Here is a 72,089-nt window from a genome sequence, read left to right as displayed (position 1 = left end):
GTTCTCGGGACATAGCACTGCTCAGGCAAGACACACTTTGCTGGAGCTCTGCTTTGTCTTGTTCTAGCCAGTTTCCTGCCCTGGTAATAGCACTGTAAATGGAAATAAGTTACCGTCGCATCAAAAGGGGCAATTGTTTTCAAGCCTCATCCATAAACATTTGCCTTTTAGAAGACTAATTGTGAACATCTGAAAAAAAACAGGAGGGGCGTTCTGTATAATGCTTCCTACAAACTAATAAAGGTAGACACATTTTAAACCTGAGAAGTTGCATTTAAATATTTCCTGCATAGTGCAATCCTAAAAAGCGATTTCACAAGCATAATGATGAGACCTTCATGTAATGGCTTGGGTTCGAGTCCTGGCTTCAGCACTGTTTAGAACAGTGTTGAACACAGTAAATGCTGCTGGTTCGGTGTTCACCGGTACAAGGGATTTGGGTATTTTTGTGAACCAGGGAGACTTTTTTTGCCAGAACTGGGAAAATCCTCCCCAATTCCAGCACTGGTCAGGAGGCCAGGCACTGAAAGTGAGCAGTGTGGAAAGGAACACGTGGATATTGAAGGACGATGGGATAATGAGGGCAAGGAACAAGCAAATGGGTGGTGGGAGGCTAAGGGTGGGAGCTGGTTGATGACTGCAAAGTGGGAGCAAGGCAAGGATAGGCATTGAAGGGATGGGTCATGGCTACAGAGTGTAGAGTTTGGCATGCAGGAATAGTGATGGATAGTGGGGTGGGTGGCTGATTTGACAGGGAATTGATTGTGTGGTTAAGGGGAAGATAAAAGGCAGAGCCAACGGAGATGAGTGGAAACATTAATCAGTCTATCTATCCATCTATCTATCTATCTATCTATCTATCTATCTATCTATCTATCTATCTATCTATCTATCTATCTATCTATCTACCTATCTATTATGGTTCTTATATAGCACAATATCACCCATAGGCCTCAGAGCGCTCACAAGATGAGAACAACAGACAACATATAGGTTGGTACTACAGCAGGAATGTAGAGCACACTAGTGGGGTGTGTGCTGAAGGTAGCGACAATGCTCTCATAACCTTCATCGAGAATCAGAGAATGAAAAATAAGTTCACAAAACGTTATCATCATATATTATTATTATTACTACATATGCTGTAATTAATTCAGAATGTTAAAATGCTTGGAATCCCTTAGACAAGCAACCCTGAACATCAATTTCAAAAGTATATAGGTCATCCACCAGCATTCTGACATATGTCATAAGACAGCTACTGAATCGCCAGCATTGCTATCCTTCAACAACAGCACAAAAGAAGACAAGCAAGTGCTACACTTATTACAAAAGATACCAATCAAAACTAAAGCAACATTTCATTGGACACACCAAGACTTGAACATATTTGCAAACAAACTGGTCATGTAACTACTCAAAGCATGTTAAGACAAGTAACAGATACATAAATCATTATGACACTAATCACATCAAGAATAACTTAAAAATTGGGATTTGGGCCAATTATTTCCTTCCCTGATACTACTGAAACTATAGTCGATTGTCTGCTTTCTTTTATGCTTAAGATTGTCCTGTGCTCTATTCCCGCATTTAGATAGATGTGCTATGTATTTTTTGTGATTGATGGGTACGAGCTCACTAATAGGTTGTCAGCCACACAACATTCTGAATTCTTTGCACTATGATAACTAATAGAATGTTAGGGGGAAGGGGCGTGTGGGCACTTATTTGTCACATTAACAAGACCATAAAACAGGGGGGAAGTAGGAAGGGGTATCTAATTGATGGATGTGAATGTGGTAGGTGCGCAGCAGCGGGTTTGATGCCACCCAGCCTATCATTTTAGAAATGCTCTCAACCACTTTATGGATACAATGCAGGATTAAATGTCCCCAGAATGGCTGCAAAAACATTCAATTAAATATTGCACTTCATTGTAGTGCACTGCTATTTCTGAACAATAAAAAATACATTTTAGCTATCATGTCTAAGTGTTCTACATTGAAACCTTCATTCAGAAGCTCTCAAAGAATAGTGAACCTCATAAATGATTGATGAGGGCCTACTAGCTATCAGAATATCAGTGACTGCTATGACAGTTAGTTCTCTGACTTCCCCAAGACTGCAAGTGGACTCTGCAGCCCGGGAAAGCTGGCCTGCCTGTGCAGTATCATCTGAACTATTAGTTACATGGAGGTGGTTCAAGGTGGCAGCTGCAGAACCCAATCCAAACTCAGGTCCATATCTGGATCTTAGTGGTGTGGCCTTGAAGCTATGAGACTCTGGGCCAGAGTCACAAAGGATGCGCTCTTCCAGATGCCCTGTGTGGATTGGGCTGCTACTTTATTTGGCACAAATGAGGAGATATGGTAGCGTATGTCCTCACTTGCACACAAACATTTTTTGAGGATCTGGCCCACCGAATACAGAGTTGCATCCTTGCTCTAGAGCCACTTATATGTGCCTAGCTATTATTTGCATGTTAAAGAAGTTGATATCAACTGCGGCTATGCAGTGGCTTAGATAATATGTGTGTCACAGGAGACCCAGGAGTTCAACTGGTAATGTTAAGTGATACGGCTGGAGAACCTAACCTGCATGATGTGTCAGAGGAGACCCCTGCAGCAGAATATGGAGCTGGTGTCTGATACTGAGAGCAGAGTCCAGACAGAAGCAAGTTACAGCATGTGGTCCACCACACTCCTTATAAGTGAGAAGGGCATGATAATCTTTATTGGGAAGGGCCCCATATTCATTAAGGCCGATAAGGGCACCATATCCCTTATAAGTGAGGTCATACTGTAGCAATCACGACCCAGCCGGGCCGAACATGGCCGGTACCGTCCCACCAGCCTGAGCCTAGGCATGCCCGAGTGCAGCAAGGACCTCGATGAGGGCTGCAGGCCATTACCGACCTGTACACCTCCGGCCCGGGTGGGATTGCTATTCGCACCCTGGCTTTGTCTGGGGTGCAAATATTTTTTTTCTCTTGAGAGATGGGTTCCGTGCTATTGTGCAAACCCAATCTCCCGAGAAAAAAAAAAAGATGGACGATGCCATTGGAAAAGGTATTTCCATTTTCCATTTCTATGGTGGCGGCTGTGGTTGGAGGAGCACCAGGATCAGGGCACAAAGCTCTGGTCCATCAGGAACGTTTTCTAATATCAGTGGGGGGCTTTAGGGGGCATGGAGAGGCAACAGGGAGAGGTTCCCTGTTGCCTGCCCACAATCAAGATGGCGCCACCTGGGAAAGGGCCTCAGGTGGCTGAAAACAACGGGCGGTACACACTGTATTTTTGCCCACTCTTCCAGCCATCTGATTGGCTGAGCGCTCTTACCCGGGTGTAAATATCCCACATCAGTGGTGTTGGGATGTGAGTCCAATACTCCACACGTGAGAGAAAGTACAAGTTAAGGAAATACATCTAACATGAGAAATTATCACACAAAAGCCACCTTGCTATTATGAACAACATATAGGCCTTATGTGAAGTTGGCAGAGGGATAGGCGAGTTTCTGAGAGCAATCAATGAAGAAATTTAGATTAGAAACCTGAAGCATTTAACATATTCAGAGTGCAAAGCTTGTAGTGTAATGTATGAGGTTATTAGTATGCAAAAGTGCATTATGAATAGGATAAACTTATAGGTAAAAGAAGGAGGCACATGGCACCTCCTACAGTTGAAAAGTCGTTCATATCAGTATAGTAGATGACAGCCATAGAAAATAGTAGAGGACATACATAAATTCACATCAGCAAACCAACATGTAGCAGCTGGAAATCGTGCCATTCTAAGATAAAATACATTTTGAAAGGCAGACTTTCACAGTGGTTAGAAAACTAGGCTACAAAGAAATATTCACATTTGTAGTAATAAGAAACACTTAATTCCTGTTTGTCTCATACCCTGCAAGAGACAATGTCAGTACACTGGCAGGAAGATGTGAAAAGCTGCACAGGGATTGGCTAGGAGCAGAGGGTGTAGCAGGTCCCCAAGCCCTGAACGAGCAAAAAATAACAATGTTCTTACACATCAATTAAAAACTAGCAAATTGAAGTCTGCAGTTTGGTGGGAATGCGGTAGTGTGCTGAGATGTCCACCAGGCGAAGTTGATCGGGCAGAAGAAACACACAGCCCCCTGTCAGAAAATGGCCACTTAGATTGAAGCTTCAAGGACCAAACAACAAGGGTACTTTGTCAATAGAACAAAGAGGATGCCTGTTCCAATGCAGGGAATAAAGTATACTAGCAGGGAAGGGTAGGGGAGATGAGTGACCCCAATGCCACATGAGCATCTATATACCTACAATCCAAATAAGCCACACACATGCACACATATCCACATGCAGATGTATGTTCAAGATTTGCAGCATGGTCTTGGAGTAAAGGGACAATAAATAAGCCTCCTGAAGTCATGCAGTCCCATCATGGAAAAGGAAGGAAAGGTACTAAAAGGTGAAACACGTTTCAGAAGAGAATTCACAATATTAACTGCCATATTGCACAGTCACAAGGCTGAGAATGGTCAGATGGTGCCGACATTTGGGTCCCATACGAAAGTGATGAAGTATTAATTTCTGTTGCCACACTGTCTACACCTCACAAAGTGATTGGTCATGTAAGAGGGAAGAAACCCACCATGGAACACTTGAGGTCGAATAGCCAATGGAATGCTGGTTTGTATGTTACAAAATGTTAGAATTTCCATCAGCCAATTCAGAATGGAGAAGCTGGATAACCTGAGGATTAGGTCATTGTCAATAGAAAGTCATTGGTCACGAGGAATATGATAGGCCAATAGGGCTAGGTATTGTATATATTTATATAAGGGACAACAGTCACTGTCCAATCACTGAGTAAAAATGTACATGTATCTTTAAACATTGTTATAGCAATGATGTCACTCACTCATGTAAAACATGCCACTTAATGATGACACGTTGAATGATTTGTGGGGTGCATTCAAAGGCCCCAACCAGAAGTCCCTTTCACATGAACAGCAGGATTCTAAACACAGAACCAAGAAATGGCTTGCCCTGTGTTTTCTTTCAAGTATAATTGTAGAGCTGGGTGGAAAAGGGGCCTCCCTGTCATTACCAAAGGAAGAGCAGCCTTTTAATTTACAAAAGAAGGTGGAATCAAACATCCTTTTCACATGGAAAACAGGAATTTTAAACAGTGCACAAAAACTTCTTGCATTTGTGTGTGCAAGTAAAAGCAGTTAAATGTGAAAATGTATCACTGCTCACAGAAAAATGTCAGGGAAAAGACATGATGGGCGGGTTGATAAAACACAATGTATATTATACTTCACATACAGAACATCAGTAACATTGGAAAAGCCACTTTGTTTTCATGGAAAAATGTCAGCCAAAGACAAACCCTGTTCACAAGGAAATCTCCCACTGCCAGTCTGGATGTTACATCTCCCATCAAATTACCAACCGCAATAAAGTGTCCTGCTAAAGGTGTCGAAATTCAGTGTTCAAACTGGCTGGCTCTGAAGGCAGGCACTGCAGGAGAAGTTCCCCTTGGCTGGAGCATGACCAATATGTGTGAAAATTGGGGCAACAACTTAAAAGATAAGCTTTCAACACAAAGAGACTGATCAAAAAACTTCTGGGTACAGGCTGACCCAGTGAAAACAAATGGCCGGAAGGCAGGAGAATGGCCATTTGTCCCACATAAAGATCCACAATTAATTTAAAAGGACCATTATCATTTAGGGCTTTTTTCAGCAACCATAAGTCATACTGATTTCATTTATGTACCATTTGTAATGTAATTTCCAGGTGATTGTAGTGATATAAAATTCCTCCACCTGTGACTCAGGGAACTGTAATGGCCCGTTAAACTAGGTTTCTGGCTGATCTGTGAGAGTTGGTGAGGGGGTGGAGAATTCAATTAGGGATATGGGTAATAACCTACGGCAGAAAGGAGCTACATGGCTGTGCTACATGGTTCGGACCTGGTGGTCGTCTTTTCTAATTCCCCATGATTAACTGACTCAAAAAATATGTATATTATGGCAGTTGCTAGTAGAATTATGAAGATTTGATACACAACTAGTTTTTGCCAAAAATATGAAAGGAGAACAAATGGCGATTACACATGTAACTGCCAAAGGTTGTTCCAGACCCCTAAACCAATCCTGATTTGGAGGCTGGGTTTGGGAGGAGAGAGAAGGCTGACTGTCCAGTCCTAGTTGTGGGAATTATTGCAGGGTACTTCCCCAAGATTATTAAATGGTGGTGTCATCGCTGCACTAGGAGGAAGGAGAGAGACACAGACACAGAGACAGACTGAGAGGGCTGCTGAAACTTACCATCTGACATCTGCAAGGAAACACCAGAAGAGATTGCTGAGAGTGCATCTGGGTGGAGCTGTCTATTTCTAAGAAGGCCTCAAAGCAGACTGGGTCCTATGGTGGAGAGCGGGAGGTCATCTTTGGGAGTGGAGTGACCGGACACCTGCCCTATCTTTCTAGAGTGTCCTGAGATGCAGCTGGCTTTCCTGAAATTTAAACAGAGACTGTCTATATTAGCAGAACTGAGCCCCGGGAAACCAAAAGGTGGGGGAGTCTGCTTTCCTTAAATCCTTTCCCTTTTTTTGTATGGGGGCAAAACTGCCTAGTTCCTTAGCCTAACACTACGGGTTGAATTTTGTTAAAATTCAAAATTAACAAAGCTCACTTCTCAGTATGCGCTAAAAACTAGCCTATAAATTAATTGGGTAATCCTTTTTGTCCTGTTGACCCCGACTTCTTTAAGGAAGAGGGGTGTCTTTTTTCTTAAATCGGTCCAACTTTTTAATTGAGTTTCCCCAACACAGGCCTATTCGGTGGAGGGGTGTCTGGAATCCAAAATTCCCCAAATCTTTCCAACTTTTCTGCCCGACTTCCCCAACACAGACCAAAGTAGGGGGGGGGTCTGAAAAACAAACCGCTAAATCACCCTGTGTTTATTTTAAACGAAAAGTGTGGGCGAAATCATAATTGCCATATGTATTTGTACCAATCTTGAAATCCTACTGCTAGCCTTTTAAACCCACAGCAAAATCAAAATTGCACAACACTACATGATAATTGCCTTCGTTATTGATCAGTGTAATTATTTCTTGAAGTGAAATTTGCAGAAAGTGCAGAATTTTGATTGTGTTCTTTTCCCCTCACTTTTGTGATTTATTTATGCTGAGAGAAGTTGATTGTGTTGTGCCACATAAAGGGGTGTTTGTCATTTTCGTAATAATTTCTATTACTTTTAATTTAAATAAATACAAATATATTTCCTGTACACCGGCCCGGGTCTTGGCTCATGGTTAGCTCAGGGGAGAGGGATACAAGGGACATTATATGTGTTTGAGCTAGGGCTAAAGAAAAGTATCTGTTAAACAGTTTGTTTCGTCACACCTTAAGTGGGGAAGAAAGGAAATCCCAGGGGGCGCTGTTGAGCAGCCGACAAAATGGCTGCTTAGCTTTCTAGCTCCGTGTGTTGCCGCTTTATATCTGTCTCCATCTGCGGTTTGACATCTTGCCCCATCTTCAAAACCGACTCCTGCCTTCCAGACACCTGGAGCCACCTGCCTGTGAAATTCTGACCCGATTCGGACCCTCCGAGCCTGGGTTTGACCGACGGCGCTGCCCCCCGTACTGGGCCGACTAGGCCGCTGTGCTGCTGCCGAGCGGTAGACGAGGTCAGGGCCCGCCGCTGCCTGTGGCCCTGCGGCTCACGTGATCCTCCTGCCGCCTCCCTCGCTCGGTCGCTGGCCTGTCGTTGCCTGGGGGCTGAGGCTGTTCTAGAGCACTGGGGCCACCTTCACTGCCCTGCTACGCGTGGGTGGATCCCGCATCGGAATTCGCCGCCTGAGATCTCCTGTGGCCGTCCGCCGCTCAGCGCTCTCGAGGTGTCGGTGCCTGGCTCCCTTCCTGTGTCTCCGCGGGGCCCCCGAAGACAGCTACCCACGGGACCTGAGACGAGGAAATGTCACGGTGCACTGCTGTGCCGCCAGACGCATGTGACACGAGTGGAATCGCTGGGGACCCTGCCATCTGGATTTAGCACAGCCTTGAGGTGAGGAGTCGGGGTGACTGCCGCGTGCGGGCGGGCGTCCCTGTAATCTCCGTTCCACTTGCGGCCCACTCGCCCTCACCTGTGCTACACGCCCCTGGGGCCTAGCGACACTGGCCCGTTCTCCTGTTACCTATTGAGGCACACTACATGGGCATCTGGCATCTCCCCTGACACTGCCGGCCCTGATAATATGCTCCGGACGATCCTGTGAGTTACTGCTACGCCCTCAGCGGTTTCCTCCATTTGACTTTTACTCTGCGTAGCCCCAGGTCATATATAGTGTCTAAGTCCTCATACCACATAATGTCCAACAGATCCAGGAATACCAGCAAGACTGGAGCTATGGATAAATTTGCAAAAGCCACCCCGAGATCTGAATCGGCCCATTCTTCATGCGACCAGACCGACACGCCGCTCCCTGCGGAGGGGCCTCAGGCGGACCTGACGGTCATGATGGAAACTATGGCCAGAAACTTTGCTGCATTTCATGAAAAGCTGGATGACATCAATGCAAATGTGGCATCTCTTAAAGCCAAGTTGGATCAACAGGGGACTCGAATCACTGAGGCCGAAAATAGCCGCACTGCAGAGTACAGTGGCCACCCTTGTCACGGACATGAAATCAGTGAAGGCTAAGTGCGATGACCTCGAATCCAGATCGAGGAGGAATAACATAAGTATTATTGGGGTCCGGGAAAACGCGCTGAAAGGCCGACTCGAACTGGCTGTCGAGAACCTCTTGAAGGACCTATTGGGCAACCCGGATATGTCCCCCTTCTTCACGATCGAGAGGGCTCACAGGGCACTGGCCCCACGTCCCAGTCCTGGAGACTTTCCAAGACCCATTATTGCAAAAATCCTGAGCTGTAAAGATCGCGACCAGATCCTCCGTCTCGCACGTGAGAAGGGCGAGCTCAGAATGGACTCACAGGTGATCCGAATTTTCCCTGACTTCTCGACTGGAGTCCAGCAGAACGTCGCCAATTCCTTGGAGTCAAGAAACTGCTCAGGGAGAGAAACATTCCCTATGCCATCCTATTCCCTGCACGTCTGAAGTTCACATTTAACAACAAACTTTACTTCTTCACGGTGCCTGCGGAGGCGGTGAAATTCATAGAGGCACACATTCCCCCTCATCCACCCGCTGAGGATATGATGCAGAATGACTGAACTCCATCCGAGGCTTGCTCCCTCTGATCGTCCTATGGCCAGCCGTCCAGATGGCTACACCAGTATCTGGTTATTCTATTCACATTTCCTATGTAGCCCTGGCTGTGCTCACAGCACCTAATCTCTTAGAAACGCACTGTCAAATTATCATAGTGTTGAACTACTCATCTTGACCATGTTGACTTCCTAATGCTGTTGAGCGTAACGTTCCTCTGATCCACACCCGGGCCCGGCACGGCCACTGATAGATGCAGCGACCTGCACTTCTATACCTCAAACACTGCTTGTTTTCTCACGGATCCCTTGGGCTCTAAGTGTGCTAGCGCACGGCAATAGCGCACCCCATTGCGATTGCACTGTTTTTTATACTTTTGTTATGGGTTAGCCCCTGTTGGGCTCCTGCACTAGCTGGATCAGGTTGGGGTTGATCCGGCGGTGCAAAGGTAGGGTGGGTTGGCGTCTACACTACTAAAGTTGGGTTAGTGGTGAGGGTGGTGGGTGGGGACGGGGATTATCTAAAAAAGGCACACAAGGTTGCATGGTGCGAGCATTAAAGGTCCATGAATGTCTGTTCGACTTCAAATGTTGGGGCAAACACCACTGTTGGGTCTTGGATGTCCACTAAAAATGTGTGCAGTATGATAGGATATCTACTGCTGCAATGTCTACCGTCATAATGTCCTGGAATGTCTGTGGGCTAAGCAATCACACCAAGGCCCGTAAAATCATAGCTTATGCTAACAGACACAACTGCAAGTTACTGCTCCTACAGGAGACGCACTCGAATGGCCCCATACCAAGAACTATGGCCCCTGCATGGGGACCGGCGAGATTCTTCACCTCCTATTCCACTCAATCCAGGGGTGTTCTAACGATGATCCACAAGTCCATTAAGTTTACACTGCACAAAAGCTACACCGACCCCGAGGGACGGTATCTAATACTGCACTGCACTCTGGCTAACAAAGAATATCTACTTGTTAATACCTACTGCACCAATGTGGATTCCCCCAAATTTTTCGACAATATCACCACCATATTGCTGGGATATGTGGGCGTACCTATCCTGTGGGGTGGGGATTTTAATCTTATCCTTGACACGGTACTGGACAGAACCGGAACTGCTCATCGCTCCTTGTCCGGTGCTGCACGCAGACTGCAAGACACGCAGACTGCAAGACCACATTATGACACTTGACATCTGCGACGCTTGGAGGAAGCTATACCCCCAACGGAGAGACTACACCTACTACTCATCAGTCCACTATTTCTGGTATCAAAAGGAGTCATGGGTGGGGTGGTGGAAGCCCAGATTCTACCTCGCACACTGTCTGATCACGCCCCGATTACACTCTCGGCAAGGCTAGGATACCTGTCCCGACGTTCACCACCTGGCGTTTCAAATCCGAGGCCCTTAGGGATGTTGTATTTAGGGCTGAAATACTTGCGGACATTCAGTCTTTCTTTGAACGCAACACTCTTTCGGACACCTCGGCTGCAGTTAGGTGTGACGTCTTCAAAGTGTATATTAGGGGTATGTCTATCTCCCGGGAGGCTGTGGTGTTGAAATCAATCAGAGCCGCATTGGGTTGATCTGAAACTAAATTGAAGCAATTGGAACTACAATGTGCCACTGGGGCGGACCCCGCCATACTTGCTCAGGTCTCCGATGAACTCCAGGCATACAACAAGCTAGCCGTCAGTGAAACACAATACTTTACCCACCCGCAGGCAGCCAGGAAGTATGGAGAGGGAGACAGGCCTGGGAAAACATTAGCGACGCTATTAAAATGGGAATCTGGCAGGACGCAGATCACCTCTATTAAAGATAAACATGGCAATGCACAATGGGCTGACCAACAAATCCTAGACATGTTCGCTGAGTTCTACAGATCCCTCTACTCTCAACCCGCTGAACACACAGAACAACATATGCATGAGCTCCTCGACCAGATCCCCACCACAGAGATCTCCTCCGCTACTCGTGACGAACTGGACTCCCCAATCACACTAGATGAAATTGTAACAGCCATCTCTGACTTGCCCAAAGGCAAGGCCCCGGGACCTCATGGCCTAACCGCCGATTTCTACCAAGAGCACGTCGGCATAATCGCCCCCAGGCTTCTTGAGGTCTGGGACGAGTCGCTCCGAGCCTCTATCCTCCCCCTCTCCATGCACGAAGCAGCCATTACCGTGCTGCTGAAGCCTGGCAAACCTGACAATGAATGTAGTTCCTACAGACCCCTCTCCCTTATGAATCTTGACACAAAGATTTTCGCAAAAATTATAGCTAACCGATTCCTGCCCATTATGACGTATTTAGTTCATGAAGGCCAGGCCGGCTTTGTACCTGGAAGATCTACCTCTCACAATATCAGGAGATTGTTCAACGTGATGTCCCGCATTGATCAAAATGTACAAGCTGTGGCGGTCACGCTTGATGCCCAGAAGGCCTTCGATATGGTCTCCTGGAAATACACATGGCTAGTGCTGGAGACCATGGGCATAGGCCCAAACATGATTAGGTTCATCAAAGTGTTGTACACATCTCCTGTGGCGCGGGTTAGAACCAATACACTGACTTCTGACCTCTTCACACTCTTCAGGGGCACCCAACAGGGATGCCCCTTCTCCCCTATTCTATTTTCCCTAGTAATAGAGCCGATGGCAGACTATGTCCGTGCCCATCACGCCCGCAAGGGAATAAGACTGAAAGACAGTCCCGAAATTATTTCTCTCTATTCGGATGATGTTTTGCTGTACATCAGAGACCCTGCAACACACCTTGACCCCATACTGAGGGACATCACCCGCATTGGCACCCACTCCGGTTTCACTATTAACTATTCCAAATCAGAGATCTTCCCGCTCACTACTTCCACCCAGCAACCCACCACTGAATACCCCCTCCGCTGGTCACCGAATGGTGTTAGATACCTGGGTGTGCAAATATCACTAGACAAATCAACCCTCATCGCCGATAACTATTCTGCGATATCACAAATAGCTGAGTCTAAACTCCTACGGTGGTGTGCCCTCCCACTGTCCATTGCTGGACGGCTCTCCCTCATTAAAATGATCCTACTCCCCAAACTTCTATACACGTTTAGCAACCTCCCCGTATGGCCCGGGAGGCAATACTTTACTAGACTGCACGCACTATGTGCACAGTTCCTCTGGCACTCTGGCGCAGTACGCAAAAAATGGACGGACATGGCACTCCCATATAGACAAGGGGGACTCACGGCTCCAGACCTGTCTCTTTATTGGTCCCCGGCCCAGGCCCAACATGCCACTCACTGGTACGCTGGCACTCCGGTGCGTCCCCACATCAAACTGGAACGACTGGAAGCTGCTAGTGTCAACCTAATGTCCCTCATACTACATCGGCACTACATACCTGACTCTCCCATTGACCCAATCAGCACGACCCTTCAAGCCTGGGCTCGCTTGCTGTTTCAGACATCTGAAGCCTCTCCGTACTACAAGTGGCTTCCTGTGTGGGCCTTCCCCGGCTTAGAACCCACTCATGATGCGGCATTGGCCCGACACTGGGGGACGCTGGGCTACCAAGCACTGACGGACTTCTACCCCGAGGGCAGGTTCATCGACCCCCAAACTTGGAAACCGGGGCACACTGGGTCTGCTTTGGAGACCCTCCAATACTACAGACTGCGAGCTGCATTTCGCACCAAATGGCCCACATTCCCCGATGAGCCCCCAAAGTCAGTAGTGCGTAGGAGCCTCCGAGTGCTGGTAAAGATAGGTGAAATCCAGGGGATCCGAGAGGAGCAGCAGTCCAGAGCTATCCAGAACAACTGGAAGAAATCCCCAAAGAGTGGTTGAAGGGAGAACAGGAGGGAGAATGAGGAGAAAAGGGTAAGAGAACAGGGGGAACAGAACTCCAAAGGAGAAAAGGCATCAGAAGAGACACCAAGCTCCCACAGGAATATGGCATATATTGCCAATTCTGGAGGTGCCCATGGAGTAGTCTCATCACTTTACAAGATCCTACAGGAGGCTACCCCTACTCCCACTCTCAGGGCACGTGATGAATGGGCTGGCGAATTAGATCTAGAAATATCGGACAGGGTTTGGGGAGATATGTGCCTGCACACTCAGAAAGTCTCCCTCAATTTCCGCTTTCGTGCCATGCAGTACAAACTTTTAAATAGACTTTACTACACTCCACACAGGACTTTGAGGTTCACCCGGGCCACGCCACTACTCTGCCCCCGCTGCGGAGCGACAGGAGCTGACCATTTACACATGTTCTGGTCTTGTGACAAATTGCTGGGGCTCTGGGAAAGCATTCTAGTAACCCTCACGGCTATTACTGACACAGTGATTGACCCTGACCCTTTAGCAGTCCTCTTTGGAGCCTGGAAAACAGATGACACCAGACGCCTGGCTAAGTTTCTTAATATTGGGTGCATGATAGCCAAAAAATGCATACTTCAAAACCGGAAAAGTCCCCTCCCCCCGGCCCACCAGAAATGGCTCCATATGCTTACTTGGTCACGGAACTGTGAGGAGGAATTTATATCCATGCTCCCCGTCACTTCTCGACCCAAGAACATCTGGGTAGAATTCAACTCGTACCTTAACAGTCGTACTGAAGACACACCCGGCTCTGGCTCATCCCCCATCCCCTCAATGTCCAACACTACAACATAAACTTATATTCATATGTGTATTGTGTGATCATTGTCTGACATTACTGTGATTATGTATAACAGCTTATGCATTGCTCCACTTAATGTTTCTCACTTCTGCTTATTACCTTGATGTGTGTACCATGTAACCTTTGCCGCCAAAAATAAATGTTTAAAAAAAAAAAAAAGAAAGGAAATCCCAGTGTTGAGGGTTGCTTCTCAATAAACCGTTACAAATTGGGATTTGTGGCTGGGATTTAGGTGCCTATTTCTGACCCATGACAAGTACATTGTGACACACTATTCATTTTGATGCAATTGCATTAAGGTAGATGGAAAGTCTTCTATGTTCTGTTAAAGTGCCACAAGAACTTGACACCTTAGTTCCAGGTCGCAAATGGTTGGGATGAGCAAGAGAAAGAGATTAGTCGCCTGAAGGAAAAGCGCCTTGAATAAGGCTCACAGAGGGAGAATGAATCACTTCAGCCTGAGATGCAGCAAACAAAGGATCGGTTGGTAGCTTGGAACAGGGTGCTTGACACTAATCAGGCCTTAGTGTCAGAATTAAGAAGTCAGCTGTCTGACTACCAACAGCTAATAAATTAGGAGAGACACAAGTGTGAGAGCATCACCAAGGAAATTGAAAATGATAAACAGGTCCTGAGGCACCCTGGCCAATCAGGATATGGGACAAGGCTCACTGACCAAGGTGAGGCATCCTTCTCAACAGGAACTCATGCCAGTCATTTACAGCCTCTCATGCACAAATGGGAACCAACCTCATGCATGCCACCTATCAAAAATAGGGTGACATGAGGCAGTTAGACTTACCCAGGCCTAGCCCAACTGATCAAGAAGGCCAGTCCCTGTCTGATTATGATGAGTATTCATCTCTACCACACAGAAGGGAAAGTGGCTGAACCAGTGTGTCCCGGGAAGTAAGGAATAATGCTATAAGTACTCGAGACCATGAAAACTCTTATGAGGAGAAAGTCAGGGAGTTAGATTGGCTGAAGATGCAACTACAATATCCACTTTGCTGAAGGAGAAGAGCCAGACCCCTAGTGTAGGAAGGGCATTCTAAAAACCTCTATACATTCAGGGGATTCCCTAGTAGGAGGGATGAGGAAACTCGGTTCTATTCTGGGCCCGAAAGGAAATCCAGGGAGAGTGACCCTGAGTGTTCACTTTGGTCCGGGCGAGAGGAGTCCAGACCCCGTGGTTCTGGGAGATACTCGCTGTCTCATAGAGATAGGGAGCGCCTAGAAGACAGGGAAGGGAGTATCAGTAGCAGCATTGAGTCACAAGATGAGTGGACTCAGGTGCAAAGGAAGAAAAAGACAGCGTAACAGAGCAAGGGTTTTGTGAAAGACCCAATAAGACAAATCAAGGCCATGAAGAGCTTCCTGACGCCATGTCACAACAATGCTAAATATTCGGTATGGGAACACCTGAAACTTTATGAGCGGATCATTGCAACATTCCAGATCAGAAATTATGTGAATTGTATTGCTTTTTCCAAAATGGACTTTCTCACCTGAGTTCTCCAGTTTCTTTAGGGGACTGAAAGACCAGGATCATTATAAATGGTACACCTATAAGGCGGCCATATTGAAACATATTTCCACCCATAGGAACCTACAAAATGCCCATAAGGCCACATATAACTTGCAGTGTGGGGAAGATCAGGCACTTAGAGAGTTAGTGAAGGAGTTAAAGCAGCCATTTGCTCAGACTTCCCGGTGGGTGAAAACCAATAGTAGGGAGTTCATCACTACATATTTCCATGCTCCCCCCAAATACATAATGACTCAGTTGGTGTGTGACTTCCACAAGCATATGACCCTGGATTGGGTGATTGAACTGGCCACCAGAATTTATGAGGTCCAAAAGCCTACTGAGAGTAATAATACAGCCAAAACCCCCAAAACCTCTAACACTGCTGCTTCTGCAAACGTGGCAGAGGTAAAAACTTCCTCTCCATTGGACCTGGAGATGGGGGGCATAAAAGTAACACTCCTGCCAACAAGTAAAATGGAAAGCAGAAGGGACCCCCCATCATGGCTCAATCAAATGGTAGTCAGGCAGGGGCCCAGAACAATGATCCGTCTGACCCCTGCCACCTATTGGGCTGGGATGGGGAGGTCCCTTCTGCCTTCCATTTTGCTTGTTCAGAGGAGAATTATTTTGATGCCCCCCAATCTCCAGGTCCAAAGGAGGGATAGTTCTCACCTCTGTCACCTTCGAGGCAGCAGGTGTGTTAGATGGCTTAGGGGTTTTGGGGACGTGTTTACTCTCAGTGGACTTCTGGACCTCATAGATCCTGGTGGCTTGTTCAATTACCCAATCCAGGGTCCAGCGGTCATGACCATCCTGCACCAACTGAGTTTTAATGTATTTGTGGAACGCATGACAATAAGTGGTCACAATCTCCCTACTATGGGTGTTCACCCACGGGGAAGTCTGTGCAAAGGCAACTTTAACTCCTACACAAACTCCCAAGGTGCCTGATGCTCCCCACATTGCCAATTATAGTGTGGGTTTCAGTGGGTAAAGAAATGTTTCAAAATGGCCACCTTTTAGGTGGACCATTCATAATGATCCTGGTCCTCCAGTCCCACAAAGAAACTGGAGTACTCAGGTGAAGAAGTCCATTTAGCAAATAAAATGCAATTCACACCATTTCTGATGTGGAATGATGCCATTATCTGCTCATAAAATTCCAGGTGCTCCCATACCATATACTTGGTATTCTTGTGGTATAGGGTCAGGAAGGTTTTTATGGCCCTGAATTGTCTTATTGGGTCTTTAACAAAAACCTTGCTCTGTTTTGCTGTCTTTTTCTTCCTCTGCACCTGAGTCCATTCAATTTGTGACTCAGAGCTGCTATTTGTACTCCATTTCCTGTCTCCTCTGCACCCCCTATCTCCTTGATATTGGGAATATCTCCCAGACTCATAGGATCTGGACTCTCACCTGGATCGCAGTGAACTCTCAGGGTCCTTTTCCCTGTAGTTACTTTTAGGCTCAGGATAAAACAGAGTTTCTCTATCCCTCATTCCAGGGAGTCGGGGGAGATACCCCCTCCCCCTTAATGTAGGGAGGTTTTTAGAATGCCCTTCCTTGGCTGAAGCTCTGGCTTTTCTCCTCCAGCGAAGTGGGTTTATCTGGCATCTTTGTAGTCTCATCTTCAGCCAATCTGCCAATCTGATGCCCTGACTTTCTCATCATAGGAGTTTTCCTGGTCTGAAGTACTCAGTATTCCTTTTAGTCTCCCAGGACACCACCCCCGTCCCTTCTGTATGGAAGAGATAAAAACTCATCAATATCAGACAAGGACTGGACTTCTGGATCAGTTTGGCTAAGCCTGGGTAAGCCCAACGGCCTCATGTTCCCCTCTTCTTTATCAGTGGGTGGCATGCATGAGGTCAGTTCCCATTTGTGAATGGGAAATGGTGAATATCATGCCTGAGGTCCCTAATGGGAGGGGGTGTCTCTCCTTGATCAGAAGGCCCTACCCCATACCCGGAATTGTCAGGGTTCCTCAAGGCCTGTTTATATTTTTCAGTTTCCTTGGTGAGACTCTCATACCTGCATCGCTATGGCCCTTTTTCCTATTGGTATTCAGTGAGCTGGCTTTTTAATTCTGAAACCAAGGAGTGACTAGTCTCTAGCACCCTTCTCTGAGCCACTAATCGACCCTTTATTTGCTGTATTTCCTCCTGAAGTTCTTCATTTTCTTTATGGGTGTCCTGTATTATGCTTTTTTCATTGCTGGTGCTTGTCTTTCAAGAAACAAAACTCTTTCTCCAATGCGCTACCTGTGACAGGTCAGCTTCTGCTTGCTTCACACGCTCCACAAGCCCCATAGTTTCCTCTCTAATTCTGGTCAGTTCCTCAAGCCTGAGAGTTCCTTTTCTGCATCTTTTTTACATTTATTTTTATTTGTGCTTAGCCAACCATATGCCTTTTCACAATTTATGTTCAAAGATAGAAAAAATCTAAACAGACTTAAGCATAAAGTACATAAAATTACAGAACTTATTATACATTAATCATTTCCAAATCATTCAACAATCTTAAAAGTTCCAAGGATAAAAACGTTGCCCTCCTGCAGTTAGACTAAACCAAAATTCTACCCATTCCTCATCATGGACAAATTGAGGAAAACATTTTACTCTTAATCGCCGTGTTGCTCTACATGAGATTAATAGATGTTTCATATCTTGAGTAATACCAGACAAAACCTTGTTGTTTATCCACGACAGGGAAGCCTTTAAAACATGTCATATCACTGAATTTCACTCTATTTGAGATCCAGTAATTTCTCTTTAAGGTTTTTTCAAATTTTATTGAGTTTTCCATCAGCACCTTTTCTGTTAGATCACACGTAACCAACACCTTTCTAACATCCTGTTGCAACACAGAAAGAAATTCATTAGTACCTTGTCCCTAAAGGATTGCTATAGATACATATAAAGAGTTCCCCATTGGGAGTCTAACCGATCTATACATCATAGCCCTTCTCCGAACTAGATTGCAACACTTCTGTATAGACGCGTTACAAATGCCATATCATATCATATCATATCATAGATATACCTAGAGAGATTGTAATCCCAACTCATATTGAAGTCTTGCTATCGGCAGGGATATAGGAAGACTCTGAATCTTTTTCCAGATGAGTCTCTCCATTCTAATCCAGTTTACTTTTGTGACCTTACAGCCAAATTCCATACCATACCTCATTACTGGAACTATTATCCCCTTGTAATACTTAATAAGAGAAAGTAACGAAAATCTTCAGTAAGAGTATAATATCTTTTTCATTTGACAAATAAATTGAGATAACGTTCCCTTAATCTCTGCCTCCAAAGCTTGAACCGTTGTTATCCTAAGTCCCAGATATTTCTTTTCTTTCACCACCGGGAGATTCTGGTTGTCCAACTTCCACTTAAACTCCAGACGTTTTCACCCCCAGAATTAGGGAAAGCCATAATACATGTTTTGGAAGGGTTAATGATCAGGTCATTGATTGATGTTTTGATTAATTGGTTGTTTATTTATAATGCTCTTATACACAAGTGTTTCAAAGTGCAAACATGCATGCAAGGGGAAGACATAGGAAGACCAGACAAATGATCTTACTAGGCATTCAGATCATGCAGGTGAACAGAACAGGAAGTGATTGGGGGGTGGCATATGACACAGCATATTTCTCAAAGGCTGTAATCTGGATGTCAGACCCAAGACTCCCTTCCTCCTCCTCACCTGAATCTTCCACAGGTGACGGGGATAAGAGAAGCCTGTTGCCGTGTCTTCTGGGTCTTCTTCTTTGTTGAAATACATCTCTCCTTGTGGAGGAATGGCCTGTCATGGGAGGAAGCCACACTGCCTGCTCAATTACTGACCAGCCAAAGGATCTCTTCCCGGAATACCCCAGGATAGGGAAAAAACTCACAATGGGCAAACACCCTCGATGTCCAAGCAGTAAGTCAGTAGTGCGCAGGAGCCTCCGAGTGCTGGTAAAGATAGGTGAAATCCAGGGGATCCGAGAGGAGCAGCAGTCCAGAACTATCCAGAACAACTGGAAGAAATCCCCAAAGAGTGGTTGAAGGGAGAACAACCTCTACCGGAATGAGGAGAAAAGGGTAAGAGAACAGGGGGAACAGAACTCCAAAGGAGAAAAGGCATCAGAAGAGACACCAAGCTCCCACAGGAATATGACATGGTAAGGAGGTGGGCGACCGGGAGCCAAGAGAAAAGAATCAAGGAAGGAGGAATGGAGAAGGCAGAGCAGTGTGCTTGCAAAAGGAAAACTAGCAGCGTTTAGCCAAAAGAGGAAGAAAACACGGTTGAAACGCAACGAGCACCGGTTGATAGCAGATATTAGTACTGTTGTGGGCGGCCATGATGAAAAATAACTAGACCGCTGAGAATAACGGTGAGAAAACGTGGCGGCAAGTAAATGACGGTGGAGCACCCACCTGCTTCATAAGCACCAGGAAGAGCGAGCTGTGACACAGGCACTGGATGCCTACAGGATTATGATCTAATAAAACTATTTCATCCACGAAGGCCATCTAATTGATTTTACATGCGCCAATAGAGGGTCTGGCTAAGACATGAGGACTGAGGGTTGCAGCTAGATCAGCCAAATAAAGATTAAAGGGGCAGGGAGCCAATATGCAACCCTGCTTCACTCCTTTCTTAGTTAATATGGACGATGATAGATGTCCATACATGTCCAGCCTCGCCTGTATACCAGTATTTTTGTGAAGCTGGATAATTATGGCCAAAAGGCCCTCTGAAATTTCCCTATCTTTTGATTTGCACCATACTTTACCTCAGTTGATCATATCAAATACATTTGTTAGGTTGACCCAAGCACCATATAAGGAGAGATTAGTCCTTCCTGATTTATTATTTATGATGTTGATAATGAGACCAGAGCACTTTACGGAATCCAATTTGGAATTTGGACAGAATACCACTCAGTTCAGCCCAATCCTCCAATTCCATCAAAATGATTCATGAAAAGATGTTACTCTCTACATCCATAAGGGCTATTGGGTGATAATTTGAAAGATCTGCCTGATCCCCTTTCTTATGGATGGGAATTATTATGGCCTCCTTCCAAGACTCAGGACATTTCCTAGCCTTCAGAATACTATGAAATAGATTCAGCAGTATGTGGGTCCAGGGTCCGATATATTTCTTAAGGATCCCATTAGTCAGGCCATTTAGGCTTGATGCCCTTGATCTAGAAGAGCTCTGAATAATACCCTCTACTGTGTCTCCATCTAGAGGGATATTCCACTTGATGTCCCTCCGTATGTTAACATTCGTTAAATTTGTCTCCTCAAAAACGCTTGCAAAATATTCTATCCAAACTGTTTCTGATTTCACATTTAACTGAGCGGATACCTGACCTACAGTTTGGGAGTTAATTATACCCCAACATTTATTTGAGTTGTCAGTAGTTACAGCTTGTAGCATCCTCAAGCCATCACTTCTGCTCCGCCTTTATCTATTGTTTCTTGACCAGTTACGATAATCATGTTAAATGTTAAATGTAAATGTTAAAGGTATTTGTACCGCGCACCGTCACCAACGGAATTGATCCCCAGGCGCTCAGGCGGATCTGTAATCACAAAACATCACAAAGTTATGTTTTTTCTGGAGGAATATGGGATAACCGAGACTTTTATTTTAGTAAGAGTCAGATAGCTTTCCTCAGAGATCTCTTCCTGAGACAGGAATCCTCATCAAAGCTATCACCCTTGACTCCTTGCCCTAGAGCCATCATTAGATGTTGGTGTTTCCAGGTCCCATAGGAAGACTACAAATCCCATTGCACTATATAAATGCAGACCTCTTTCTGCATGTAATAGTTCTTCCAATTTCCGATTTAATCCCAAGCCTTCTTTTGTAAATCTAACAACTCGATTCCCAGCAGGATTTACTAGAATCTTCTGAGTACAATTTTGCTCCAAACATGGTTGAGCCACCACAAAAGACACCCACAACGGTATATGATCACTAGTAGATATTTCGCTAATTGTTACACTCTGACAGTAATTGAACAGATCGGGGAAGACAACTAAATAATCAATGGTTGATCTCGCTTTACCACTCCTCCATGTAGCAGCCGGTGGCGTATCACCCACCACATTTCCATTAGTGATATGCAGGTTCCAGTCCCTAACAAAACTATCTCATATAACCCCATTCAAACGCCCCCTGGAGTTATCATTATTTTTACAGGTCTCCCTTAAGCAGTATGAGTTAAGATCACTTGCCACTATGATGCTGTCCCCCACAAATTTCGATTTTACCCTCGTTAAGAGAGCAGCCAAATCCTTGAAAAATATTTCCAAATTGGAGTGTGCAGTGCTCCCGTATAGTTTGATTACAACCAACAATGTTGTTATATTCCCCGACTTGAAAGATACTCTAACACCCAGGATGCCCTGTATATCTGAACAAATTTGTTCTACTTTCATTATTGAATGCTTACGAATAGACATTAAGAGACCTCCAGAACATCTTCCCATGATTCATACATGTAGCAAGCTGATGAAAGATTCAGAAACCATCTACCATCTGAAACAGTCTCAGAGACATGTCTCTTGGAACAGTACCAGGTCATGTTTACAGAAAATAAACTTTCTCATAGTTTCACCCCTGAAAGAACTAGAGCCCTGAGTATTCTAACTGAAAAATCTTAACTGGCCACCAACTAAAGTGACTCTTCAAACCCATTCAGCTTCTGAAAGACCTCTGTACATATTTCAGGGAGCATAGCCAAGTTCTTACTTTTTCCCTTCCTTGGACTCCCTATCCGAGCCGTCACCCTCATTTTGTCTGCTGTCCTTTTTTGCCTCTACCTATCCTGGTATTCTCAAGCGGAGTCCCTCCTATTTTCTTTCACTAACCCTCTACTCTTATTCTTAATGTATTCTGGGAGAGTAGGGGACACTTCTATACCAAGCTTTTTAAAGCCCTGGGCTGAATTCAGCAAGGCCTAGCCCCCATTCTTGATTTCATAGCTACCTCTACTATATTAGTTGCTTCATTATATCGAAAGCTTATGTGCTCAATATCATATGTGGAAAGTAAGAATACATGTGGGATTTGTCTTGTCAATGATAATATGGCACCCCGGTTTAGCCTACTTTGACCTTTGCTCAGATCTGTTTGTTTCAACCAAACCTTTGGCAAAGAAAAGGATGTGAATTCATGCATGCTTCTATCGTCTTCCTTTGCCTCTTGAGATACAGTCCTGCTGATCTCTACAGGAGGGCTTTGACCAGGTTCGGCCTGAGCCATAGTGCTCTCTGTGAAACAAGATGTGCTTTGCAACTTCCCAGGACTTTTCTCCAGCGGTCCTTGGGGAAGCCTACAGGGGTTCAGAATTAATACATTTGGGCCCTTTTCAATACTATTTTCAGTAGGCCCAATTTCCTTTGCAACAATTTGTTTCGGATTTGTCATACTTTGCGTTCCTCTACAAAAATTTGAGCCAAACAGAGGGATTGCTTTGCAGATTCCACAAAATTCATGGTTTGCTGATCCACACTGATATTATGTTGTATTTGCCCCACAACATTAGCTTCCTGAGATTAAGGTAGTGTTTCCCCAATGTTTGTCACCTTAGTCTCTTTTATCTTGCTCATATCTACTTGTTGGCTAAAAGATTTCTTTGATGATTTTGTCTCCAATGTCACAGATTTTTCCACTTCATTGACCTTCTTTAGTGTATTAAAAAAATGTCTCTCTCCTGATTTTTTCTGCTTAACTTGTTTTTGATTTTTTGACTTCTGCGTAGGCAAAACCCTGCGCTAAACCATGGCGCTATTAGCCGTGGTTCAATGGGGAATTACCACCCCATTCCAAGGTTGGCGGGGCGGTATTTCCCCATTTCCCCATGACCCTTCCCCATTCCCATTTTTGCCCCATAGCGCTCAATGGGAATGGGGAAGGCGGCAATTACGGTACCGCAAATTGCGGTACCGTAATTGCCTGCGAGGTCCCTTTGCGGGTCCCTACTTTAACGGCTAGTCCAGTCCTAGTAGTAATGTGCTAAGTGGTTAACGGCGCCGCAGCCTTTTACGGCCACTTAGTGCCAGGGTCGTAATGAGGCCCATCATCTATTTCAGTTGTCACAGATATTGTTTTGTTCGTTTTTTTTCTTTTTTTTCTGTTTCTATTTCTTCTCCAAGGTTCTATAGCCTCATATTGTTCAGTTGGTCCATTATTGTCCACCTGAGTATTTCCGGAACAGTCAATAGGCTAGGAAATCGAGACTCTCAGTTCCTTCGAACTGCTTGGTATACACTGGTCAATTCCCTTAGATACAGTATGTATGCCCCTCACACAAGACTCATCAGTTATATGTGCAAGCCTTATAAATTCCTCAAATACAGATTGTGAGAGGGGAGTGTCATCCAAAGGAATACACAAGGGGTCTTCAACCTGGGACAAGCTAGTAGTAAATCCCCTTCCCTCCCTCGAGACACATAGGGCCTTGAAACTTTTTATCTCAGATCCCATCTGCTCAAGGTGCTGGTCAAAGCCCCCAAAGTGGTCCTTGAGCTCTTTCATCATTACTGATTGTTCATGATTTAAAACATTCAGAGATTTTAGAGCATTCTGCACTGAAGAGATAATTACACCAATCAGTCCAACCATGCAGGACCCAAAGCCCCCACCTCTTTGGTCAACTCCATTAGAGTACCCAGATGTGACTGAACTTCCATTTTAGCTGATAAACGTTGTCCAGAGACCTCAAAACATAACAGTGAGTGCAGAGAGAGTTCACTCCCTTGGCCAGATCTGGATTAGTCTGTCAATGATTTGCCGGGCCATCTAAATCCAAAGAATTTGGAGAGATATCCACATCTGGGGTCCCTTTGCGATATACATTACCTTCTGTTTCTGTGAGATTTCTGAAAGCAAGATCTTCAGAACCCAGACTTTGTGAAAGTTCTGTTGGGGTCATCATCCTCTCTTCAACTTCACCAAGACTACGAGATCTTCTCTTTTTACAGAATACTTTCGTTATAGTCCTCTTTATCGAGGTTGTGGATTGGGTGTATTCCATGTTGTCCATAGATGCTGCACCAAATGGCTGCTTCACAGTACAAGGACTCAAAGTCAATGATGTAGCATGTTCCATAGATAGCAACCAACCTTCTCCATCTGAAGATCGGTGAAGTGACTTCAAAATTAGGAGACCTCACACTCGAGATGATAATACCATTTGTAGCCCGAGGTATTTCCATCTCGGGTGCCCTTAGATCATCTCTTAGACTAAGACTCCCGCACCCTTTTAAATAGTCACAGAGAGTTCACTGTTATTGGTCCTGTTTATCTTAGACCAATTCATCAGTGTCTATGTGTACAGGCACTCGATGTGAGAAGAACCTTGCGAGAGTCAATATTGGCAACTAGTGGCTCACTTACATACATAGGCAAATCACTCACCTCTGTGTACTTGCAAAAAAATGCCAAATCTCCACTCCAATCTCCACTCAAATCTCGATTACTTTGACGTTGCAAACTCCCAATAGGTGCATTTTTTGCTTCAAGTCCTCACATAGACTGGCTTTCCTGCAAGGTGCCTGATCCTGCCAGTGAAGCACGGGAACATGGAAACACACTCGCCGCACTCCAATGCGCTTCACTCAAGCAGCCGGTTTTATGTGCAAAGGTCCACTTCCAGTGTAGATACAGAGACAATACTGCAGTAGCCACGAAGAAAGACTGTGATTGACCAGAATAACCAACACATCAACACACTTGCCGCACACCATTGCGCTTTGCTCAGACAGACAATTTTGTGTGCAAAGGTCCGACTCCAGTGTAGAAACAGAGGAAATACTGCAGTAGCCACAAAGAGCGACTGTGATTGACCAGTATAACCAACACAGCAACACACTAGCTGCTGTGCTTCACTCAAGCAGCTGGGTTTGTGTGAAAAGGTACGCCTCCAGTGAAGACAGAGAAGAAATAATGCAGTAGCCTCAAAGAGAGACTGTGATTGACCAGAATAACCAGCATGGCAACACACTGTCCACACTCCACTGCGCTTTCGCTCAAGATGTAAAGGCTGTTGCTTCAGAATATCTACATTCTGACGCATTTCATCCAACTCCTGTTGGGAGTCCATCTGTATTATGATGAACTGACTGTTGTACCTTTCTAATGTTTTGATTTGTTGTTTGAGGGCCAGAATGTCGTCTAAGAGCCCTCTATTGTACCATTCTGGTCTTACAATTTGCATAGGAAGTGTTTTATAGTTTCTGCACTCTTTTCGCTTTTGTTATGCAGCGCTGCAAACTTTCTGTCACTCTTTAATGGCCTGCAGGTGGGTCTGACTCTGGTGTGCTTTGCCTAGCTGATTTATTTCTAGGCCCGTTTATATTTTTCTGTCTGACTCAGCACAGAAGCCTTCCTATTTTGCTCTTCCACTAACTGCAAATGGAAATATAAATAAGCTGTGAGCTGAGCCATTTTGATCAGTTCTTCACAAACGAGCATTCTGGGTCTTGCAAAATGCCTCTAATGCTTTGTGTAAAGTCCAACCTTCCAGCCAAAGGTCAGTGCTCACTGAGGTAACCTCCTGCATGATTCTGGTTTGCCAGTTCCCGGATTCGCTCTCACTCCATTCTCGTCAAATGAATAGCTTAGCCAGAAGATGCTTCCGGGCATCACACACTTCTACAGTAGTCATTTTAAAATGGCTTTTTTCACCTTTGTTAACCTTTCTTTGAACAGGCGGAAAGTCACCCTGTTACTGCTTGATTTCCACACACAATGCCAAATCAAAATCAACTCTAATCAATCTATGTTTCCACCTATACACCTCCCTGGAACTCAAAGGTCAGGTCTTTGCAGCACTTTAACAAAGCAAAACCAACTTTCTAAGCACCTCGCGATTACACCAGAATGAACAGTCTGTCACAATGCACTTGTCTTCAGTAAAAAGACAGTAAGCGAAATCCAGAACAAGCCCTCACTTTGTAACAATATATAGGGAGACCATGCTCAACATAGGGCGTCCCACTTAAGAGAGCCCACAATATACCCTTAGTTTATGATCCAAATATGCCCTACTTATGACTCATTTAGAGCCCCTTACTTATGACTCATATAGAGCCCCTTGATCCCTCACCCTTGCATATGGCCTTTCCCCTTTTATAATGGCTTGGCAGGCGAAGAATAATGGTCTCGAGGGTTGCCAAGAACAATGCCAAAGGTTAGGATTATTCCAAACATTCGGTCCATCACCTATTTTGTTTTGCATAAGTCACCCTGAGTGGGGCGGGTATGCCCAGACGTGGGTCCCGTGCCTGCTGAGCCTAGAGACCCAAGCTACTCCTCACTGATGAGGCCCAACAAGGCCGAAACATATTTGGTGATGCTTGTGGTCTCGTGCACAAGGGATGTGACCAAGCAGTTCAGACTGGACTGCCCCTTTTGGGGTGGGACCAAGTCTGATTTGTATATGCTCTTTCTCCCTTTATAATGGCTTGGCAGGCAAAGAACGATGGTCTGGGGAGGGGAATTGCTCTGAGCAATGCTAGAGGTTAGGATTAATTCCAAACCTTCCAGCAATCACCTGTTTTGTTTTGCGTCCCTCAACCTGTGCCAACAATGAGTGAAGAACTAGGCTGTTGTAGAGAAAGAATGTATATTTATTTAAAATATAGCTTTAATAAATCTTGCACTGAACGGTTACACACGCCACCTTCTCTGTGGCACCAAACAAAACATCAACACATAAACTACTTTCTCCTTTTTGTTTCAGGTACATGGAACAGAGGCTGCATAAGCAGTTCAAAACTCCTGTGCCACAAATCCCTTTGGCATCAAAATGAAATAATAATAACACGGCACATTACTAGAGCATAAGCCTTAACATTTCCTAACAAGGGTTTGGTTTCAAAACACAGGCACCTGCTCCCTCCCAGCCTATGGATTATTATTGAAAATTGAAAAATGAATCCTGCACTAATTTCAAAGAAGAAGATTGAGATCCCTGACAACCCCAACTCCACAAAAGCCAAACAAGGAGAAAAGATGGATGAGAACTCAGGAAATGGTGACATGTATGCACTGCTTCTCCAGATTGCCCAAGATGTGAAAGAAATGAAGGTTACCCTCGGTGAACTGTCCTCTCAAGTGTGTCACCTGGAAACTAGAGTCACCAAAGTGGAAGCTGAAAATACAACCTTGGCCACGGAGGTTGCAGGGAGTTATAGGGCCTACAAGGAGTTGAGATATGAGGTCTCTGATTTGAAGAAGAGGAACCTGAGGTTGGAGGCTGATCAAAGGAACTTGAACTTGCGCTTACTGGGTGTGAATGAAGACTCTGCTTTGGACAAAAACCTTGATCAAAGAGTCAAAGGAGTACTGGAGGCGATTTTGGGTAACAACATCCTAAAGGAAATGGACATGGATTACTCCTTTAGAGCTGGCAAGCTTGTCCGGGCCGGGAAACCAAGACAGATCATTATGCTGATGTCAAGAGTGAGTGCAAAGGAAAGGATTTTAAAGGCTGCGAGAGAGAAAGGAAAACTTCTACTAAATGGGGATCAATTGGCGATATATCCAGACTTCCCTAAGGAAATTGTGGAAATGAGGAAGGCGTTCAAAGGTGCCAAAGCTTTGGCTCAAGAAAAGGGGATTAAAACTTTACTGGTGAAACCGGCAACACTGAAGATATTTTTTGGATCGGGTGTCAAAACAACAGATAATCCAGTTGAAGCTGAAAAATGGCTGAGGGCTGGATATTTGAACAGGGATAATAACATTGCTGATTGCTGATTGATATGATTTATGATATATGAAGCTGTGAAGATGTAAGGTTATTTTCTTTATTTACTTATTCATTTCTTTCTTGAAATTGTTAGTTGGGGTTTTATTTGTTTGTTTCTATCTGTGCTTGGTTTGAATATCAAATAGGGTGTAACGGTTTTTGCTCGAGCTTGGTGTGGGCTTGGATAATGGGTGCTTCACTCTATGGTAGTACGCGCTCCATAGATTTTCTAAGGGTGATGGTGCTTGTTTTTTCTTTTATTATGGACGGGGAGCCGAAGGTGTCATGTGGTCTAGAATGGCGGCCGTGCGTCACCCACTGGGCCCCTGATGATGCACATTTGAGGTAGGGCGTTGGGGAGCTTTTCTCCCTTGGGGCCGTGAAGCGCGTGTTCTAGGCAATACGCCTTGTTACATGTTCTCGTGCTTGGGGGGCATAGCGGATGTGTGGGCTGGGGAGCGAGCATTGTGGCCGCGGAGTAGGGACTGCGCTTTGCACAGCTTTGGCCCGGAATGTGGCACATTGATCGTATATAGCCGGAATCTGCTGAAGAAAGGTATCTTGTGTCTTCACTAAGTAAACATGTAATCTTTCCCTGAAATGCACCGTTGAATACTGCACAATGTTTATCCCCTTCACACGTAACAGTTGATCTTGTTGCACACCCCTGACATATTGTAATACCGAAGCCAACTATATGAAATGGCATGTGCAGCATTCACTCTTAGTCGGCTGACATTTAATTTTTCTTGAAGTTAAGATATGGATTGACACGGTGAAGATTGCAGCTTTCTGTTATGGAATTCTTTTGGGGGAATGTAGTGTCCAGGAATAGGTCACTTATGACAATGCTGTATCGGGTTTCTAATGTCATATGGTAGGGTGCAGGCATACAGGTATTTTGTAACACAATGTGCTACATTTGCTCACATTCTAGTGATGATTCACGCTCAATGCTCTTCATGCCTGCAGTAGATGGGATCTGCGAAGTTTTCATCTTTGGTAGATTAATATGATTCGTTGGTGGTTATAATATGAGGGTTTGTCTAGACATGAGATTGTCACACTAGGGGAGATTGCGCTCAAGAGCTATGGTTAATGGGATGTAAAGATGTAGTGATCTGCAGTCTAGCATGTTAAATGAGATGATATAATAGTTAATAGGGAGAAGAGGGAAATGCAGTGCAATGGTAGTCATGTGCATTTATATGGGATTGATGGGCCTACAGCTATGGTCTTTTCTTCCAAATATGCCATGCTTGGACGACGACATTAAGGTGCAGAACAGATGGTTCTTTGGATACCGACCAGAGCTCATGTGTGGTGTGGAATTTAGCGTTTTGAGTATGAAATGTTGCATCTACTCAGGATTGCTTTTATTCGTGCTATCATTTGCTGGAGAGTTGTGGGAATTCATTTAGGCCAAATAGTATTTTTAAATTCATTTTGGATTTGACCAAATGTGGTCTGTGGCACATTTTTGGACTTTCTATAGGCTGACCAAAGGGAGGGGGGTGAGGGGTAGTCCCTTTCTGCGTATAGCTGGAAGGGATGTTCTGGATGGTTGGGTGGTTCAAGCCCAGGAGGGTTTTTTGTGTTTTTTTATTTTTTATTTTATTTCTTAACTTGACTATAGGTTTAGGTAGTATTGTGTCTTGTGAATTCATTGCAAGGACTGGGAAACGGAATCTACCCATGTCTTACACTTACCAGAGGAATTTCAAGGTGGTATCTTGGAATGTGAATGGTGCACATTGCGCTGTCAAGAGGAAGGTGATTTTGAGTAAACTAGGGGAGTTGGGAGTGGATGTCACGATGCTTCAGGAGACTCATCTGTTGGATGCGGATATAGATATGTGGAAAAAGGAGTGGGTTGGTGATGTTTAGGGTTCGTCGTTCACTACTGGTTCTAGGGTTGTGTGTATTCTTTTTAGGAAGAGTCTCCAGATCACTGGGGTGAAGTGTGTGAAGGATGGGGATGGAAGGATAGTATGTGTCACTGCACATATTCAGGATGCTCAGTATTGTTTCTGCAATATATATGCTCCGAATGGGGGTGATGGTAGTTTTTTTGTAGCATTAGCGCAAATGTTGCAGAATGTAAATGCGATTAATGTAATTTTGGGAGGGGACTTCAATGTTGTTTTGGAACCTGAACTTGATAAAAGTGTGTGGGGTGCGGACAGTGCCAACAATCTGAAAAGAACAGCATTAAAGAGACTAATTGCTGAATGGAACCTCACAGATGTTTGGAGATTGCAAAACCCTTCAATGAGACAATATACTTTCTTCTCTGCAAGGCATAATGCTTACTTGAGAATTGACCTCCTTATGACCTCTGGCCTCTGTACACAATCATTCCGAAGGGGAGACATCGGATCACTACTTACTTCGGATCATGCTCCAATCTCCATAGACTTGCAATTGACCTTCCCGGCGGATGAATGTTTCCCTCTTGGACGATGATGAAATTGTGGACAAAATTGTTCAAGAGGCGAGATTCTTTATATCTGTGAATTGGACTGGTGAAGTCAGGGTGGAGTTTGTGTGCGAAGCCTTTAAATCATATATGCGAGGATTGTTGATTGGTTTGTCAAGCAGGAAGAAAAAAATGAGAGAGGCAGAAGTGAAAAAGATTACTGATGACATTCAGGATTTTGAGAGAAATAATATGCAAGACTTTTCAGGAGAGACTTTAGAAGTATTAAAGCAGAAAAGGAGACGTTTGGAAGATTTGTATTCTTCAAAGGCTGAGTGGTTGCTTTTTAGAACCAAAAGTAACTATTATGAAAAAGGTGAAAAATGTGATCGGCTTCTGGCACATCGATTGAGGGTTATGGATAATGGCAGATCCGTCAATGCAGTGGAAAGACAGGATGGGTTGGTGACTTTTGATCCTGCTGAGATTAATGCGGCATTTCTGTCATATTACAAAACCCTGTACTCTTCAGAAACCAACTTATCGGAGCTTACAATTGGACAATTCATTGAGGACTGCCATCTGAAGAAAGTGAGTTTGGAATCTTTGGAGTGTATGGAAAGAGATTTGAGCGTGGAGGATCTCAGGTTGGCTGCTTATGCATTGAATTCTGGGAAGTGTCCAGGTCCGGATGGACTACCAGCTGAACTTTTTAAAATTTTCCCAGAAGAGGTCTTTGCTTTGATGTTAGAGATGCTGCTCGCCTCTTTGAGGAATGGGTGCCTTCCAAGTTCAACAAGGCATGCTTCAATCTCAGTTTTTCTGAAGGAGGGACGAACACCGGTGAAAACTGGTAGCTATAGGCCGATCAGCTTATTGAACACGGACAACAAGATTTTCGCCAAGGCGTTAGCTTTGAGGATTGAGAATGCACTGATGGATATCATAGATGTAAGTCAATCTGGATTTGTAAAAGGCAGACATGTTTCAGAAAATATGAGACAATTGTTGCTGACACTATATGAAAGCAAAGAACACCATAATGATGTGGTGACGTTATCCTTGGATGCTGAGAAAGCTTTCGACCATATTGAATGGACATATCTTTTAAGTACATTGAAAGGCTTTGGTTTTGGAGATACCATGATCGGATGGATAAAACTGCTGTATTCACGGCCAACTGCTTGTGTTCGGACTAATGGCATGAATTCAAGCGTATTTGAACTTGAGAGAGGCACGAGGCAAGGATGTCCACTGTCGCCGATTTTGTTTGTGATTGCCATGGAATTGCTGGCTGTGAGGATCAGACAAGAGGATAGAATTGAGGGAGTACGCTTTGGTGCCGCCTTCCAGAAAGTTTGGTTATATGAGGATGACATGTTGGTGGTGGTTCAGAATGTGGAGAGCTCCATTCCTGTGCTGATGGAGTTGATTGATGAGTTCAACAAGGTTTCCGGATACAAGATCAATTGGACAAAGTCGAAAGCGCTGCCGGCATCAACCACTTGCACTGTTTTGAAGATGCAGGGCTTTCCCTTTAAGTGGTGTGCGAACAAAATGAGATACCTTGGGATTTGGCTAACGAATGATGTCTCGAAAATAATGGATGTCAATATTACACATGTGATTCAGTCTTTGGAGCTTGACTTGAAGAGATGGAGTGCACTTAAATTGAGTCTCTAGGGAAGAGTGAATGCCATCAAAATGACTTCGACACCACGAATCAACTATGTGCTCAGTGTGCTTCCCCTGGAAGTTAAAAAAGGTCATTGGAGGAAAATTGAGAGTTTAATCCAGTCTTTTCTCTGGGAGAACAAACAGCCACGCCTCAGTTTGTGGAAATTACAGCTGCCCCAAGACTGTGGGGGTTTGAGGGTTCCGGATTTTGAGAATTATCATTTGGCCTTTGGAGCCAGGCATCTGGTTCCATTTATTGAAAATTCGGAGGATGTTTGGACATTGGCAGAATCAAGTAGTTCTTCTCCGTTGCCGCCTAGGGCCATGCTGTCCACGGTGGATGGATCTGGTTATCGTTCATTTCCACCGACGAACTTCCTGAGAACTTGTTGGAGGGAACTATGGAAGAAGAGTAAACGCAAGGTATGTGATAATGATTACATCCCTATCTGGCTGAATCCAGGTATTTTGCTAAATGGGAAGCCGATATTGTGGTTGAACTGGCTTCTGAGTGGTGCACTATGGCTGAGTGATCTGATTGAAGACGGCAAATGGATCAGCTATAGAAGACTTGCACAAATTAAAGATCTCGGAGACTGTACAATGGGTGAATACAGAAAATTGAGAGGTTTGCTGCGGAACCAAGGAACTGTTAATGGCAGTGGTTGGCAGTTATGGCTACCTGAATATAAGGCCTTAGGTGGTATGGCGTCCAAGGTATATAGAAATCTGGGCCACCTGTACACGCCAGCAGAGGGATTGTTAACTAAGTGGTCCGAGATCCTTGGCTCTGAAATGACTGTGGAGAGGTGGAGGTATCTTTGTAAAAACGTGACTCTGACTTCCATTAATCTTGGAGAACAATGCCGCCAAATCAAAATTCTTAATAGAGTGTTTTGGACTCCCCAAATACTGTATGCGAGAGGGATGATTGACTCAGAGGCTTGTTGGAGGTGTAAGCATGATGTCGGCTCCTTTGAGCACTTGATCTGGGACTGTTATGAACTGAGGACATTTTGGAGGAAGGTCACTGAGAAGATTAATGAGGTTCTATTGCTGCAAGAGGATTTTGATTACAACACTATCATCTTGGGTGAGGATGATAATGTGGACGAACTCACTTATCCACAGAAATGCTTGTTTTTTAGGGCTGCAAATTCTGCGAAAAAAATTGTTTTGAGAAAATGGAAATGTGAGGAGAGACCGACCTATTCAGAATGGGTGGAGGACTTGAGGCAGGTTGCCAGGATTGAGAAGGTGATTCTTTGCAGAACCAAAAAAATGAAATTGTTTGATGAAATGTGGGGTGGGTTTTTGGGAGGCATGTGATATTAAGTTGGCCTGTTTTGCATTTTTAATTCTGTGAAGGTTGGGGATGGTTTGGGTGGTGTGGATTCTTTGCGTTGAATTCTACAATTACAATGCTGGTAAGTTTGATGTTTGTATGTTTTCTGTAAATTTCAATAAAAATTAATAATAAAAAAAAAATTTCAAAAAAGAAAATACGTAACACATTAGATGCACAATGCCTGATACATGAGGTTTCTCTGCACACTCACAAATGCATGCAGTTTTGAAAACACAGATTTTCAAAGATACCTGTGGCCAAAAGCACCTTGTTTCTCTGTCACCCAAACGCAGTACAAACTCGTTCTGCTCCCAGGGTCCCTTAGTCACTCTCTGGAGTGAGTGTATAATGTTCAATGGAAGGCACTATTTCACTTTGCAAAGCACTTCTCCCCCACCACCAAAAACCCAGGTATCAATTACAAGCAGCACCCCTATGTTTAAAGGCCAGGTCTAGGGAGTAGGAATGGTTTAGAAATGTCATTTTCTTTGGCCAAGCGCACCCCTTTGTTAAATACAATGTTAACAGATATATATTTGGGAATTAATTAAATTAATATTCCATCAAAGATGCTAAATTTGACCCCCACCCACTATTAAGGGAAAACATTTAAGGCAGGCAGATACCCTCACACATTTAGTTTCAAATGGATCAATTCTACTTACATCGGACCTCTGTTTTGGGGTGCTCAGGAAGGACAGCCAGGCTTTTATGTGAACCTACAGGGTCTGGTCACTTCAGTCAGGTGTTGGCTTCCCTAGTTTCTCTCTACCAGGCAAAGTTTAAGGCCTCTCATTGTTAATCGCCTCTCAAAACCAAGATGGTTTTAGGCAGCTGTCTCAGGATAACCCAGACGCAGTTCTCCTTCAAGATGTTTGGCAGCTCTGCTTGCAAGATGGTTTTTAGGCAGGCTTTCTCCAGTTCTGACTCTTCTTCTTCTGCAAGGGTTTTTTTTCTTGGTAAGCCACCTCCCGAACTCCTTAGATAAGGAATGTTAACTTATTAGTTCTGAATTTTTATTGGAAATGTATTCTGTTCTCCTCCCCAAGGTCCAACCCCTCTTTGCCCCGAAAGGCCCTTGGAGTTCTACATTGGAATTGATAGTAAGGATGAATCCACCCACCAAAGTTCCCATTTAAACGTTGCAGATTTTGCACCCAAAAAGTCCCAACATCGCAACTAATTTTTATTTCCATTTACCTGCAAAAAGATATATATTTCTAAACTCAACATGGCGGACTGGATGTAATCACTCCCATATTTGTACCATGTTGATTGCGCAATTGGTGGTTTTCCCACAATTAAATCAAAATGATACCTGTGAATGTCATCAAACTTTACCACCAGTTATGTGATACACTTAGGCACCGTTGTCCTGAGTTTCAGTTTTTTTCGACATTCTGGGAAGCTGTGATCAATTTTTAGCTTGGAACCAGAGTTCTCAAATTGGATTTTTATGTAAATTACCCCACAGAACCGCCTTGAAATTAGCTTTCAAATCACACCAGTCCCAAGTCTGTAAGTATAACTGTTCACCAATTACGAAATAACATAACATTTGCAATGTAAGTCTATGGTCAAATGATTAACATATAGAATACATAGTTTCACATCACAATTCCCATTTCATGGTTTAACTTCCTTGAAACCACGTGGTTCGCGAGTCTGTTGGGCTGCAATGTTGACATAGTCTGCAATTAATCCATTAGCTCTCCTCTGTCCAAGGCTAATGGTCATTTGTATTGCTCCTGCCAGAGACCAAGCCCTTCAGATCCTTTAATCTTTACTTAATGGTTCTACATAGCAACATGCTCAGGAATAAAAACTCAAAGGCATTCCTTTCCTGGGCCGTCAAAATCCTTTATCATTTCACTTGAAAACAAATAGCCGGTTCACTCTGTTGCATGTTTTTGCATGAGAAGCCTATTATTCATTTTTTATATAAACCAAACCTTTTGCCAATTTAATACAGCAAATAAGTGTGATACAGAAGAATAAATTGATATAGATGTAGCAATGTGGAAGAAATTAGCAAAATACAATTAAATACAAATACAGTCTAAAAATAGTAAAACTTTTAAAAGGTTTAAAAACTCCTTATATCACATTGGAAATCAATAAATAATCTACACATGTAATATGGATATTTGGTGTATTGCTACTTTCCATACATCATAAACCGCCGCTGTCATAACAGTGCGCTCTGCACTAAATAAAGTATTCTGAATTGGTCCCCTGGATAGATAAAATATTATGTACTATGCAACTATAGTTGGCGCTATAGTAGGATGTGAGAGCCTGACATCATGTTAAAAGATGGCGTCCAATCTCAATGTAGGTGTTGCACAGTCTGCAAATTCTTTCCCTTGGGGCTAATTTATACCATCTCCGTGTATGCCCCTGAGTCGGGAGTTTATTGAAGCGTAGGTAAAGTATAAACCTGCGTATATTCGTAGACAATGATTTAGTTAGATAAGTCAGGAGTGAGTCCCGATGGAAGCCTTGGGTGCTGTATACCTGATATATGGTCTTGTTACTGAGATGTTTAATTGTTTGCTACACAATCAAAATTGCTGTTCTTCTTTTTAGTGTACAAAAGGCATTGGGTAATTCCATCAAATCATACTTATCCATTTCCAAATTATGTAAGTGCTCCATTGATGTCTCTTTGAGCTGGACAAGGAATTTGTTAGATGTATCCCCCTATAGTGCCTGGCCATATAACTATACACATTCTCTACCTCAATAGGGGAGTGGAATATCGCCAAAAACAATTTACACCGCTGGAGTAACCAAAGAGAATGGATAGACTGGACTCCAAGTTCACAACAAAGACCTCTACTGGCAGAGATGAGGGGATGCCCAATACAGACCACAAAAGTTTAGCTTCTATTATGTCCATCTATTTCACCATAGTGTTTGGATGGATAGCAGAGCCAAAAAGAATCATGGGTACAATACCGTTGCAGTAAATTTCCACCATGCCATTAACATTATTCCCCCCTTTGTTGCGGATAAATCTCTTAATTACAAGCCATTTCTTCATAGTTTTGGTTTGTATATGATCACCATACATATGAAGAGTCGGGTTGTTACGTATAGGAACACCTAGATTGAGGTATCTGTCTACTACCACTAATGGGTTACCCTTATAGCACCAATTAAAATTGTATCTCAGCTTCTTTCTTTTACCAAAGATCAATATCTTCGTTCTGGCACTATTAACGCAGAGACCATTTGTTTGAGCATATTCAGCCAAACCATCCAATGATCTCTGCAGACCCATGGGATTTCGGTTAAGTATTACCATATCATTGGCATGGCCAATCAAAGATACTGGCACTGTACCAATACGGGGAGGAAAGTTATGTGCAGCTTTGATAAAGGAACCCATATCCGCCACATATAACTTGTATAGAAATGGGCCAAACCGTAGTCCGGTTTCAAACCTATATTAGTTTGAATATCCTCAGTAACCTCACCATTCTGATTAACACAAAGCATTACTGTGGTGTCTGTGTACAAGGCAATGAGGAAATGTAAGAGTGAGCGATCAATACCCCAGTTAATCAATTTAAACCACAGTCGAGTACGGGAAACAGAGTCAAATGCTTTTGAAAAATCCACAAAGCACACATACAAGTTTCCTCCTGACAATGGTTAATAATGGTTTGTAGGATACTAAGGTTGCGTAAGGTGCCATGTGATTTGCGAAACCCCGTTTGAAACGGGGACAACAGATTTCTTGTTATAGCCCATTTTGATAGTTTTTTTTAAGTATAATTGCAAAACTGTTTGAGATGATATCAAGCATGGCCAGTAGCCTATAATCTTGGGTATTAGTGCGATCACCATTTTTAAATACAGGAATGAGAATGGATTTGTGCCAGCTTGATGGTATTAGCCCAGTTTTGAGAATTTGTTGGTGTAGGGTCGACAGGACCATTTCCCAGAATTCCGGGTCAGTTTTGAATATATATATATATATTTTTTACTGTTTATTGCAAACTTTTTAAAAAGAAAGACAATCCTCAAGAACAAAAATAAAAAAATGCAGTTTTAGTTTCTACAGCTCTTTTAACCTTCATTCTCATTCAATAGGATGTTAAATCTTTCCAGAAAACGAGTCAAGGCAAAGGTTAACTTCCTATCTTCTCCTTCCAACATTTTTTTTCACAAATTTTCCGCACTAAATGTTGCAAAGTTCCTGAACTCTACTCCCATAATTTCCGTTCTTAGATCTCTCAATGTCTGGCAGGAGATTACCAGGTGTTTTAGAGTCTTCTCCTTTTCCTCATGTTTTTTATCTCTTTCGTGACAAACAAGTTAAATCTGAATTTTAGGAACATTTTTCTCTGCAGTTTACATGGGAACTGCATCAAGTACTTTGGTAGTTCATTTAGCGCCTTACTCTCGATAGCGAATTCTCGCATGCATACCTGTTGTGCTCTCTGCTCAGAGGTTTCAATCCAGTCTGTCTCCCAAAGTTTTTTCTTCACTGCATTTGGATTTTTTTCTAATGTGTGTTCGTTGGTCATCAATTGTGATATGATCTTTTCACAGGTTTTTTTCCAAAGCTCAAAGACCTCATCTGGGTTATTTGAGACTCCTGATTTCAAGATTTCAAATTGCAGTAAATTGTCTGCTCCTATTACTTTTCTGTACAGAGACAGCGTGTTCCACATCACTCGGGCATTTATTGAAAGTAGCCCTAATTCATATCTTATACACGCTGTAGGAGTGCTTTGTGGCAACTGTAAGATCCTCTTCCAGAAGATGTTTTTGCATTGCGACCATATGGTATATGGACTCCCAAACATTGCTTCCACACTATGGATTAGTGCTGGCATTATTTTCGATTTATGAAAATCTAGCACAGGTTTATAGGAAAATTTCCCATATTTTTTGTGCAGGGCTGCCCCCTGAACAGCAAGGACTCTGCACTTAGACTTGATCTTTGCACCATTGGCTCATCCGTAATATTTGGACTGATTTGCACTCCTAGATATGATACATGCTTTGCACAATTCAATGTCTCATTCCCCAATTTCCATTGAAATTCACAATTAGTTGTTCCTCTTTGTCCTTTTGATAGTTGAAGAATATCTGTTTTTTTTGCATTTATTTCAAGACCATTTTTTCCTATGTATGCTTCCAAGGCCGTCCATTTTTGCTGCAGTCCTATAGGGGTCCTGTCTAAGAGGACAATATCATCAGCATATATTAACCAACTTACTTGCTTGCCGTTTATTTTCGGTGAAAAAGATGGCACTTCCTCCATTGCCTCTCCTACGTCTGAGATTAACAAGTTAAAAAGAGTGGATCCCAGAGGGACACCATTGTTTTATGCCTCTGGATGTTTTTATTGGGCGTGTCAGGTTTCCTTCTAGGTCCCGTCGTATTTTAGCATTTGTGTTTGAATGTAGTTCTTTTATTGCCATTAATAAGCTCGGTTGACAGTTCATCTTTGTCATCTTCTCCCACAGCAACTCCCTGTCGATACCATCAAACGCATGTGCTAAGTCTATAAATGCAAAATAAACTATGGTACCTTTCCGTATGGCTTCCATCGTTAACAGATTTAGAATTAATACATTCAGTCTACAGCCCACTCCTCTCACGAAGCACGTCTGTCTGCAGTCAAGGGCTCCAGATCGCTTAATCCATGCTGTTAAATGGTGAAGTATTTGCGTTGCGAATAGTTTCCCAGCCACATCTAGCAAGGCTATAGGCCGGTAATTCTTGGGGTCTGATCTTTGCCCCTTTTTAAAAATGGGCAAGATGATCGCTGACTTACATGACGTTGGAATTTTGCTTTCTTTCATTATTCTCTTAAAGAGTAACCCACAGAAGCCAGCCCATTTGTTTGGATGTTCGTTTAGCATTATGTTTGTTATGCCATCAGGGCCCGGGGACCCGAGATGTGCTATTGTTCTTGATGGTTTGCATTATATCTTCCTTTGATATTTCGATGTCCCAACTAGTTAACAGGGGAAAGTTGAGTCCGCACTTGCCCCATGTTTTTTAAATAGATACGTATAGTGCTCGAGCCATTGCTTTTCTGGCATCATGTTCATCATAATTGCTCCCTGAGAAGCGTCAGTGTCATTTATGATGGTCCAAAAATCTCTCAAGTTTATGTTTTTTAGAGTTGCCATAATATGTTCGGTATCTTGCTGCTATAGTGTGTGTCTATGACTATGTATAAAATTGTTATAAGCAGACTTTAATTTCTTCTTCTCATTTCTTCTTTCTGTGTACTTCCAGTTTCCAAGTGCTCTTATTTTCTGTTTCAGTTCTCTCTTTTTCGCCACAATGGCTGGATCATACACATGTTTCCTGAACCCTTGCTTCCCACATCTGTTATCTTTTTTTGTGTATTTTTGCTAAATGGAATCATAATCCAAGCGGGCACCTTCTGACCTTCACCTTTCAATTCATTCGTTAAATCCTTGATGTTCATCTTGTTCATCCTTACTCTGTTACGCCCCAGTTCAGATTCTATTGCATGATTCCAGTGTGCTGTCAATGCTGACAATATCATTTCTATGCAAGTTTTTACTAGATTGTGATCACTTTCAGTTGTTTTTACTACTTCCAGATTTGAGGTTTGTCGCACTAGAGGTTCTGAAATGAAGAAGAAATCCAAGATCGAACTTTGTTCCCCTCTTTCCCACATTACTTTAGGTGGGATGTGACCTTGAGTGTTTCCGTTTAGCAGGCTCATATTTCTGACCTCCATCTCTTCCATTCACACCGTCTTTATATCACTTCTTGTGTTCTTTCGTATTTTTTTGTCTGAGTGTTTTGCTACTTTTGTGAGTATTTCCAAATTGAAGTTTCCGCAGATAATTATTTAGGCTGTGTGTTATGCAGCCTTATCTCGTCCAAATATATCACATATTTCATCTGCACAAGACAATTCCCCGGCTAATTGATGGTGCCAGTATATATTAATTATGTGCAAGCATAGATCCACTCTGGGGCTTGTTTCTTGAAGGTTTATGGATGTTACTTGGATGTAGGGATTGGGATTGTTTGTTTTTATAATCCAAAGCCCATTTTTTCGTTTAATTAGAGTTATTAGTCCTGACATTGGTCGACCATTTTTGTTGGTAATTGCTGAATTAAAGGCAATTTGAATCCTTCCACACTTGGTGGATTTTCCAACCACGTCTCCTGTAAACACAGGAGGTCCATGTTTTTGAGAGCTTCTGACGTTTTATTAAATAGATGCACATGGCCCCTTGTGTTCCAGGAATAGCATTCCAATTTGGCTCTGGTCAGCCTTTGACATTAACTTGATCTTGACAATGTTAGAGCTCTTGCCATCCAGAACCAGTTCTCTTCTTCCTTTTCGGGTTCCATCACAGATTTCTCATAATTTAAGCTTTTCTTATTCGAACTATTGCCTGCGAATGTTATTTTTATTTGCATTTTCAGTCTCACTTCTTCTCTCTCTAGGTTGTCATCCGGGACCAGCTCCATTTTTTCTTCTTCAGCTAATGTTTCCATTTTGGACTTGTCTCAAACAAGTTCCGCTTGAGTTTTTCTTGTTTCATAATGTCAAGATTCTTTCTGAAACTTCTCTTCTTAGTTTCTGAGTTGGCGCAAGCGTCTTGGATCTCTCTTATATCAAACCCTAAGGCATTCAAGTGGTCTCGACTTTCTAGCAAGATCTCCATTATTGTTTTTGAGTATAGGTGGATTTGCACCTTATCTAATATCGAATCCTCTGTAAATTCAACTATCTTCAAGTCACTCGATGATATTGTCTTCAAGTGGGGAACGTGATGTAATAATTGCATTATGCCTGAAAACTTAAGTGAGAGGCAGTTTGGCCTCCTGTCATTGAGACCCATGACAGTTTCACTCTGTCTCTCCCTTTCTTGCTTTCTCTTGTCAACCACACAATCGTTGGGAGAAACTTCTGCGTTCCCTCTCTTTTGTCTGTTTTCTTGATTTGCAGCTTTTTTTTCAATGTTTTTGGTTCCGCTACAAAACTGTGGATTGTTAACTGTGAATTTAGGTTGTTGTGTTTGCAGTTTGTTGTTCTGCCACATTGTCGAAAGGTTTTTTCACTTCTTTACTCAATTGTCATACATTTTTTGGGGCCTGGATCCTTTCCAACATCAGGGCGAGATCCTCTGGGATCGATCTTAATAGGGGGTAACAAAGGCACATACTCATGTGTATGTTCTTATTTGAGGAGTTAGAATGGTTTCTTTTTCCGTAGAGTAATTTTCCTCTATCTCAGACTCAGAACATAACACAGTTCGAGCATCTCGCGGTCGATCAGTTTCATCCGACGGTTCCTCATCTTCTATCTCATATGTGGAAAAATTTAGTAAGTCCTCTGCTGATATCTGCTCTTTTTCGACCTCTTCAGTTCTGCTTTTATCTTTTGCAGAGATACTTCATTTATTACCTTGTGTTGTTTTGTTTTTATTGATCGTTCTGCATGCTCTTTATTTTGGAGGGTTTCTGTTTGTATTGTCACATTCAACGCCTTAATGTTCCTTAAGAATTTGCAGGACCCCTTTGCCAGTTTGCTTTTGTTGCGAGGCATGTTTTTTGTTTTCTTTTTACATTTCCCTTATTTGGGCCCGCAGCATCTCCTTTGCTGTGAGAGTCGTTGTTACCTTTTTCAAACATTGCATACATTTCTTTGGCTTTTATGGTCTGGTTTTCATCTTTGCTGGAGTCTTGATTTGGATCCATGAATTGGCGCTCAGCATTAGCCGAAGTCAATGGGATGGCCAGCAATATCTCATCTTGGCTGTCTTCAGTATGTACATTGTCTGCACTTTCTATTTGTGGCTTTTGCCTTTGCACTTGATTTCTATGTGCGTCTAGTGAAGTCATTGCTTTTGAGGGCAATATGCTATCTCCTTTTGGTGCACTTATGAGCACAGGGGCCTCCTGGGTCACCCTGCCTTTCCTGTCGACTTGCGGGCTTGTGACCCTTTTTTCTATGGGGATTGTTTGGCCTTCTGGCTCATCCCTTTTTTCATCTTTACTTGATTGTTCACGCTTCAAGATTGCAAGTGCATCCCTTGCAACCTCAGCGAGTAATCTCTTATTGTCTCCATTATTTTTCAGTAGATCTTTAATCATTTTGCCAGCCGTATCGTTTTTCTGTTTTTCATTTTTCAATTCTTGTTCACGTATCACCATATCCATCTCTATTTTGGTCAACTTGGAGCTCATCACTATGAGCAAGGTGTTTTGATCTCTATAAGTTTCATAGAATTGTTTGGATATTTTTGTTAAGGGTGCCATTGCAATCACAATTGCAGACATGATGTTTGGCCTCAGATAATTTCCAGGTGCAGCGTTAGGGCTTTGGACTAATCCCACCCATCTCACTTTAGGGAACTCCCTTTGAATGAACGAGGAATCGGAAGATGAATCCTCAGATGAATCACAAGGGGGGGAGTGTCAGTTTCCCACCTCATTTTCTGTCATGCAAGAAGGCCGGGTTCTTTATGTTCCATGGTAGTTTGTTGACTGAATGCCTTTTTTGCGAGCATTGAATCGTTAACTTGGGGCTATAATCAACCCTCTTTCTTTGTTGGAGGCGTTGCATTTTGGCGTGTTGTCATTTGAAGAAGTTTCCCCTATTTTCTCCTTAACCAATCGGTTTTCCATCTGTTCTTTTGCTGCTTCTGCTGCCTCACTTACGCCGCCACCTTGTGTATTGGCACACACTTTTGCATTTAATAGAATCAGGTCCTTGATCAACTGGTCTGCAACAGCCAACGAGTCACGACGATTCATAGGTGATCTTGGTTCACCTTTTGGCGTTAGCATTAAGGGTTCCAAGTCTCCTTGGGGATTCATTTCGGGATGTTGGCCTTTGTTTGGGGCAAAGACCTCGTTATATGAAATTCCACAGATCATGTGATTTGCGTCTATGTGAGGTTCAATCTGCTCGAGTTCCCAACCATCTACATATTTTTGACATGTTTCAGACATACTTTCTTTTTCGTTTAGACCGCATTCCTTTTCTTTTGCACAGGCCATGGCAGATTGATCACTACGCGATTTTTGGGAGTGTTTCAAATGAATTTCCTTCTGCTGCAATTCTACCTCGCTTTCCCAGTCTTGAGTCAAGGTGTCTACTACATGCCCTGCCAAGGCACGCAATTTGAGCGGATTCCTTGTTCTTAGCTCGCCAATGTCACATTTGATCATCTTGTTACAAGCTACCACTATCATAGTTAATTGACCAGGAGCTAGAGGGAGTTGTGTTTGTGTTTGTGACAGCAAGGAGACCGGGAAATCCAATGGGGGAGGACAGCCGGGACACTCTCAGGGCTGAATGGAGGGGCACAGCGCCTGTGTGTTAGAGTTTGGCGTTGTCTGTGTACTTTGGCTGGAATTTTCTCTGGTGTTTGTCAACTTTCTGCACCGTGTTTCTGTTTTCCACCCTACAACTTGCCTCACCGTATGAACATTTTCCCTGCTTCCCTTCTCCCGCATGGACGTCTCCTGCAGTATTGTCAATTTTACTGGTGAGCATATGGTGTGTGGAGGAGCCCCTTGTGTACCAGATAGGCATTGTCTGTGGGACTCCGACCTCTCCTCCTCCCTGCTCCCCGCACTCATGTAATTGGATCTCGCTGGGCTTTTAAACTGCTGCTGTGAGATTTCAAATGATGCGTTCGTCAATCCCCCACTTACTTGGTTGGCGGTCAGCCAGTCTTTCCTCAGCTCCTCTCTCGCCAACGCTGCTGCTTCGGGGGGGGATTAGAATGGAGTTGCAACGTCTGAGTTGTGCACTCGTCATCGTCGTCATCGGCGGCTTCAAACACTTTAGTTTTGTCGATTTCTCTGCTGTTTTTTCTGTGGTTGCCATGGTTGGGGAACACCAGGAATACTCCCTCACAATCCGCGATGCTCCGCGTCCGGAGAGGGTATTTATGTTCTTGCTCCTCCTCGAAAAATAAACAGTGAAAAAAAACTGTAGGTACACCAGCAACGATGAATAGCTCCACACCAGGAACACTCCCTCACACTCTGAATATTACATTTGCCATCCTGACCGGAACCAGGGCTCTTCAGCCATTTAAAGCTTTAAATATAATCACAATATCATCTGTCTCAAATCCCTTACAGAACTTTGCATCTAAAATATATGCAAATGTGGTTGATTTCGGGTTTGTTCTATAATGCCAAAATGGCATTAGTCCAACATTCCACATTAATAGGATTTTTTTCTCATTACCACTAGTGCCACTGACAAAAGATCTAAACAATGACCAAAACTTCCTATCATCATTGCTACAACGTATTTGGAAAAGCCCCTTCGAATCAGCATTATTGTTAGAAAATGTATGATGCCGACGCCAGTTGTTATACCTAGCTGATAAGTGGTCCAGCAACCTCTTTTTCTCTATGGGGCTACGGTACTCAGATTTCTTAATGTGGTTATAACGTTTCTGATATATTTCCTTCTTGTGGTGAATCACAACATCAATGCTGTTGAAGTGTGTGGTAGATGGGACAATCACCTTTTGAGACAGATGCAGCTAATTATTTAAAAAGCACATGGACTTTGAAACATCCCAAACTTGTTAAAATAGCCAATTTTGTAAGTGTAAAATGGCTACCTTTGATACAATTACTGATTGCCACAAAATTGTTATTATTCAGTACTATACGATTTCCGTGAGGATTAAATGAGACCATTGCCTGCACACATTTAGGGCATCGAAAAGATGGTGTTCTATTGGTCCAACCCAAGTTGTATGGTCGCTAACCGTATTGAACGTAGTGATAAACGCCCCACAATGTTCAGTATTATACCTATCCTCAAACATATAGTCCAGGTTGGAATAACTTGAACCGTTAGTCCAAGTGCCTCTCTGACTCCCATAATTGAGCCCATTTGTATTAAGACAGATGAGAACCTGGGTCACAACCAGATTCAGCCACATAGAATCAGTGTCCGTACGAGGATTCAGGTCTGCTTCATTGCTCCCATCCGTCCCATGATGGTCACGATAAAACTGCTGCAACAAACTAGGGGCATTCAAATTACCAGGAATAATGATCCCACCCCTAGGACAAGCATCTTGCCAGAGTAGTAATGTATCTTCAATGTCTCTTCCCCGCCCAGAGGATCATATATGTTCATAATAAGGAGCTGATACCGAGTATTTAACCAAGTGGCAGCCATAAGATAAGGTGATGGCCTAGCCATGCTGTATTCCTTAAGTTTTTGCTTGACCAAGGCACCAATAGCAAGGCCCCCACTGGGTCTGCCCCATCAACACCTTTGGCTGCCGTGTATAAAATATTGTAGCCATCTATAAAGAATGCCTTCCTAGCCAAAGTCTCTTGTAATACAAAAATATCACAACCTCTAATACATGCCATACCAACAGCATGAAAAAGAAAGAATGAAAACAATGAGTGTTCCAGCTGAGCCCTTTCATTACATCCTCATGCAGCTGTAGTCAAGTAGTGTGCCGGGCACTAAAGTATCTTTCTTTATGTCTCACTGCAACGATGGATGGCATGCTGAGATCACATACATTGTTTTGCGGAATTAATCAATCCATTATCCACTGACACCATCGTCTCTCAAGTACATATTAGTACTGGCGGCCTGCGGGGATAATTGGTATTTTTGATTGTTATATATAGTACGTTTAAGGCCCCTTGCATTTAGATCTTGTGCAAATGTCCATAACAAGGAGGCAGCAACTGATGAGCAGAATTCAATAAATACCCAATTGAGCGTGCTGTATCATTTAGGCAGTTCAAGCCATAAAATATAATGATTGATAATACTGGCTAAGCAGGAGATAGATTTATATATGGTAAGCAAGTTGGTGCGATTCAAAAATGGGCGCTCTCTCTTAGGATGAATTTCATCAAATTTGACCATGCACCCTATAGAGGAAAGGAAGTATGTATCCACTTGCTGTTGTACAGTGTAATCCACTTATAAATGTGGATCCTGAGGGTGGTCAAAGTCTGGAAGACCATAGGGGATAGGCAAAAACTTCCCTGGGCAAGACCGGTCAGGATCCCTCATAGTACTTTTAGCATTTGAGGGCATTGGTCTTGGCATAGTCGAAGTTCTATTGGTAGAAGTTGCACTCTTGATGACAATAGGACCGACTCATTTGTCCATAAGACCATGCAATACAACCTGTTGATGAGAACCATCTCCCTGGGCTTTAGTGATTCGCCTAGATTCACCAAGGGGGGATGTCAATATCACAGAGTTCAAAGGTTCAGTTGGAGAGCTAAAAGATGAGTTAAAAAAAAACTACCCTTTTCTTGTTTCTCTCACCTTTATTAGTACAGCTAATATTATCCTCGCTCTCAGCCACATATATCTCAGGGCTGTCGATCATAGAGAGCTCATTGCAAAGGGCATCCATAGCGTTGCTCTGTGATGCAGCCACAATATTCAACGTCTCATCTTGATTAGGTGTGTTATTATTAAGGTTTTTCAATAGCACTGAACCCTTTTCCTGAGGTCCAGCTGTACCCCTAATAGGTTGAGAGAGAAATATAGGCATATCCTTTTCCACCAGGGTGGCCACGTGACTCTCATTTACTGGTGGCCCTACCAATTTATACAGTAATAGTTTAATTTCCCTTTGTTCTGATGCAATATGGCACACAGAACCAGCACTGCTTCTATTTTTGCCTCCAGTACCTTGTTGGAGCGGTATATGGAGGGCCTCCTTTCAGACAAAATATGGTGACTTTCATTTACTGGTGGCCCTACCACTTTAGACAGTAATAGTTTAATTTCCCTTTGTTCTGATGCAATATGGCACACAGAACCAGCACTGCTTCCATTTTTTCCTCCAGTACCTTGTTGGACCAGTAGATGGAGGGCCTCCTTTCAGACAAAATGTGTGCAATAGCTATGGACATTTCTTTGTCCTTGAGGCACTCATAAGTCGCCTGGGTCTGAGACACAAGCGCTTCGAGATCAGGAGTGGAATAAATATTTTGAACAGAAGTGCAATTTGATGGAACCTCCACTGGGTGCTGTCGGCCCACTTTTTAGGTTTTTGCACGATGTGGGATGTTTTCACCCACGCATCCAAGCCCTACAACATCGCTGGCAGCAGAAACATTAGAGTGGGCACCGGAAAGCATGCTGCTTGCCAGAAATCATCCAAAAATGCACAGTAAAAATCTGAAAAATAGACTGCCACCCACTTTTGCATAGATTAGTGAGCATAGATTAGTAAAACCACCATTGGGCTACACACACAGTAGCCTGAAACCACTTGGGAATAGCAATCCTGATTGCCAAAAGCAACCCAGAGCTGTTTGGGAATTCATTTTCTTGATCGTCAAAATTGCTAAAATCATGGCTCACAAAACCACCAAAAGGATACAACTTCTTGTTGGGTGATCCACATCATTTACTGCAGAATCCACGTCAGTACAGTATCAGCGAGAATCCTATGCTACCAAGCTAAATCCCTGTTTTAAAGACATTTAATTTAAGACAGTTGTCAAAAATGGGTGCAATACCGGTGCTCGCCACTGACCGGCGCTGGTGATCTAAATTCTGACAGGAGACCTGTATTTCAGAAGCTAAACAGTAATCTGAGTTAGCTAAGACTTCAAAAGGCTTGCTGTCCCCGGGAATCCTTCACACCTGGGGACTCCACACAAGAAGGCAGGATATCACATGGTCCTGTTGATTAAGAGGGAGGAGATTTTCCCTGCAGCCTGGAGGAAGGAACAATGGGGGCTTTGAGATGAATAGAATATGCTGATTTGAGGTGTAACTGTCAACACTGCTCTGGGAGAAGCAAAACATGTGACCATCTGACTCACCAAGTGTTACAGCTGTCCTGTTGGATCCCGCTGCTTCCCATTTCCGGGTACCAATACCCACTTTTTGGCTCGGAATCGGGACAATCAACATGGAGGAGCCCGAGACTGTGAGCAGAGCACTAGTTGTTCTCGCTCCCCGGACCGTGCGGTTAGCTCCGCCCCCGACTTCCAGAATGGAATATCCGGCAGCTGGAACTTCGTTCCTACGCGTTGCTTCTCTCTTCAGAGTCGCGCTGCGCACCGTAAGTTTGCTACCTTTCTGACTTCCAAATTGATCTACTACTGCTACGCTGAGTTTCCGCTCTTCATTATCATCAATCCTTTCTCTCTCCTTTCCCCTTCTTTGATCCGTAGAAATCTCGATTACTTTCTTTGCCCTGCGGATCAACAGGAAGACACCTCCCAGTATTCGCAGCTGCTCCTGCCGGTAGTGTTTTCGCCTTCTAGCGAGTTTTTGGGTTTGTGACTCTCACGGGATTTCCTCCCTCTTCATCTTGTTTTCCTTTTACGGCCACTTAGGAATCAGCCTTATACCTCCTATTCAGCCTTCTGTTCCTTCAAGTTCAAGCCCCTTATTCTGCTCTTTACTATTCCTCTCTGGGGCTAACTCCGTTGGGTAAGATCCCAATTCTTACAGCATTCTATTCACATTTGTGTCTTGAACTTTGGACATATTCTCATCTGTTATATTTTGCATTAGGCACCTTGTCTGCATTTTCCATCAGATTGAAATACAGAAGCCTAGAAGAGAATAGGCCTGTCAGGGTAAGCTTCTTTTCTAAATCCTCTACCATCCAACTGATTTGGGATTCCGTATCCTTACTTACCTGAACCTCTACTCTGTTTCACTCAGAATCCTTCCTGACAAGATTCCAGACCACATTCAAAATAGCGTGATCCTCCACCAGCCGCTGCAGGAATCCACGCTCCCCAACAGCACATCACAGGGTTTTTTCCCTTCGGGGTTTCCCCTGGAGACTCCACTCCAACTTAGCCTTTTGGCTGGGGTTGAGAGGGATTTTCAGGTAATTCCCTCCTGCTTCTATCCCGAGAGGCCTGACCATCGCGAAGGTAGGTGTCATTTACAATTGCCGAGAGATCATTTGCTTTCAAGTGCTTATTATTATAAGGTTATTACACCAAGCTTCTAGAGGCGGCCAGACTGGGTTGTGGATTTCATATTGCACCAAATATATGTTTAAGGAAAATGCTTCTAAAATATTGTATCAAGCTGACAGAAATGTACAATTTTGAGATTCTTAAAATGACACCTTCACTCACGGTTTAAGACTAAGCTGGACGCCGTGTGATGATCTGAGGCCAAACCCCGGGATTTATTGATATTGTAGACACTGTGTTTATGCTAGAAAAATTAAAACCTACTGTAATATGCCCAGTGAGGGTGTGTACATCCGTGTAAGATTCAGTGTAAAACCAATTTTGTGAAACCCACTAAAATCGCGGATAAGTTGTCATTTCTGAACCCAAGCTCTTAGAAAGATCAGGGTTAAACAGAGACCTGTCTTAATTAATATGTGATATGTACATGTATTCTCAACAACTTGTGTATCTGGGAAGCATGTTTGATTATGAAAAATTGACTTTCTTGAGAAACCAAAGGGGAGTGTTCTTTCCTTCAGCCATAAAGATGATACCTGATGACTCATTCGGACTCACTACTCCCTTCTCCAGTCAGGGGACAGTAAATCCTTTAACCTATCAGGATCCTCAGAGGGTTGGACATAGAAAGTCAGTCTCCACACCCCCTTTGAGAACACATAAAAAGAGACTGCTGAGACCCAGATAGGGACACTCATTTTTCCACTACTCATCGATTTCTGCGCAGCACGCTGCCTGACCATATCCAGACAAACACTCCAGACTCCTGAGGCTCCAGATTCCAGACAGACTCCAGAACCAAAACTCTAGAACCCAAACTCTAGAACCTTGGAGAAGGAGATACCTAATCCACAAGCTGAACTCTTCTCAGCAGGCCTCAGAATCCAGCAACCTAACTAAACTATTCAACAGCCGGGAAAGCTGTTTTGCTACTGGCTTGAACCCTGTGCCAGAACCAGACCCAGAAAGCAGAGCTGTATCCAGAACCCATCCGACCCAGACCAGACCGCTGTGCAGTGCCGATAGTAGACCAGAGAGTGTGCTGTGAGTAGAACCTAGAGGGCCTGAGACCGTCCGGTGGCGAGTGAAGTCCAACCCTGACCAGATCGGTGACGAGGCCCATTTCCCTTCCAGTCCAAAACTAGGAGTGAGTGTTCAGCCTAGAACTGTACAGAACCAATCTCTTAGTTAAAATAATCTTATTTAAACCATTTCAACCTGACCAGAACTGCATAGAAATCGTGTGTCCATTCTGTGATTTCAAATCTGTAAAAGCGCCATCTGTCATTCTGAAAATCTACCTCCACAAAAACATCTGTATCTTTTGATCCTAAGCTGTCCAACAAACCGAAAACGACATTCCAACTCCTTATAGTTTTTCTGTAATCGCGATATACGCGATATACGCACGCGCAAAAAGTGCAGCAAATTGAAAATTAGCTTCATTTCACCACTTGTAAAAATAGCTGCTTCTTGCTTTCCACTGCTGAAATTCCTTTTCAACCTGATAATCACTCATGAATCATTGCTAATGTTGACCTGAACTAATCTAAAGTAACTATTACCTACCCTGAATCTCTTTTAGCGAATTAAAATAATTTTTTTGCATATTTTTCACTTCATTGCAATCACATTTAAAAGTATTTTGCCTGTTTAAAATCATACCGGTTTTCTATAAGCTTGCTGGGGGGAACTGGAATTGAACTGCATTTGATTGTATTCTGGAAACCTGTGTGCCCTCCTTTCCATCTCTCCATATTGCATAGGGGGGGAGTGAGTAGTCACAGGGGAAAAAGTGATTGTATTATCTTCTGATTGAATTCATATCAAGTTTATTTCTGTGTTGCATTCTTTCCCATCTTGCATTTCCTTGAAACCATACAAAGCATTCTCTGCTACCTTATTCTTTCTATACCAACTCCTAAGTGATCAAAGAATTGTGCTATTGTAATATTATCCATTGCTGATCACTGTTATTTTCATAAGTGTGCTATCAAATATTAATTTATTCATAAAAGTGTGATATATACATTGTTTTATTCCTCCAATAAATCTTTTCATTTGCAAAACAAAGTTACTTCTTGCCTCAGTGAGGTCAGGGGGATTCAAAGAGAGGGGCGTTATATAAGGGTTTATCATCCAGATTCAAAGAATTTGACATAAAGATATATTAATAAGGGCTTCCATTGGGCATCCCAGACTAGGAATTGACTTAGTTGGATTGCTGGATTGAAGTCACTTACAGAGTGGGGACTCGTAACGGGACTTCTGGATTAGATCTACCACTTGTGCAGCTTAATGCAGTGTGCTAACTGATATGATACATAAATCCTGTTGGATCACCACGCTGTGTTACGCTGTAAAAGCACCCCTCAATAAGGAACACTCTCAGGAAATGGTCTGTTTTGCAAGATAAAATACAAACTTCTCTAAGTCAGGAAAAATAAATTTACAGAATGACGACATTGGTAGATATTAAAATAATCAGAGAGCACCTCTTACATAAGCTATTTGTGAGAGGCGAATGGACGGAGCAGGACCAGAATGTGTGGTTGCAGGCAATCACACAACAGGTCACTGCAATTGAGTTAGATATCTGGAGAGATCATGGTCCCTTATATGTGGCCCTGAGTGAGCTATACATGGCCCCTACGGCCATGGATGAGCACAACAAGAGTGTCAGGATAGAGGCATATTTATATTTATATGTGGGAGCCATACAGGACAAATGTCCTCAAGGCCAAGATCTGCCAAGTAGGCAGCTGATGGCATTAGAGAAGGCCCAATCTGACCTGGACTCTTCTGAGCAGAGGCTGTACAGGAGCCAGGAGTCAGAAAATGATAGTAGACAGTATATCATTAAAATAAAAGAGGACATGGGTATCCTGCAACAGGAAAAGGCAGACCAGAATTCTGGCCTTGCAGAAGGAGCATCAAGAAGGTTTGGACTCCCTACTGCAGAGCCAGAAAAAGCTGGAGCAACAGATAGATTTCAACAGGGCACGCACAAAGCAGGTAGCCACATTGCAAAGCCAATTGGATAGAGAAAAAGAGGAGAGCAATCAATTGATTTTGAAAGACCTGGATACCCAGGCAGAGTTTGATGAAGAGCGCCAGAAAGCTGGTGCCCTTCAAAGGCAGATGGACGACCTGGCGGCACAGATGCAGGCTCTTACTCAGGAAAGGGATACCTTAGGCCAGGAAGTCTGCCACTTAAAAAAGAAAATGGAAGAAAATCACCTGGCCCTCCAGGGACTGGGTGACATCAAAAAGAAGCATCAGAACTTGTTAGCGCACACCAGGAGAGTGGAAGATGCTCTGGCAAGAAAGGAGCAGGCCAGTAGGGATGGGACTCATGAGGTAACCCTCCTGCAGCAAAGAATGGCCCAGTACTCCAGGACTAACCAGGAAGCACAGAGAGAGAATGAGGCTCTCTGCCAGCACAATAATAGGCTCCAGCAACAGGTAGCCATGCAGGAGAGACTGATAGAGTCTAGTAAGGCCTTGATTGAGGAACCGAAAGCAGAGGTTCTTGCAGGGCAACAGGGAGCAGGGGCTGATAGAGATGAGGTTCGCTGGGAAAGGGAAACACCTGAGCATAACCTCAGGAGTCCTAGTACCAGAGACCTCCATCTCTCCCAGTCCCTGGACTCTGCCACCCCCATTTCCCCTGGCGCACATGAGCCCAGGGTCACAGGAATGGCAGATTACTATCCAGTTAGGAGTATGGGACTCATGAACCAGTGCCTCCCAGGAATGGATGGGCGGGCATCCGGATATGGGCACCCAAGTACAGTGCAATTTAATGGGGAACCCCGAGAGAGTAGGCCCTCTAAGGGCATTTTGAAAACCTCTGCCCAGTTAGGTCAGTGGGGGGGTTACCCATCTAATCCTGTCAGCAAGGAGGAATCTGAAGACTCCTCTGAACATCACAGGACACAGGGGACCAGGTCCCCACATTCTGCCAGCCATTCCCAGGCTCGCAGAATCCGGGAAAACCTGGAAGATCAGACGGGCACCTCTGGGAGCAGCGCTTATGAGTCAGAGGATGAATGGACCAGGGTTACCCGAACCAAGAAGGCCAATAAGGCAATAAGGGCCTTGCTTAAGGACCCCTTAAAACAAATTAAGGCAATAAGGAGTGTCATCACCCCTTATCACAAGAACGCCAAGTATTCTGTTTGGGAACACTTGGAGCTCTTTTTGCAAATGATGGAGACTTTCCGTTTGAAAGACAGCAGTAGCTGCATTCAGTATGTAAAATGGACATTCTCCCCAGAATACTCCAGTTTCTTTGTGGGGCTGGAGGACCAGAATCATTCAAGATGGTCCACATATAAGGCGGCCATCTTGAAACACTTTTCTGTTCACCGAAATCCCCAAGAGGCTCGCAAGGCAGCCTACAATTTGCAATGTGGGGAGGATCAGGCCCCACAAGAATTTGTGCAGGAGTTGAAGCATGCTTTTGCGCAGACTACCAAAAGGGTGCGCACGGATAGCAAAGAATTTGTTAATACGTTTTTCCATGCCTTACCCAAATACATCATGACCCAGCTAGTGAGAGATTTTCATGAGAAAAGGTCACTAGACTGGGTCATTGAACAGGCCACCCGAATCTATGAGGTGCAGAAGCCCATAGAAAATAAAAGTAATGTTCAGAAAAACCCCAAACCAACCAGCACCCCTGCTGCTGCTAAGGTGGCAGAGGTAAAGGTTGCCCCCATTTTGGATTTGGAGATGGGGGGGGGCCTAAAAAATTGCCTGCACAGAATAATTCCAAGCCCAGAAGGCCCTCGGGCCAGTCACAGACAGGGTGTCCCACAAATGGGGTCCCTCACTTCCCTGACTATATAAGTCCCTGCTACAAGGGAAATTCACCAAACCCTGGGCAGAACTTTTTCCCCAGGCATCCACCCAATTTCCAACCCCAAAATCATCCATCCTTCTTTCCCCACTTCCCTGAGCCCAGAACACCTAATCCGGGAGAGGGGAGGACAAGGGTGGAGGGGTGCCCAAATCTTCCCAACCCGGGGTATTACCAGTGAAGGGATAGCTACCCTTCCCGGGATCAGCCCAGGGGAGAAAACAGAACCCGTATCAGCCTGAGCGGGTTTCGCAGTTAGAGCGCCAGGTCCAAAATATGGCACAGGAGCTGGGTTGCGTGCTAACGGCTCAGCAGAACCCTCAGATGGGCATGCCGGCGCAGAATGCCCCAAACTCTGGGCCTGGTGCTCCAGAACAATGTTCCCAGGGAGGAGGCACAAGGGGAAGGGGGGTGTAAAGCCTTGGAGGAAGCTTCCTTCCCCACTTGTAAACAGCCCCTGGAAACCCAGGAACCGGAAACAAAATCTCCTCACCCTGAATGTCTGCCACCCAAGGAGCAGTGAGGAGGTAGGAGAAACAAAGGAACCAAACAGACCCACTTTGAGGAGGAGGTACAGATCTTCCAATTTGAGGGAGAGGGATCCTCAGAGGATCCCGGGAAAAGGATCTTCTCCTTCAGAGATGGGGGAACTCCTCCCAAAGAAAAATGGGTCCCAATGGATTCACATTCAGACTGGGTAGATGTGGGGTGAGCTAGCGCCGCCCATCATCTCATCCCGGAACCAACAGCAAGAAAATCCCCTGGTTCAAACCCATCCTGGTGACTGCCTCCAGGAAGGGGGGGCGGCCCAGAACCGGAACCAGGGGAACCCAAAACTTCTCCTGTTTCTAGTTGTCAACTTTCTCTTTCAGCTTCCCAAGACTCTCCACAGAATTCTGCCCAAATCTCTTCTCTTTGCATGTCCAAAACCAGAAACCAGAAAATTGGCCCACCAGTTGTCCAAAAAATGTACATTATCTGTGCCCCCTTGAGGAGAAGGAGGGAAGATACTATGCCCCGGTAAAAGTACAGGGGCAGGGTACAATTTTGGCACTGGTGGACACGGGATCCCAAGCTACCCTTCTGTCCAAGAAGGCTTTCGATGAGCTAAATTCAGGAAGGGGGGAGAACTACCAAATTCCTCTCACCTCTCTTCCTGGACAACTTCAGAACTTTGACGGGAAGAAAATTCCCATCAAGGGGACTGCAGATTTGGACATTAAAATTGGTCGACACAAGTTGAAACACCCGGACATAGTAGTGACTCCAGAGGGCACCCCTTGTTTACTAGGGAATGACCTCCTGAGAAGATTGTCACCCCTAATAGATTGCGTAAACAAGGTCCTCTGGACCCAGACTAGCCGATCAATAAAATTAAAACAGAGTGTCAACCATGTTAGTTTAAACGGCACGTGCCACATGGTTGAACAAAAATCTGACCAAGTAGAATTTCACTTCCAGAACCACCAAATTCCAGATGTGACAGTAATAGCAGTAGGACAACAGACTGGTGATGGGGGGTCCTCTCTATTTCTGAAAATCAACCTTCCTTCCAGTTTAAGATGGTACCCCACACTGGAAGGAAACACTCTGAAATTCTTTACCAATCCACAATCAGACATTCCCACTCCTATAGTCCAGAAAGATGTGAAATCAGCTCAGAGCCTGGCTGATATTCAGCAAATTGGAGAGCAGTTGTTCATCCCTGTTCAGTTAAATGATGGGAAGGACTATGTTCTCGCTCGAGTGTGTGTGAACAATGCTGAGAGCTTCATCAGCGAAGCCATGTTCCGGCAACTCCCAAAAGAACCAGCCATTCCCACATTCAAACTGATAGACAAATGGGAAATGGATCTGGAAACACCCATTTCCAAACATCTCCTGCCAAGCAGGTGTATGCTCAAAATCTCCATTGGCAACAAGGGCATAGTCCATAATTGTTGGGTCGTGCGAGACGTCACTGCCGCCTTTTACTTAGGCAGTGACATTCTCAATTGCTTTGCCATTAGTTTGGACCTAATAAACCTCAAAGCTTGGCCCCGATTAGCGGATAATTCCATGGGCTTTGATGATCCAGAGAAAGCATTTAGGTCAGCTCAATTGCTACCTTATGCAGTTGAAATCCAGAGAAGTCACCATCCCCGAAAGGACACGACAATTCTCCCTGGAAGTGAAAGTTAAAAGAGGACAAACATCGAAAAACCCTGATGCTTATATTCATCTAAATGCTTCCCTCCAACAGCAAGGGTTGGGGGTGAACCCAACACCATTAGTCAATATAGAACATGACACCATTCCAATAGAGGTGGATAACAGCGACTTAAAGAGTATTACTATAGCCGCAGGCACCATTATTGGAATGGCGGTTGATGACCAACATTTTTCCATTGCTCTAGGAAATGAACTGTTAGGACCAATCCCCAAGGACTGTTTTGACAGTGACAGTGATGACAATACAACACCAGACACCCGGCATGGGGGGAGCTTCCTGGTGTACACTTCCTGCCCTTATGGTAAGGAAGATGTGACTTGTGACTTCAGAGGGGATGAGGTGATTTTCCAGGTCCATGAGGGCTGACTTTCCCACCTGAGGCCACCAGTCCAAATCAGCACTCTGACCAGGGACTTCTCCACCCAGCTGGAGGAGGCCGCTGAGATTGCGAAACCAGAAGTTTTTCCAGGCTTCAGGCAGATGGCTGAAGAGAGAGTCAACCTAGCTGATGCCTGTGTGACTCTGGAGCAGAAGCAAAAGTTGAAACAAGTTTTCTTGGATTTTCAAGATCTCTTTGCGGTGGACTCATATGGCTGTGGTTGCACCGACATCCACACAACAAACATTCCCACGGACCCTGGCATGACTCCAGTGTTTGTGAAGCAATATCGCTTGCCTCTCGCATTCATGGAGTCCCTTACTGAAATAATTAAGAACCTTGAGTCCCGGGGGATAATCCGTCCAGTACACAGCACCTTCAATAATCCGGTGCTGGGAATATTGAAGCCAAACGGCCAGTGGAGATTCTGCGCTGACCTTAGGGAACTCAACAAACGGGTCCATACTTCCTGATGGCCTCTTCCCTACATTGACCAAGGGCTGGCCCAGATCCAGGGGTCACAGGTATTCACTGCAATAGACCTGACCAATGGATACTGGACCGTGCCTGTCAGTAGAGAGGACCAATACAAGCTGGCATTTACCTTTGGGGGCCAGCAGTACACATGGACCCGGACTACCTTCGGATACCTCAACTCCGGCAATGAATTCAACATTTTCCTACACAAGGCCATGCCCGACCTGGGTGCGAGGGGTAACCTGGCTTATGTAGATGATGTCCTGATCAAAAGTTCATCTGTGGAGGCACACATAGCAGAGATCTGTTATGTTGTGACACAGTTGAGGGCCTCCAGAGCAAAACTTTCCTTTCAGAAAGCACAGTGGTGTAGAACCCGTGTTAATTTCTTGGGGCGTGAGATTACTCCTCAGGATCTCTGTCCCAAGGAAAAGAAAGTGGAAGCCCTTCAGAAACTGAAAGACCCCACAACTCTGCGGGAACTAAGGAGCCTCCTTGGACTGCCTAATTACAGCAGAAAGTTCATTGAGGGCTACGCAGAGATCACCAGACCCCTGATTCATCTTTTGAAAGGGGGGGTCAGTGGGAATGGGGTCCAGAACAAGCCGAGGCAGAAAGACAACTCAAAAGAAGCCTCTCACAAGCGCCCTGCCTAGTTTACCCTGTCAGAAACAAGGAGTTTTTCTTGGAGACAGGGTTCTCTAATACATGCTTGACTGCAGTATTATATCAAAAGCATGACAAGGTCAATAAGGTAATCTCCTATGCAAGTAAAACTTTATCCTGTGTGGAGGAAAAATTCAACGATTGTGAAAAGGCGCTTCTGGCAACGGTGTGGGCATTGAAGAACTACCGCCCGTTTATCCAGGGGGAACACATCATAGTGGAGACTCCACACCAGCCTCTGTAATATCTGCAAAGTGACAGAATCCGGGCTGGAAATGTGAGTAATTCCCAAATTACTTCCTGGATCCTGTCAATGCAAGGCTTTCCTGTGGAGGTCAGATATGGCCAAAACAAGAAGAGTCCCCTCGCGCACGGTCTGGCCGACTTGCATGAATGTGCCAGAGAAAACTGTCTCAAGGACGGAAGTCTAAAAATCAAGGACAACATGGAGGCATACTTTAAATCCCCACACAAAGTCTTTGAAGAAGATAAGTGTGAGGGAATGCCCACTGTCTATGTGGATGGATGCTCTTACCATGATGACAACAACGGGGAGAAAAACTTGTGGCCGGCGTAGGGAATGCATGGGTGAATGAGTGCCCAGAACCCTCCCCTGGGTACAAGATTGGTCCCTGAAGTAGTAAGGTGGCAGAGTTGATGGCTGTGCATCAAGCCAACCTCACTGCTGTCCAACATCAACTCCACGAACTGGTCATAATCACAGATTCGGATTATGTACGGAACGGGTTCGTGGAACACCTCGTTAATTGGAAAACCAGAGGCATGCTATGTGCTAATAACAAGCCCTTAATCTAAAATATTGATGATCTGGTCACCTCGAATGGGATGACCATCAACTGGAAAAAGATCAAGGGTCATTCCAAAGTAGAGGGACCAGACAAAACTGGAAATTACTTAGCTGATCAGCTGGCCAAAACCGGGGCCATCCAAGGGGATCTAATAGAAATTGAGTGCCTGTTGGGGGAAATCCAGGTCACTGCCCTCACTAGGTCCCAGACAAATGCTCACAATGATCTTTCAACTGCACAATGGAGTAAGGAGACCCCAGATGCTGATTTGATTACGGGTCAGAAGGGGGATCCGATAATTAGTACGTTTTACCAACACATTGAGGACCCTGAGAACTTTCCCCGGACGGATACCGATTACATTGGGTAAGAGGACCTCAGAGTGTTGATGAAATGTCCAAAAATGTTCCGAATCCAAGACGGTTTGTTGGCAAGGAAATCCCAAGCTGGTCATGATCAGTGGGTGGTTCCTACCTCATTCTGAAGCCTGATGTTAAGTCACGCCCAGGGGTTTCAGACAACACTTGAAATCTTAAGAGAGGTTGCATACTGGCCACACATGGGGCAGGACCTCGACCAATACTTGAAGGGATGTCTTGTGTGGGCACAATTTCAGCCAACATCCATCACACACCGTGCGCCTCTCCAAAAGATGGGGAAGACAAGCGGGTCCATATTAATCAGCTAAAGTGTTGCCATCCCAGGCACACTCTGCAGCAACTGGAGCAGTCCTCTGGAACCCCAGATGGAGCCGCTCCAGAACAATAAAAGTTGCAACCTTAAAATATCCCACATATAGTCTATAAAATATAATAATAAGAATGCAAATGTCTCCTGATTTATACAATGTATATGTTCACCCCACTACATTAATAGTGGTTGGGAAATGTCTACGAATATGTTTCTGCCGCTTTGCTTTGTCATCCTAGGAGAGATAAACCATGGAGACTGACTAAGGAGGACGACCCGGGGACCGGGAGCGAAGATCCAAGGGGCCCAGAGTACCGCCCAATACTCCCATCAGGACCGGCGAGGAGAACCGATCGATCCACCCTGATGGAGGAAAAGATGTTGAACTTTGCCATCTGCGGAATCAGAAGAAGATGAGGCTAACATCCCAGTCTTGCGAGTCCCATTGATGGAAAATCAAGCCCATTGCAAGATGGGGCTTGTGGGATGTTTTCACCCACGCATCCAAGCCCTACAACATCGCTGGCAGCAGAAACATTAGAGTGGCTACCGGAAAGAAATCATCCAAAAATGCACAGTAAAAATCTGAAAAATAGGCTGCCACCCACTTTTGCCTATATTAGTGAGCACGGGAGGTCACTGCCTAAAACTACCATTGGGCTACACACACAGTAGCCTGAAACCACTTGGGAATAGCAATCCTGATTGCCAAAAGAAACCCAGAGCTGTTTGGGAATTCATTTTCTTGATCGTCAAAATTGCTAAAATCATGGCTTACAAAACCACCAAAAGGATACAACTTCTTGTTGGGTGATCCACATCATTTACTGCAGAATCCACGTCAATACAGTATCAGCGAGAATCCTATGCTACCAAGCTAAATCCCTGTTTTAAAGACATTTAATTTAAGACAGCTGTCAAAAATGGGTGCAATACCGGTGCTCGCCACTGACCGGTTCTGGTAATCTAAATTCTGACAGGAGACCTGTATTTCAGAAGCTAAACAGTAACCTGCGTTAGCTAAGACTTCAAAAGGCTTGCTGTCCCCGGGAATCCTTCACACCTAGGGACTCCACACCGAAGGCAGGATATCACATTGTCCTGTTGATTAAGAGGGAGGAGATTTTCCATGCAGCCTGGAGGAAGCAACAATGGGGGCTTTGGGATGAATAGAATATGCTGATTTGAGGTGTAACTGTGAACACTGCTCTGGGAGAAGCAAGGCATGTGACCATCTGACTCACCAAGTTTCTAGGGGCGGGCCAGACTGGGTTGTGGATTTCATATTGCACCAAATATATGTTTAAGGAAAATGCTTCTAAAATATTGTATCAATCTGACAGAAATGTACAATTTTGAGATTCTTAAAATGACACCTTCACTCACGGTTTAAAACTAAACTGGACGCTGTGTGATGTTCTGAGACCAACCCCGGGATTTATTGATATTGTAGACACTGTGTTTTTGCTAGAAACATGAAAACCTACTTTAATATGCCCAGAAAGGTTGTCTACATCCGTGTAAAATTTGGTGAAAAACCAATATTGTCATTTCTGAACCCAAGCTCTTAGAAAGATCAGGGTTAAACAGAGACCTGTCTTAATTAATATGTGATATGTACATGTATTCTCAACAACTTGTGTATCTGGGAAGCATGTTTGATTATGAAAAATTGATTTTCTTGAGAAACCAAAGGGGAGTGTTCTTTCCTTCAGCCATAAAGATGATACCTGATGACTCATTCAGACTCACTACTCCCTTCTCCAGTCAGAGGACAGTAAATCCTTTAACCTATCAGGATCCTCAGAGGGTTGGGCATAGAAAGTCAGCCTCCAGACGCCCTTTGAGAACATATAAAAAGAGACTGCTGAGACCCAGATAGGGACACTCATTTTTCCACTACTTATCGATTCCTGCGCAGCACGCTGCCTGACCATATCCAGACAAAGCAGCTAGGTTAGGGGATTTAGTGACTGCCATCACAGACCTTCCCATAAGCAGCAAATGATCCCATAGGCCAGTATTCCTTTGTTGGATGGGACCATCCTGGTCAAATATATAGTCCAATTTGCGTTCTTAGCCCATGGCGCATGACTCCAGGCTTTAGGGACACGTGTAAGACTACATACACACTTGCCAGGTTTGAGAGCTTCGCTGCGCAGTGTTTACTTTCTTTTCAAAGGCATGACAGAGGAGGCACCAGCACCAAAGAATCAAGGTCAGAATTTCTCAATACAGACTGGGGAATCAAAGTTGTGGAGTAGTAGTGTACAGTCTTACCATAGAAGTCTTCAGCAGAACAATACGCCGAATCAGATGGAAGGGGGCGGGTCCAAACATTCTTCCACCTGCAGGCCCGCACACCCAATCCCTGGAACTCTCCTCGCACTCCACCCACTCCACTGCCACTGGGGTTTATGTAGCCAGCATCCTCTCCCACAGAACCAATGTAATAGGCAGTAAAGAAAGTCTTAAATGCAGCAGAATTGTGCAGCATGTGTCCCAAACACCGAAACACTCATCGCACTCTGCCCGCTCTGCTTCCACTGGGGTTGATGCAGCCGGCATCCTCTCCCACAGAACCAGCGTAATAGGCAGCCTAGACAGACTTAAATGCAGCAGAATTATGCAAGATGTGTCCTGAACACCGAAACACTCCTTGCACATTATTGATTTTAATACATTGTGTCTCACGATCACACACCTAGTCTTTTCCCGGATATTTTTATTTTAGCATGGCAACATTTTTCTTCATTTCTTGATTTAACTGCAAACGCACATGTAAGGCCCTTTACATGAAGTCAATTTCGGGCCTGGTGAATGTCACATTTCCCATGGAGAATGAGCCTTTTATTTTTCTGTGGCTGATAGAAGTTAAATGCTGCTGTTGTCTTTCAGCCAACACAGTGATGTGCCTTTTCCATGTTCCAATGGTTCCATGTCATTTAATCGCCTGCCTGTTCATCCCCAGGCTTTTTAACGTGCAGATTCCATCGAATGTGCTCATTGTTTTTTTTTTTTTTGGGGGGGTACCTCCCCAAGCACCCCTCCCACTTTTCTTTTTTTTGCTATTGCCCACCCACCCAAACCCTTATCTCCCCTTTTCCACCCCCCTAAAAAATTCGATGAGCACATTCGATGGAATGTGCACGTTAAAAAGCCTGGGGATGAACAGGCAGGCGATGAAAGGACGTTGTACCGTTCCAATGTTCCTTGTGTCCACTGCAGAAATACCAGAATTTGGATTTGCTTGGCACATTTAGCAGAATTGAAGTTTTAAGGCAGGCTTTTCATTCACCCCACTCCCATGCCCCCGTGACTGTCCTTGTTACCCCCTTATCACCATCATTTCCCTCCTTTCCCCCTACTTTCTCCACTTCATCCCACCCCCCTCCCTCCTCCTGTATATCTCCGGCACTACCTTAATTGCTGTCAGGCATATTTATCATAGCTGCCTGTCTTTCACTGACACCCGCCCTCTCCTCCTCTTTCCCTACCCTTGTCTTGTTAAAGTCTGGCACTATCTCAATTGTCGTCAAGCATAGTAATCGTAGCTGCCTGTCTTTCTCATCCTCTTGCCCTCTCCACCTCCTTTCCTCCCCTTGCCTTGCCTTGTTAAAGTCTGGCAATGCCTCAATTGCTGTCAGGCATAGTAATCATAGCCGCCTGTCTTTTGCAACCTCCAGCCTCCTCCCCCCTCCCTTTTCTTTTTATGTCCATTAGAACTTACTCTTATCATTTGTCCCGTGACCATTGATAGCAGCTTGTCTGTCTCCCCCTTTCCCGCTGTGTTCTTTCCTCCCACTCCTCCCTCGCACTATTCTAAATCGTCTCCTGAACTTTTTGTTAGTTGCTTGTTTTCCTCTCCTTCCCCCTCACTCCACCCCCCCTCGTCCTCCTCCTCCTCCTCCTCTTGTATACTCATGCACTACATCAATTGTCGTCAGGCATAGTAATGTTACTGCTGGTTTTGTCTGCTTTTTCCCTGTCCCCTCTTCTCCTTAATTGTTCCTTGCACTTGCACTATCAGAAATGTCGCCAGGCTGATTATGATAGTTATTTTTCACATTCTGAACTGTTTCAAGGACTTGCAAGAATGTAATTGTATTCTCCCATGCTCCCTCCTTGAAGCCCTTTGAAACATGTTGTGTATAGGCGCTATACAAATAAACAATCAATTCAATTCAACATGCATTTTGCAGTAAGGCCTAACCTGGCCTTTCAGTTACATCTGTTGGGGCTTGGATGAAACCCATAGCAGCAACATCAATAGACACTTTTAAAATTAGCATTGCCTCAGGTAAAATCAAGTAGAACAAGGATCAATAAATATGGCAGCTCATAGACCGAACTTAATCATCTTGTCACAATTATAGACATAACATATGAGGTACATACATATAAAAATAATTAAGAATACAGAGATATAAACAATTCATAAATAAAACAGCAATGTCATATCAATCGTTAACTAATCAGGGCTCCTAACACGAACTCAAGCATGTGTGCCAGAGTACTAGCTAGAATATCAAGCTAAATCAACCCAGTTGTACCTTTATCAAGATTCTGGTATGTTATTGAATTCCCCTACTTTTGTTTTTTAGTACTTGACCCCTGGTTGGCTGGCATAGCAGAGAGCGTGTACATTGGGGCAAAGACCTGATATTATGCCAGGGAGAAGGAGGGTATTTGCGCAAGATTCTTTTCAAGGGGGATCAGGTTTTGGCACAGTTGGAAAAGATGCCATCCTGGTAAAAACAGGCAGTTTTGGTGATATGTACTTGAAGTGAAATCGGTAGAACGATATCAGGAAAGTGGCTGCTGGTAACACAGAGGTTGATTGAAATACCTACATCCCAGTGATCCAGCTGAACATACACAAAATTGGCTCGTTCACCAGTGGAAAAGTGTCCCGCAGTCGCAAAAGGAAACGCCTTCCTTTTTACAGACTATTTCAGTAATTCCGAAGGGGGAGTTTTCTGGTACAATGTTGTGCAAATTGCACTTTTTTTTTTATAGAATATGCTATCTGCATCATGAAGTAAGTCATCACACTGGCTCATTTTGGTAAAAAAACGGACCTATTTCGACCACACATAAAACTGCCTGGTTTTGCCTTTACTTCGGCATTGGCCTATAGGCCATTCCACGCTTCACCACAAAGGCATTCTTCCGACTCTAAAATCAGATTTGATGAGGTGGAGTCTTTTGAAGTTATCGACATGGGGCAGAATCAACTGTTTGAAGATGAACCTGGCTCCTCGGATAAATTACTTCCTGAGCATGCTCCCCATTAAGATACCAGGAAACATCTTTAAGGAGGTCAATAGGATTATGCAGAACTTTATTTGGAATGGGAAGCCTCCGAGACTTGCAATCTGGAAACTTCAACTCCCATTGAAATTGGGGGGAATGAATTTGCCTAATTTCTAAGACTACCATTTATCCTTTTCCACTCGACATTTGTGCAAAGTTATTGACTCTGGAGATGTACAGTCTGAGCATTTTGACCTCTTATCTTGGGAATGCAGTGCTGTATCCCAATTAGACCCGAGAGCTCTGCTAACCACTCGAAGGAATAAATCAAGAAAAATCAGCGCCCTTACTTCATTCTTACAAGACTGCTGGTGTGAACTCTCAATCCGTATGAGTGCAGATCCATATTTACATCCAGATGCCTCCATATGGAATAATCCAGCCTTGAAGTATCAGGGCAAAACACTGTTTTGGACGGAATGGTTTGTGGCTGGTATCAAATACATTGGAGATTTGTTTGATGGGGAGAACTGGTTAACGTTCACTCAGCTTGGCCAGAGGTGTATATGACGGAATGCTCATTTGCCGAATATCGAAAGTTGAAGATTATTATTTCGGCTTGTATTGAGGTGCCACAATTGACTGTTCAGAGTCCAGCCTGGGCAGCTATAACTGTATGCCTCAGTGCATCTCACCCTGCTTCTACCATGAATAGTATCATAAAAGCTACTCGGAAAGGTGATCCGAGATTACCTGCTCTGTGGGCGGAGGAATTGGGGGAAGATGTGAACTTCAGATGTTGGCGAAGGTGCTGTGAGAACACTCGTTTGGTGAGTTTGGATTGGTCCCTCAGAGCTTCTCAAACGAAGTTGTTGTTTAGGGCCTATTGGACGCCAGAGAAACTATTCAGGAGACAACTTTTAGACAACAATCTTTGCTGGAAATGTAAATGTTCTAGAGGATCTCTGAGTCACTTGATTTGGTCCTGTCCTAAAACGATGCAGTTCTGGGAAAAGGTATGTGAGAGATTAAGCTTGGTCTTAAACATTGCAATCCCCATGAATGCTTCATTATTGATTTTAGGCGATGATTCTCTTCTGGAGGAAATTGACTTTGGAAAGAAAGTTTGGCTGCTACGTGCATGTATGGTTGCTAAAAAATTCATTTTGAGGTCCTGGAAATCGAGTAATTCTTTCAACATTGATGATTGGGTGGAGGAGCTTCTTACAATTTCGACATATGAAAGAGCTATTTACAAACTCACTGATGACATTGACAAGTTTTGGGACATTTGGGGCTGCTTTCTTGATGCCTATGAGTAAAGCAGAACTTTGATCTGGGACAATATATACATATCCTTGTACACTATTGTGTTGTATGACATCTATAGGATGTGCATTGGTTGTTTTATTATTGAATTTGTTGTATAGTTCATGCAATTAGTATTCTTAGTCCTTATTTCCTGCATTTGCTCTCTTTTTTCCTTTCTCTTTCCTTTCTTTTTCTTTCCCTTTTTTTTTTTTTTTTTTTTTTCTTTTTCTTTTCTTCTTTTCTTTCTTTTTCTTTTTTTTTTTCTCTTTCTTTTCTTCTTCTTCAACCGGTTCTATTTTTAGTACATCGATGATTATTTTTAAATTGGTTGTGATATGTTGCTTATTTACATTGAATTGATTGGCTGTGTGTTTATTGGATTATTCATGTTCATGTTTATTTATGTAAAAATAAAAATTGTAAAGACAAAGGCATTTCCTATTTATTGCTTGATGAATTAAAATGCCTAGCCATTTTAAGCTGGTTTCCATTTCCTTTGCCCTTGCTCCAAGAATGCAAAAAGTGTATCTCTTACATGAGAAAACACTGTGGGCATCATCACGAGTTTGGCGGTATCCCTATTGGGATACCGCCCAACTTTATTTGCGTTGATGCCCACCCGTCTGGCGATATCAATGCCGGATCAAGGGTTCGGGCGCTAAACGAAACTCCCCTTTCCCCTTTGGGTTTATTAGACCCAATGGGGAATTTTCGGCACAATTACTGCGCGGTAATACTGCTGGCGTTAATTGCACCGAAAATTGTCATTTTTCTGATGTGTTTACCCCCAGCTCTAAGCTGGGGGTAAACACGCAAGACTCGAGATTGGGCGGAGCGGTAAAGGCAGTGGTAACTCTGTTACCGCTGGATTTTAGGGCTACCGCCCAACTCGTGATGAGGCCCTGTCTCGGCTGTATTGAAAGGTGACCATTACTGACAGATCGAAATATGTGCACCCACGCAGGACAGAGCCCCACCAGTGCAATACTGAAAGGTGACCAACACTCAGTCTGACGGGAACACATGCATCATGTCTCACATGGTAGAACATACCCTCTACAATACTGAAATGTGACGGTGTCTGCAAGACCGAAAACATTGTTGCTTCAAATGGAGCTCCGCCACTGTAATGCTGAATGGTGATTTCCACTGCAGGACTGAAACAAGTGAACAGTTACTACCCATTACAGACTCCTTCCTGGAATGCGCGTACAACCAGGTCATGGTGTCTAAATAATGGCGGAGAGCGGGTGGGCTTGCAGTATGATTGAGCAGGATGCTGTTCTGGTTGGGGGTACGTGGATGTCACCGGCTGTCCCCCTAGCGCAGCGCAGGCAGCGTGCATTTTTTTTTTCTCGAGTCGTGAAACGCTTTCAATGCTGTTTCTAAGCTCGAGAAAACATGCTTGTGTCAGGGTACAAATGGCAATAGAACCCTCAGTGGTGGGCATTACCGGTCTAGTAATGCCCCCGGGGCTACGTTACTGCTCTCACTTCACTCAGGCTTGTAACTATCGCCCCAAGGGCATTACCACACCGGTAATGCCCCCTCTGAGGGTTCTATTGCTTTAGTAGGTTTGCCTTGTCAACATGTTATGCTCTATCCCAGGGTTTCCAATTTCAGGCTTCGAGGGACGGATCCATGTCTAGATTTCAGAATACCCCTCATTAATATTCTGAATTCCCATCAGGATCCTGGATGACTGTCAGGGGTTTTGACCCATGTTCGAGTTATTATACTGCAACATTTGGGTCTGTGGGCTCAGAAAATCCAAGATGGCCGAAAAAGCCCACATTGCGCCAGAATCCAGGAAAACCGTGCAGTTTTTGCGCACACCAAAATGGTCGCCTGACCTACCACCCACCAGTGCGAGCGTGATGGGCCAGAAGCGCCATGAGTGAAATGTGGTACCAAAGGAAAAACAGCAGTGCCTCTTAGCTCAAAAGCGCTTTGAAATCACCTTTGTTTCTCTGAAATGCAAGCTAAAATTGCCTATTTTAAACATTGCAAGATATTCAAAAATCTCACTGAACACCAGCAGACATATGGCAGAATGTAGTCTTGTGTGCATACAAAATCTGGAAAGATGAAGAGCCCAAAACAATGTTTATAACAAAACTGGCTGAGCTGTGGATGTCAGCAGCTAAAGTGAAATTGGACTTAAAGCCACTAAATTCAAAATGTTTAAAATAAATGAGTGACCTACTTTTGAGTGTCACATAGGTTGCAACTGTTTAAAGGTCATAGTTTTGAACTTAGAATCAGCGTTCTAGCTGCATGTGTAGAAATTGTAAGTTTGATTTGAATGAAGAAAAACTGGGAACAAAAGTGACATTTGGCTGAAGCCTGGCTTGAAGAGAGTGAATTCTGCCCGGCAACTACCCCCGACAGGAGTTGAAACTTGCTCAGCCACTGCATTTCCAGGCCTGGCTCCCTTCTGCTGTTCCCACCAAAAGGAGGTTACACCTCTCTGATTGAATCAGGGGAGGAGCACCTGGGAGCAGGGAAACAGAACAATGAGCCTTCCTTGGCTCAGGCAAATGTTAAATTAGGGGGGGTCATAAATGCCTTCCTCTTGAGAGAAACTGGGAGGGGCAGTGCCTCTGTGAGCAACTTGAGTTGGGGGAAGTGGACAAACCAGAAATTCCTCCAAGTGCTTTGGGAAACCACACCCCTCTGGGCCAGAGCATAATTTTAAAAAGATGGATAATTGATAGTACGGACTTGTCAAAATTATACAATTAATATCATTATTCTTGTGATTTTTCTGTGCACATTTTAAGAGGTGTTAGGACTATGTGGTATGTTCTGGGGGTAATAGCAGAAAATAAGGTATTACTCTGAATGTCTGTATGTTAAAAATCTGACACTTTATCATCTGATGCCCATATTCCTTGTGCATGTTTGTGTAAATTCTGGAACAGTTTAGAGGTTGTATTCTTGATGAAAAGGGCAGAATTCTGTCCTAGGTGGACACGACATCTTACAAAGAAAGGGATCGGATGGTTTGGTGCTACAGAAAATATGTTAACTGGACATATAATATTAGAAAAATGGTACATAGATAAATATGTATTTGGATCAAAAATAGATTTGTGGGCAAATTGACAAGGGGAGTGTTCTTTCTGTATGCCATAAAATTAATGCCTGATGACACTCCATTCCTTCCCCCACTCAAGGGAGAGAGGAGGACTTGGCCAATGATAAGTTGTGAGGGGCAGGCTTAGTTATGCCCACGTACACAGCCACTTGCAGAACACATAAAAAGAGACTGCTTGGACAGGCAGGGGATTCATTTTCCATTTTCTTGCGGAGCATTTTGCCGGACCACACAACATCTAGAAGGAACATCCAGAACTTAGACTCCAGATAGACTACAGAACTTAAAGCAAAGGCCTAACCCACAAGCTGAGAACTCTTCTCAGCAGGCCTCCCAAATCCAGCAATCCAACCAAACTATTCTATAGCCGGCGAGCTGTTGAATTCTTTGCCAAGAACTTTTGCCAGAACCGGTAGCAGACCCAGAAAGCGGTGCTGTATCCAGAGAGACCAGAACAAGAGAGACCCAGACCAGACCGCTGTCAAGTGCAGAGAAGAGCTGACCCAGAGAGCTGTGACTTCAGAACCACCCGCCAGGAGTCCAGTCTAAACCTGATCAGACCTTGACGGCCTATTTCAACTTTAGAGTGTGAGTACTCAGCTAGAACTGTGCCAGAACCAATCTCTTAGTCTAAAATAATCTGATCCAAACCATTTTAACCTGTCCAGAACTGCATCATAGAATCGTGTGTCCCTTCTCCAATTTTAAACCTGTAAAAGTGTCATTTTGCCATTTTGAATCATTATTTCATTTCTGAAAAACTACCTTCATAAAATCGTCCGTATCTTTGGAATCGTAGGTGCTAGGAACGTGGTTTAACTTTCATCTTAAAGCTAAGATTCTAAGCTTTCCAACAAGTAGTCTAAAACCATAATCCGTAATCGCGATCGACGCATTTGGAAAAAAATGCAGCGAATTGACAGTTTGCTTCATTTCAACCACGTGTAAAAATATCTGTCTTTTGCTTCCATTACTGAATCCCGTTTTCAACCTGATAACCATCCCTGAATCATTGGTAGGGCTGACCTGAACTGATTTAAAGTATCTCTCACTCACCCTGAACCTCTAGAGGGAATTAAAGGCATTTTCAACATATTTTTCACTTCATTGCCACCACATTTAAAAGGATCTTGCCTGCTTTAAAATCATACCTGTTTTCCTCTAAGCTCGCTGGGGGGAACTGGACATTTGTATTGCACTTTGTATTCCTGAGAATTGTGTGCTCCCCTTCCATCTCCTTATCTTGCATAGGTGGGGAGGGAGTTGTCAAAGAGAAAGTGATCATATTATCTTTTGTTGAAATCATATCAAGTTTATTTCTGTGCTGCATTTTCCCTCAATGCTTTTCCTTGAAACCATAAAAGTATTTTCTGCTACCTTATCCTTCCTATACTAACTCCTCATTGATTGTGAAAAAGTGTGCTCGTGTCAGATTATCTATTGCTGATCAACATTATATTCATAAGGGTGCTATCAAATATTAATTTATTATAAAAGTGTGATATATATATATTGTTTGATTTTTCCAATAAATCTTTAAATTGCAAAACACACCTACTTCTTGGCTCAGTGAGGTGTGGGGGATTTAAAGAGAGGGGCGTTATATAGGGGTTTATCATCCAGAGTATAACTTGTCATAAAAATACATAAATAAGGGCTTCCCTTGGGCGTCCCAGACGAGACACTGACTTAGTGGGATTGCTGAATTGGAGTCACTTAACAGATTGGGGGCTCGAGCCGGGGATTCTGGATTAGATCTATCACTTGTGCAGATTAATACAGTGTGCCAGCTGACAGGATACATAATCCGGTTAGATCACCACGCTGTTTTACACTGTGAAAGCACTCCTCAAAGGAAGGCTCTAAGGAGATGGTCTGTTTTGCAAAATAAAATACAAACTTCTGTAAATCAGGAAGGAAATCAATTTCCAGAATGACGACACTGGTAGACATCAAAATAACCAGAGAGCACTTCTTACATAAGCTATTTGTGAGAGGTGAGTGGGCTCATCAGGACCAGGCGGTCTGGTTGCAGGCAATCGCACCCCAGATCACTGAAACAGGGTCAAATACATGGAGAGATCAGGGTCCCTTACATGTGGCCCTGAGTGAACTATATATGGCCCCTAAGGCCAAGGATGAGCACAACAAGATTGCCAGGGTTGCGGCTTATTTATATTTATATATGGGAGCCATACAGGTGTGGGATGTTTTTACCCATGCATCCAAACCCTACCATAAAACTGTGCATTACTGGCATTGAAAACATCATGATGGCCAGAACTCCCCAGAGAGTGCACATGGAAAACATGAAGAATAGGCTGCCACCCATTTTTGCCTATGTTGTGAGCACAGGAGGGCACTGCCTAAAACCACCATTGGGCTACACACACAGTAGCCTGAAACCATTGGGAATGGCAATGCTGATTGCCAAAAGCAACCCAGAACTGTGGGGAATTCATTTTCTTAATGTCAAAAATGGATGCAATACTGGTGCTCACCACTATCAGAAAGCCGGCGTTTTAAAACCACCAGACTTTTGTGTAACACTGAACAAATGAACCCAAACCAGGCCAAGGAAAGACTTGCTAAGAGGTGGATACAATGTAAAACTATATTCTGAAATGACTTGAAGGAAGTAATTATTTAATGTATATATAAAAAATAGCTGAGGATGTCAGCAGTTTAAGTGAATTTGGGTTTAAAGCCAC

Source organism: Ambystoma mexicanum, chromosome 8, assembly GCF_040938575.1.
Source record: "Ambystoma mexicanum isolate Mex_15411 chromosome 8, UKY_AmexF1_1, whole genome shotgun sequence".
In the NCBI taxonomy this organism is placed as follows: Eukaryota; Metazoa; Chordata; class Amphibia; order Caudata; family Ambystomatidae; genus Ambystoma; species Ambystoma mexicanum.
This window is presented reverse-complemented; position numbering follows the sequence as displayed.